Here is a 69,330-nt window from a genome sequence, read left to right on the forward strand (position 1 = left end):
TTTTCTTAATTTTTAAGGAATAAGGTGAAGAAGGGGGATAAAGAGATAGAAGATACTCAGTCCAGTTACAAAAGAAAAAAATCATATAAGCTGCACCTAGAGAAATAGCATCATTACAAAAATAAGGTTATCTGAGGCATACCACCCTCAACCAAGTAGAGAAGACAGGTAAGGTCTGGAATGATTATCTTAAAAGCTGCAAGTATACAAGATCAATAGATTTCCAACAAATACTATCACTAACAAAAATTAGAGCAAACATGAAAGATGTCAATATAAGAACATTAAAGTAGATTAAAGTCTCAAATTATTCTACATAACCCCTAAATTAAGAAATATAAGTCTTCTGCCACACATAAGGGGCGCACTAGGTTCCGCACTTAAGATTCTCACATAGTTCACCAAAATGAAAAAGTTAAATGCAATAGAAAAAAGTTAGAAAGAAAAAGGCTTGTAGTGCTTATTGAGTTATCTAGTTCAACTCCATGCCATCTCCAACTTGACTGCAGATAGGGCTGACAGCGGAGAAAGATCTCTCAAATGGGGACGGATGTAAGTTTCCATCTCGACGACGCTTGAAAGAACAAGTTTCGGAAGGGCAAGCTTCAGCTTCAAGCTTCCTACGAACACCTCTTGCAGCTTGTTGCTCAATAGGTGAAAGTGGGAAGACCTGCCCACTGACTCTGCACAGTGAGTCGTGATTTCCATAGAGAATTCGCTGATCACAGTTTTTGTCACAGATATGGGTCAGCCCAGTCAGCTTGCATCTGTACATATTCCCACAAACATGCTCATTTTGACATTTCCAATCGCACTTGTGGTTTGGATATGGCCCATCCTGGCCCAGAATGCTCGACAGAAAGATAACATTTTTCGAGCCAGTCATCATTGCTGCGTTGTGTGCCTCCATTGAAAGTCTGTGGAACCCCATCAGAAGAAAGCAATGGTGTCAATGGGGTTCTCAACCTAGTGAAAGTGCAAGCATAAACTGCCACCCATCCTAAACTCAACCAAACTACCAAAGTACAAGCAGAAACAACTATCCCTCGCTGAGGAACTATGTCTTAGAAACACGAATTTGAAGAAAGAACCTCAAATACTCTTATCTTACTATAAACAATTAAACTATTAACATATAGCTGAAATGATTTGAAAGAAAACATATAAAGAAATAGTCCAACTTTCTTCAAGATGATCCTAATTCTAAGAGCAGCTACAAAAAATGATGGGTATGTGACATTTGATTCTCTTTGTAATTTCCAATTTGTCAATACATATTACTACACAAGCTCTCATAACATAAACAATGTTCTGAAGTGACCATACTAAAACTTGCATACAAGATTCTCTATCTATTCATGAAAAAACCCTAATAAAATTACCAATAATCACCACACAACAATATATTAAACGTCATGTTTACAGTAATGTAATGAGAGAATATTGCATAAGAAATTACGATCCTCCATGAACAACTGTAATGGAAAACACAAGAAAATATTTCTGAACGGGTAAAACTAGAACCTAAATAAATAACAGATCTAAGCAACAACCTTTTCGGGCAGCTAGAATTCCATTAATAAAAAACATCCATATAAAAAATATTCAGAAAATATGAAAAAAGAATTGAAAATACCAAAAGAAAAACAAAGATCCATTTCATTATTGAACGTAGATTTTTTTTTTTTATTTTTTTTTTAAAAAAAAAGCAAAAATCCTAAATCTAAATTAAGAAAAAGAAACCAGCAACAGAAAGTTGTACTTACTTAGATGAATTAGATGTTGACCCAAAATAACCCAGTAAGGAACCTGCAAAACAAAGTGAAGGAATAACAAATTCTTGCCCTTTCTATGAAATCTGTGCAAAATGGGGAAACCTAGGTATTTATAATGTGAGACTGTGAGTGATGACAAAAACAAGAATAGGATATACGGGTGTTGTTGTAAAGTACATGAAATTCAAGTGAAATTTCCGCAAAATGTTTACTTAAATTCACATTACTATTATAAATTGTATTTTTGTCTTCTAATGCTATTGCTTTTTTTTTTTAAAAACACAAATCTAGGAGTCTTCGCATTTTTAATAATAAATAAATAAATCGAAAAGAAATACTCTTATAATCTTTAACAAACTAAAAAAAAATACAATTGGTATTTTTCTAACATACCGCCTCTCGGTGATACGATCTCATACAAAGAATTTATATTCTTATAATATGCAGTATTAAATATACTATTTAATCGCAAACTAAACCGGACCAAACTATAATTTTAATATTTGGTTTGGTATACGGTCTAACCGATCTGGTCTTTTTTTCAAAAATAAATACGATTTTCGATCTTGTATCGGTTTTTTTTTCAGACAAAACCTAACTGCAAACTGTAGTATGACTAAAAACCATTTTTTTTTTAAAAAATAGGTCAATACCTTAATATTTCGAGATCTAATTATTTTTATAGTGAAGTAATATATACTTGAATGATATTGATGCAATAAACTAATTACAAATTATTATATTTGGTGATTGTAAATACGAAATATTTGCATAAACACATATATTATTTTAGAAAAATAAAAAAATCAAAAAATCTTGGACCTTACCGTTGTAGAACGGTCTAGTCTATTGGTGAAAGTTCGAAAGATAATTTTTCAATCTAAGCCAAACCAAACCAAGTTGGCCCATAATTCAAATTGAACCAAGCCAAATTAATTTAGTCTAGACTTTTCAGACCAATCAAAACCAAATATTTAACAAAAAACAAATATAAACTGCAAATCGAATTAGATTACGCAAATTGTACAACAAAAATATTTAAAATCATAGTTGCAAAAATGAGAATGCAAGATAAAATTTCAATCATTGAATTTAGGTTTTTTATTGTTATAAAATCACTTACGTCGTTTTTGTTAGTATCGCCAATTAAAATCTTAAATTTGCACGTTAAGTTGCACAAGATTCACTCAATAAGTAGTTCAGCTCAATGTAAAAAGTGAATTTCTATTTTAATTTGGTTTAGAATTTTGATTTTCGGTTTTTAGTATGTTCAAACATAATCCAAACCAAAATATTTTGATTTTAAAAATCTATAACTATATACTAAAACAAAACACTGTTGATCTTATAACTTTTTTAAATTGCTTTTGTGTCGCTTTCTAATAAAAAATTCCCTTCAAAAACTCAATGATGATGACATTGTTATTATGATTAATATTTATATCTTTGACTTTTCAACTTTCTAATTATGACTATAATATTACTCATATTGATTGATTTTTTACTATTTAGGTCACGTCATTTAATGTATTAGAAAAACATATATTTTATTTTATTTTTTTCAATTATTTATAAAATCGTTACAATGTTATTTATTAAATGAGTATATCATATTTTGAGATGGTTAAAACATAAAGCCGTAAATTTTAATTTTTTGTTTATATAAAAATGTCAAAAAATTTAATAAAGTCGTGCATCGTACGGGCATTATCTAGTTCTAATCCAAAACAAAATCAATTAAAAGTCCAAACCATATTTCTTATTTGGCTTGGATTAGTTTGGTTTGTGGTTTTTATCTGAATAACTTTCAAACCTAGTCTACTCTAGTGATTTAAATTGTCTCATCTGGTCTAGAAATATATCAGATTAGAACTTTTGATTTGGTCTAATTTTAGTCTCATGATGACACTGTCACAGATAAAAATTTGTGAAAATACAATTGGTTATGACTAGAGGTGTTCATTCGGGTAATCGGGTCAGTTTCGGACGGGTGTCATTCGATTCAGTTGTATTTCAGATCGGTTATATTTCGAATCCGTGTTGCGACGGCTCATACTCGGGTCGGATCGGTTAGTCACGGTTCAGTTGAAGATCGGTTATTCGAGCTATTGGGTTAGCATCAGTTCGATGTCGGTTGAAGTTCGTGTCGAGTTTCAATCGGTCTCGGGTTGTCATCGGTTAATATAATTGGTTCGGTTTTACCGGATTCAGATCGGGTTCGGGTATTTTTCAAGTAGAATTCGGCTACGCATTACGAATTACTAATTACTATTGATCGAGTTAATATCAGATTAAGTTGTTAGTCATTTTTTAATTGATGATAAGGTTCATTTATTTAAAGCAAAATAGTGAAAATGCAAATCAATTAGTGATTATTATTACATTGTTACTTTTACTTGTTTGACCGGAAATTAAAATTATAAAGTTCTATCAATTTTCATATAATTTGATTAAAAGTAGTTAATAAACATTAACCATTGATTATTAACTCTAAATATATGAAACCATGTATTTATAAAATATTTTATTAAAATATTTATGACTTTGTTAGAATAACTAATAAGATGATTGAATATGAGTCAATCATACTTTTATGTAAAAATTGGCTTAGGTTTATAGCAGTTCGATCTAAACTTCGTTCGAGTTAAGTTGGTTTTAGTCGGATCGAGTTCGGTTTTGAGCATGATTCGGGTCGGATATTACTGGGGTCGGTCACTATTAAGTTCGGGTAATCTCGATTAATAGTTACGTGTTAGTTAGAAAAATCGGTTACAGCTCGGGTTCAGTTTTCTAATTTTCGGTTGTCAACCGGTTCGGGTATAGCTTCAGGTCGGCTAATATCGGTTTGCTAAACCTAAAAAAGAAACACATTTTCGAATCTGTTTACTTTCGATTTCGAATCGAATTTTCGGGTCGGGTCACTTTTAAACAGCTCTAGTTATGACTTATGATCAGGCGGTCTGCACAGTCTAAACTCGGATAATACATAGATTACTAAAATTATTAAAAGATCAAAGATTAAATCGACTTTTGGTCTTGCCAAATTTTTCGCTATTTTGACCAGTATTACCATTTGAATCAGTTGCAAAAAATTTTATTTATTTAATTTTGTTTTTTATATTTTGCTAATGATAGCCCTAAGTCATTCGTTAATAAGAATATAATTTTATTTTAACTATTTACCTTAAATATATTTTAATCTTTTAGTTATATAAATATTAGTTATTGTTTCGCACTACAAAAAACACATGCGTGCATCCACTGACTTCACCGACTAACTTGGATACAGTCGAAAATTACCAACTAGCGTATTAACTGACCATAGTTAGTGGAAAATTCTGACTACGTTCCTACTAGTTAAAAAGTGGGTAGGAATTTGGGGCTAAATTCCTACTAAAACAAAAGACAAACACTCAGAATATCACCGACTAACCTTCCGACTACTACATAGTCAATAAAATTGGAGTTGGTGTGGTGGTCGGTATTTAGTTAAGTTAGTCGGACATTTAAATTTTCATTTTTCTCGCTCAACATTATTTTTCATCTATAAATAACATCATGTTATACAATACAACACATACTATTCATTCAAAAATATCATATTTTTATACTAATACTTAAAAACACATTACTTCTTCAACAATATATGTATATTAACGTTATTTATAGTTTAAACATGATTTATATTATATTTATCATATATATTATTTATGTTATATTTATTTTATATTTTTTTATATACCTCGTAAATCTTCTGTGTCTTTGTTTATTACTTTTATTTTTTATCATCCTCGTACATAGTAGAATGTTGTTTCTTCACCTAGAACACTCCTATCATTGTTCTTTGGTAGTGTTGTAGGGATAAAGTTTAAATCATTGTACCTAAAGTGCTTGTAATTTAAATTCAGTGTCTAAAGTATTTGGTAGTTTTAGAAGTATAAACTTATTAAAACATGTCTTCAATAAAACTCGATATTGAAAAATTTGTTAGACGTGTTAAATTGGCTTATGGAAAGTCAAAATAAAAACAATACAAAGCATTGTGGACAATACAATTTTATTGTTATATGTATGTCATATAGAAAAGTAAATGATGATTACTTAAATGTGGTTAGAAACTTAGAATTCTGAACCGCCCACAACTATAGATTATGAAATCCTATTACATGTCATATTACAACTGATATCTTATCATAAAAATTAATGGCCTTCATATTTTAATGTTTAATTGTTCTTAGTCAACTCATATTTTATTTTCCCTAAAGGACTATATTTGGATTGGTGAAGTTCTTTACCAAGTCTTTTTTAGGAAACCAATAATAATTTTCTTTATACTATTTCATAAAAAAATTTCTTAAAATCCTTCATCTTCAAACGTTTCTAACCTTAGGTAAGGTAGATATTTATTTAGGATCTGAAGTTAAAAAAATTCAATAAATCTTCGTAATATTATCACGTAATACTATTTCATAATATTATTAGTAAAATTTTAACTTTTAAGCTTAATACCACAACTGAGCATGCATTTTTATCAGATTAGTCCTTTTATAAATTAACAAATATATAACACACCTACATTTATAAGGATAATTATAACATATAGTGATTCGCCTCTCCTAACATCTAAAAATCAGAATCAACCCTTAAACAAGGAGATTTTTTTCTTTCATATTGCTTAGGGCCCATAAAATATCAGAAACGGCATTGATTCTTGGAACAGAAGTACATTGCTATATTTGTGTAGTACAAATGCATTTGTACGCATGAAACTATAAGTCAACTGTATTAACATCAATGGAAGTTATAAACAATGCAGGTTTACATAATATAATATGTTCATTATATTACATCATAGATAATATCGTGCTCACCTGACATACATCTACAAAATAACTACTCAAGGAGGATTTTACAAAAATAGTACTATATATAATATACTTTCTTGTTTGCTATTTCTATAATAAATTATGGAATCGTAATCTTTCTTTTGATTATTTTATGAATTAGAAAATCATTTTTCAAATGTATGTGGGTCTAAAACTGCATGAAACATGCCTTTCTAAGCTTCTAATTATGTAGATTTGCTAACTGTGAACCTATTTATAGGACTTAAGACCTTGGTTTTCCTCAAACAAAGTTTCCATATTCAGGATTTCTAAAACAAGATGAACAGCCTTGTGTTGCTAAAGCTAACATGTCTTGTATTGTTCCTTGGAACCCTTGTAGTATGGATTGTATTGCCCATGGAATTTTTCAAGTATGATTCAACTCCCAAATTAACAAAGAGGTTCAATCCATCTTACATTGGGGGGCAAGGTTTCTATTCTCATGTCCCTTCTTTTATAGACAAAATATTATTTTTTTTTGGATGTTTGGTAATTAGTTGTTGGTTATTAGTTGTTAATTTGTAAAAATAGTTGGAAATGCTAAATAAGTCAGTTGTTTATAAAGATGTTTGGTAAATTTAAGTGTTATTGACTATTTATTAGAGAAAAAGTGGATCAACAAGTCAATAGCCAACAAAACAAGCTAACTAGAGTATCATTTTTATTTCCAGCTTTTGATCAGTTGGCCTAAAAACTATTTACCAAACACTTTTTTTATTGTTTGATCAACTAACAAGTCAAAATCCAAAATACAACAAAAAGGTGCCAACATCCAAAGAATTAAAACAACAATCAACATTTAGAGGTTTTTTCGGATGTAAAAGCTTTTTAATTCTTTGGTTTTTGATGGGTGAATGTGAAGTATCTAATTAATAACTCATTGCATTGTTATTTACAGGAACAAATCTTTTCTTGCTTACTTTTCCTATGATATTGATTGCTGTTCTAGGCTGCATTTATCTTCATATTAAAAGCAAAAATGAGGCTTCCATGAAAAGGTTACTTAATACCCTTTTTATCATATCTTCTATCACCTTGTGAAATTGAAGAGCTACTTCTACTACTGTCAATTAGTTTTAATAGTAATCTTCTTTGAATTTATATGTGGATTATCTTTTCTCCTTCCTGTTCGAATTGCCTACACATATTTTCAAAATTCTAAACACCCAACTCAGAAGAGGAGTATTGACTTCCCATTTTTTATAATGCAGTTTTATTACCCTCATCCTAGAGGTAATTTTCAAAATAAAACTCAATGTTCACCCGTGTAACCGAATTTGATTTCACCCGATTTAAAAATAAATTTATAGTTATGTAAAAATCAATGTGCATGGACATAACACTTGCTTTTGAACGGATTCGAAATACGTGAACTGAAATCGAACCGATGACTCGAATAAATACCTCTACCTTATGCTTATGTCTTATATTGTTGCAGATCTTCAACTCAGCAGCATCTAAGCTCTTTGAGACGCCCATTCCTTGTGTTGGATCCTCTAGGGGTAGTTACACTAATGGAGCTCATTTTTCTTATTATGGGTATTGCCCTTGTGAGTTGGCATTTTGGCAACTACTACTATGTAAGTGTTAAGAATCCATTCGTAATGCCCGGCATGGAGCACCAAAAACAGTAAGTTCAAATTCTTCATGAAGTTATATTAGGCCGTGGCAATTTGTCACCTAGTCTCATTGTGGCCCACTCGTGCAGACACGGGACACCCGTGGGCTTAGGCCCACAAACCCACGGGTCAAGAGCATTGACTAGCACATACAACTTTATGAGGTTTATTGTTTCCTAAAACCATATGGTAGTAGGAAGATTAGCTCACCCAATATATATGCAAGTCAACAACCCACTATTTTATCGATGTGAGATCTTGTCTTACGTGTGAAGTATTTCCAACACTTTCTTCTCCTCATATGAATACAGTATGCTCAGTTTGTTCACTTCGCTGCAGTGCTAATCATTATTTGTGGTTTATGATTCTCACTTAGAGAGCCTAGTTCTAACAAGTCGTATCGTATTGTATCGACCTTATTTCACAGGTGGCAAACTCGGTTCCGTGCTGCATCCCTTCGAATCGGCTATGCTTCAAACATAGCCTGGGCCTTTGTGTTCTTTCCAGTTACACGATTATCATCAATTTTACCTCTTGTGGGTCTCACATTTGAGTCAAGCATCAAGTATCATATATGGACCGGACAAGTTGTTATGATCACTTCTGCACTTCACAGCATTGGCTTTATCATTTACTGGGCTATCGTTAACACAATGTCCGAGGTATTTGCTCGGAAAGTTATGCCACACCGACAAATTAAAGATCGTGTGCACACTTTATAAGTCCTTAGAGCCGCTATTGCTATATATTTCCATATGGTTCTGGATGGTATCTCACTGGCTTATGAAGTGTGTGCACCTCGTATCTTTCCGATAATATGCTGACATTCACAATCATACGAATTACAATTATGTTTGCAGATGCTAGAATGGGCCAAGGATTGGGTGTCAAATGTAGCAGGAGAAATTTCATGGGTGTTTTTAATAGTTATGTGGGTGACAAGCTTTGCATACACCAGAAGGAAGACATTTGAAGTCTTCTTTTACACACACCAACTCTACACTCTAGCAACTTTCTTTTATGTCATACACATTGGGGTTGCCTGGACTATGCAGATTCTCCCCGGAATTTTTCTTTTTGCACTTGATCGTTACTTAAGGTTCCTTCAATCAAGGTCGTGTGCTAGACTGATTTCAACTCGAATTCTTCCTGGTGGGGCTGTTGAAATGACCTTTTCCAAGTCTCCAGGTGAACAGAATGTTGATTAGTCTTTTGGGTTTGTATATGATATTTGAATGTTACCTGATCTTTGATTGTTTTATCAGGCTTACGTTACAATGTGACTAGTAACTTATTCGTAAATGTACCTAAAATTTCCAAGTTACAGTGGCATCCTTTTACTGTGACTTCGAATGATAATATGGATACTGATAAACTAAGCATTGTGTTCCAAAGCGGAGGGAGTTGGACAACAAAGATGTACCAAGAGCTTTCATCCTCTTCGCTTGAGAGGCTTGAAGTCTCTGTTGAAGGACCGTATGGACCTTCATCAAACGACTTCTTAAAGTAAGCCACAAATTTAAAAGTTAATAATATATACTTCAAAGTTAGATCTTGATTAATTCATCAGCAATTTTCTTTCTGTTTTCAGGCATGAATCACTTGTGCTGATCAGTGGAGGAAGTGGGATAACCCCATTTATACCCATAATTCGAGAGATTATCTATCAATCGAATATCCACAAAGAACCGGTCCCAAATGTTAAACTCATCTGTGCCTTCAAGCATGCAGTTGATCTCGCCATGCTTGATCTCTTGCTTCCTTCTGGGAGTACGATAAGTGATCTCTCAAAAATCCAACTAGAAATACAAGTATATGTGACTAGAGAAAACCAGCCTCCTGAATCCGATAGCCAAAAGCTCTTCCAGACCAAATATTTCAAGCCCAACCCATCTGACTTGCCCATCTCCCCAGTTTTGGGTCCCAACAGCTGGCTATACCTTTGCCTCATTACCGCATCCTCGTTCATCCTGTTTCTCGTCCTACTCACTTTGGTGACTCAATATCATATCTATCCAATCGATCAAGGAACAAACAGAACATACAATTTTACAATTTGGGTATTGTGGGATCTTTTCTTAATGTGCATCAGCATTATACTAATCAGTAGTGTCATCTTCCTGTTGCAAAAGAGAAAGATCACAATCGAAGCAAAACAGATCAAGAATGTCGAAATTCCAATGCCTGTAACATCTCCTGGATCTTGGCTATATAGCAGGGACAGGGAACTTGAAAGTCTTCCATATCAGTCACTTGTTCAAGCTACACAAGTGCACTATGGAGGAAGACCTGATCTCAAAAGTATTTTTTTCAGCTTTTTTCATCTGTTTCATTGTTTATTACTTCCTCTAGATTTTATTAGTTGCTACAATTTCTATAGTAATTACTATTTATCAACTGATCTTATTGATTTATATTTCTCCATGTATAATGTAAAACATAGTCAAGCGGGATCTTATTTGATTCGTCTTAATGCGTATTATCATATGAAATTAAAGATAATAAAGATTAAAATCATGCATTGAATAGCGTGAAAAACAAAAATGTAGCAACTATTAAAAACCAGATAAAAGTATATGGTTTGTTCAGCACTGCAATTTTTGTATCAATGTTTGATGACACATTTTCATTCGCGTTATGCAGAAATATTGTCGGAATGCAGAGGAAAAGATATCGGAGTCATGGCTTCTGGGCCAAGAGGCATGAGACATGATGTTGCAAGGTTATGTTCTAGTGGCAGTAGTGGAGCAAAAACTCTGCATTTTGAGTATCTTAGCTTCAACTGGTGATTTGTTTCAAATGAATATAAACTAAACTCTATATACAATGTACTGGACTGCACATAGCATATTCTTCTGAATTTTGTATCTTTTTTTTTTTTTGTTTTTGCTTTGTTTTTGTGTATGCCTTTTTGGTTTTTTGGTTTTTTATTTGTTGGTTTTTCAAATAGCTTTTCAATTGACATGTACTAGTATGAGTTTGCAAGTGATGAAGTGATGTGTGTCGATTCAACTAAAATGTAATACAAACTTGATACATTGAAATCACTATTAACAACCAATGATTTACATAACTCAAAAACTAGACTTGCAAGCTATATTGTTTGAAAATATATATCAAATATTTATGTTGACTTTTTGGTATTAATTTGTCATTTTATTTGATGATGAAAATCGATAATATTCAAACATTATAATTTTAGATAAGTTAAATCAATCTACTTGTTAAAATTTAGGATTTAAAATTTTAAAATTTGAATTGTATAGGTTAGATATCTGAAATTCTATTTTTAGGAGTAGAACTGTTTTATTAGAATTAGTTTTATGATTATTAGTTTAAGTTTGAAAATCCTTGTTCAATAAGTTTAAACAATTATTTATAGATGAGGAATATTGTCTTTTTTGTTTTGTAAGTTTGTTGTTGGAGAAGATATTTTCAAGAAAGAAGAATTCAAATAAATTTAAACCGATATAAAGTCTATCAGTTTGCACTAGTTGTTTGAATTTCAAGCTATATATTGGAGCTATATCTAGCTAACAATGACGACGTACAACCTTAAAAAAAATATTTGAAATTATTTTTCAGAGATTAAATTAAACAAGAGTTCTAAAGTTTTTATTTTATGAATTACTTGTTTTTTAGATCATTTGTAATTCTTTGAGTTTACAGTTTTGTCATTGTATCTAATTACAAATCGAGTGAAGATCAAGAAATTTGATTTTTAAAGTTACTATGATCATGAATCACATCTCATTTTGATGTTTAGCTTAGTAAGTGTAAGGTAAGTTAAGTATCTTTCTAATGTTAGAGAATCTTGAGTCTAAGTGATAATTAGGATGGTAAGTGTAACATCTTAAGTTTTTTCAACAAACACTCATAAGTGAGGTAAAATAATAAGAAGGTTTGGAGATTTAAAATACTAGTAGTTGGATAACTTTATGTGGGGATTAGCTATAAGTGGTGAACAAAACGTAAAAAAATCAATTATTTTGTCTACTTTTATTTAAAATATTTATTTTTTTACTTCGATATTGAAAGAGAATGGCTCGGACCCCAACAATGGTAGAATATGATGTAGAAGTTCAATGAAAAACAGAGCAAAAACAAGAGACACAACAAACAACATAATGTGTTTATGAGGTATCTAATGATACCTTCCCCTCAAATAAAGTATCTTATTATTAATATAATCTCAATTACACTAATGACTCACCTTACAATAGTTAAGAGCTCACTCTTAACCCATAAAGGTTTCACCTTTAATGGTGAAACTCCTCAAATGGCACTAATACAAAGAGAACACTCTAATGGCCAATGCCCTAGCTTTCCTAATGTATTTGCCTCTCCACTTGCTTTTAGTGATGTTCTAAGGCTTCCTTATATAGCCTAACACATATTAGAAGCCTTAGGACCAATGGATTAAAGCCCAAACAAATCCCGCAAATAAAACAGAAACTCGCTGAACTCGTGTACTAGAGCCCGCTCGACCGAGCAAACCCACTCGACCAGTCGATCGCTGCTCCAGAGTCTTCTGTTGAGCTGCAGCAGCTTGGCTCAACGGGGCCAGCCTTACTCGACTGGTCAAGTGCCGCTTCGGTGGCCTCTGGCTGCTGCTGCCTTGCTCGATTGGTCAAGCGCATCTTCAGTGGCCTCTGGCTGCTGCTGCCTTGCTCGAGTAATCATCACCTCGAGCCTTTCCTTTGTTCTTTCTCACACCCTCATCACGGCACTCCGAAGACCCTCCACATGAGGCTGATTTGGTTCTTGCTCTAACAATCTCCCCCTCAAGCCCAAATCTCCCTCCATCAGCATGTGACACCACTCTTGGTGTCCCAACCAACACATCAACATATAATTTGGGTCTTGGCTTCCCCTCAAGACCAAACCCATCATCAACCTTCTTTGTGCACAACCTATCATTATGGCCACCATCATCAAATGTCACCTCCGTGACTTAGAACTTGCACCCCTCTCAACATGATGCAAACCTCCACTCCTTAGCAACACATGGCCATTGTTTCCCATTACCCCCTTCAAGTGCACCAAGCACCCCTTTGCCACCTTCAAGACTCTATCACTTTGAGTCTTCATGGAGTACTCAATCTTCTCTAATTTCCTCAATGAGATTAGATTCCTCATCATCTTAGGAATGTATCTCACACCCCTAAGCTTCCTTTCAATGCCATTGTGCATTCTCAAATGCACCTCACCAATGGCCTCAATCACAACTTCCTCACCACTAGGCAAGGGCACCCTCTCATGCTCACAAGCCATCACCCTTGTAAACAAGCTCTTGTCTCTACAAATACGATATGGGCGTACGGAGTCAAACACCCAATCACCATCATCATCACACTTGGCCAATAGCACTTGACCATCTTCAATATTACTCTTGGTCTTCTTCACAAGACCCTCCTCATCAAGGTTTGGGAGCTCACCCTTCACTACAACCCCTTTTTTCAAAGTTATTGCCTTTCTCACTTTCTCAAACAGAACTTCCCTCTTCTTTCCTTTGAGTTTCTCACCATCACCAACCTCCATTGTTGGCTTCTTCATCTCCCTCAAAAGTTTCAAGCTTCTAAGGTCCTTCTTCAACTTATTGCAAGTGTATTGAATATGGCCTTTCTTGTGGCAATGGAAGCACACTCTATCTCCATACTCAACCCTTGCCTTCTTGATTCCGATTTCAATAACCTTTCCATCTCCCAAAGATGGAGTATCATCAACCTTCATACCAACCCTCATGAATGGTACTTCCTCAACAATGCTACTACACCTAGTAGTTCCCTCTAGTTTTTCAACCCTCAATAACTAAGACTCTATCATTAGCCTTTGCTCTACCACCATTGTTAATAAGCTCTCCTTCTCTCTTGAGAACTCCATTAACAATCTCTCCATCTCTTAAATACCTACTGTTTTTCTATCTCCCAAAGTTTCAACAAACCCTAATGATTTCAACAAACCATCCAAACACTTCTCAACTTCTACCATCTTTCTTCTACCTATCTCTAAGCGTTTCCTCACTCAATACCCCAAGGAAACACACCAAGATCTAATACCGATTGAAAGAGAAAGGCTCGGACCCCAACAATGGTAGAATATGATGTAGAAGTTAAGTTAAAAAACATAGCAAAAACAAGAGACACAACAAACAACAACAACACAATGTGTTTATGAGGTATCTAATGATCCCTCCCTCTCAAGTAAAATATCTTATTATTAATATAATCTCAATTACACTAATGACTCAACTTACAATAGTCAAGAGCTCACTCTTAACCCATAAAGGTTTCACCTTTAATTGTGAAACTCCTCAAATGGCACTAATACAAAGAGAACACTCTAATGGCCAATGCCCTAGCTTCCCTAATGTATTTGCTTCTCCACTTACTTCTAGTGATGTTCTAAGGCTTCTTTATATAGCCTAACACATATTAGAAGCCTTATGACCAATGGCTTAAAGCCCAAACAAATCCCGCAAATAAAACAGAAACTCGCTGAACTCGTGTACTGTTGAACTCGTGTACTGGAGCCCTGTAACATCTCGGAATAACTCGGATCGTTTGAAAAGAGAAGACGTCCTTTTTAAAGAAATGTAAATATAGTCCGAGTCAAACCAGGATGTTAGAAGGCAGTTATAAAACGGATTTGAAATCAAGGAAAGCTTGCAGATCGAGTTCTATTAGTGTTATTATAAACTACTAGATATAAGAAATTCTTAGCAGCGGACAAGAACGAAATATTAAATCTACTTATTATAACTTGAGAACGAAATCGCCTCATAAAACCAAATATTTTTTTTTATTTTATTAGAAGTTTTTATCAAGACTTTTGTATCCTTAACGATTTATTTCTCCAAGGGACAATCCTCACTCCCCAGACCTGCAACTTAACTTACTGCTAGTCATTGCCCAGAAAGGAAACAACATCATCGCAGGGTCGTTAAGACCAAAAGTACACGTCAGCAAACGTCGCATACCAATTGATTAAATACAACAAGAGAAAGATTTAATAGCTGTCGATTTCAGAAAATACGCTTTGATCACGCTAACTAAGAATAATCAATTTCATGTAAAGGTTAGTCAGCCATACTGCTGTACTATCCAGCCATACTGCCGGTACACTCCAAACTCCATAAGTGAGACAATACATTAGGGGGAGCTAACCCCTAAGCAAGTCTCTACCATAGACACTCGCCTTACTTCGGTGCCTATGGTTAAGTATGCATACCCCTGCGGTGGCTCATAATGCCCCCATATACCGCGAGTAATTCATTTCCACCAATTGACGTCATACTACGTCCACTTTAAGGTTAGTGAGGTCATACTACCTCTGCTTATCAAAACAATGTATCAAAATTGTTTATTCGAAAGATAACATTATTCGTACTATATATCCATACTTTACTTTTGTATACCATTATTATATGATACATCGGACTAATGCGAACTTCGCTGCGTGTACATACCTTAAGCAAGATAACCAACTCTCAAGCGTCCTATTCAATTCCCGGTCACGAATCGACTTCCTACAAGGTTCAATCGTATTCGGGAAATAAGCACACATACACACTTTCCTCAAATCAACCATAACACACACATACAATTACAACCACACCTAGAATACCACACACATCATGAACATCCATCACATACTATAACATGGTAAACGCACAAAACAGAACATCATACATAATCTGTCCAGAAACGCAATTTAAAACTGTCAAACTGAAAATCCGACTTCACCGTTGCGTCCGGAAGGCGTCAAAACCCCCGGGTACCAATTTTCATAATTCATAATGCACTCTAAGTATTTTTAACCTATTTTCAAGCCAAAAAGTGTCCCCAAAACAGATTTTTTTTAACATTTTTCTAACCCTACGGGATCCACCAAAATTTCATCAACAAATGAATTCCAAATGGTACATTGCCTATTAAATATCAATGACCAAATTTATATAATTCTTATGAACCATCTTTAAGATTAAATTCATTGTTCAACAATAATTTCTTTAACCACACACTTTTTTTTTTTTACATGAACATTCATTTTTATATATAAATTTCAAAATCACCCATCACACAAACCAATCCTATTCTTCACATATATGCATATCTAAAAACTCTAAAAAGAAATATTCTTCATCAATTTAGATAGAAAAATACATCCCAAAATCATACATGAAATTTTAAATTCTTAAATTAAACATGAATTATAAGATAAAACATATAATAATCATAGAATTTTAAATTAAAACTTAAGAATCAACATAGATTAAGAATTACACTTACAATTGTAAAGGAAAACACCTAATGATCAAGTGTAATGGAGTTAGGAATGTGGATGAGGAGATATTTTGAAAGGATGTGTTTTTTTTTTGTCCTTGGAAACTTTAGAAATGAAAGGATGTCAAAATGAAAATGATTAAGGAATTAAGAAGGGTTAATTATATGGGATTAATGCCTTGATCCTTCATTACCCTAAGGGAGTTACAAGCTCCACTAAGACTCCCTCCTATTTTCTTTTTTTTTTTTTTGAAAATAAAAGATGGGTTAAGGAAAAGTTTGGGCCCAAATAATTCTAATTGCCAAAAAGGATTGCAAATCTCATGACCAAGCCCAATAATAAATAAACTATATATATATATATATATATAAATAATATTACTCGTAAATTATTAAATATATCGGGAAAAAAAAATCGGGAAAATATCGGGGTGTTACAAGCCCGCTCGACCGAGGAAACCCACTCGACCATTCAAACGCTGCTCCAGAACCTTCTGTTGAGCTGCAGCAACTTGGCTCGACCGAGCCATCCTTGCCCGACTAGTCGAGCGCCTCTTCAGTGGCCTCTGGCTGCTGCTGCCTTGCTCGAGTAATCATCACCTCGAGCCTTGCCTTTGTTCTTTGTTGCACCCTCATCACGGCACTCCGAAGACCCTCCACATGAGGGTGATTTGTTGCTTGCTCTAACAGATATCTTGAACTAAATAAGTATCCAAAATCAAGACAAACAATTCAAAAAAGAATCATACTCTATCCAAGCCCCCTCCCCTCGAGAGTGTTCATCCCTTAGGTCTATTAACAATTTTTCAATTGGTATTTGAGCCTTGACTTACCGTTTCAAAAAATTTTAACAAAATTGTGCAATCTACATACTTTGGGAGATTGTTTAATGTTTGGTCATGCCTCAAACAAACCTTATTTCAATTGTGACAACTTAGGACTTTGGATATGGTGAATATGTTCTTTTATCAATATATCTAGTTATTGAACATTGTCAAACAAGGCTCTTTCATTCCAATGAAGAAAAACTCAGATATTCATGAGGGTTTTGTAAGTTAGAGGTTTTTCTTCTTACCTTCGATGTGCTTTTAATTTCAGTGAAAAGTTAAAGGGGAAAAGTGGGATCACAAACAATAAATATTATTAAAATTAATTTAGTGGGAAATGTGTGGAGGATTACAACCATTAAAATTTTATCATAAAGTTAGTTGGAAATATGTGGAGACCATAAACATTATAAAAATATTAAAATAAAGTTGGTGAAAAACATATAAGAACCAAAAACATTATACTTTCTAAGAAAATAATGTTAAAATTGGATTGACTAATGCTAATTAGTCCAATAAATGTAATATAAATAAAAAGATTATTTATAAGAGCATCAATTATAAATGCAGAGATTCACTTAAGGAGTCTCAAGTTTCCTTTTTTAGTTAATTCACTTTAAATGTCTTATTTCTATTTGAAATTTGTTTTACCTATTTTGGTTAAGTCAACTTAAATATCCTATCAAATTTAATTTAAACATCAATCCCTATCTTATTCAAGTGGTCTTCATACCATAATCTTAAAAACGTAAAAAAATCGATAAGACTTCTAAGGGGAACATGAGGGAGTATTAATCTGTCGAGCTTGCAACTAATCTATAAGCTAAATATGTGTATAATTTCTCTATATCTTTACTAACTATCATGATCATGATTATTGGTGACTTTGTTTACAAAGTAATTAGGAGATGACTAAGAGTCTTAATCAATGTATGTTAGTGTAGGATAGAAGAGGACATAGTACACATTTGTTATTGGATGATGAAAAATCAAGTTAGTAATTTAGTACATTATTGTACAATGTGTGTGGAGGCATGGTTGATGCAAATCTTGGGTATTAAGGCAAGCATTCAAAGCAAGGACTTGTGCAAAGAGTGTGAGGGGACCAAAGGGGGACCATTTGGACACGTTACATGCATGAGCAGAAAACAGAAGCCTTAAGAACACTTGTGCTCGAAGGAGCACATGATTGCTCAAACGAGCATAGAGCCCAATAGAATTTTCTCTTGCTTTTTTGGCTGCGTTATTGCCTCTTTTCATTTGATACTTTTATGACCTACTTTTCCTATATAAACACTTGTTCTAGGTCTTTGTTTAGTGCACAAAAGTCTGAATGTATAGAGCATTTTACTTGATTTATTTTTCTCCCTATTTAGCTCCTCTCTTTCCAACATAGTAACTCCATTTGTAATTCCTTCAAAGTTTATGATTGTCCCTTAAACACATTAATATTATCCTTGGCTAGAATGGTAGACATAGCCCTATATTGGTGAACCACCTTAAATTCTAGTTTTTTTTATTTGTTTGTTATTGTAATTCATTACTAACTTGCATATTCGTTTCCTACAACAAAGACACATCATAAACATCTATTTAAACTCTTTGTTGTGATATTTGGTTAGTGAGAATGTCTCTAATCTTACTAACTTTTTCTTAATGTTCACACATTTGTACTTGAAAATACTTATATGAGAATGTCCCTTAGATGCCTTGTTTGAGCACCTCGTACATCTCTAATTCTTGGTCTTCTGAACTCCTCATGAAAGTACATTCATCATGACGTTAACATCACCATCACAACAGATGTTTAAGACTCTTCTAAATGCACTCGTAATTATATATTTAACACACACTTAAACATACTTTAACATCACACTCAACTCATCCATCTTAATGCACATTATAATGCACACATTTAAGACACACTTGATTGTGAAATCAAGTCACAGTAACACTATTCAATGCCAATGCAGATTTAAAAAAAAACACACCTTATATATTTGAACGGATCTACGCACGGGTACTAAAAAATAATCAACATATGGCCTATAACTCGATTTGGTTCAGGCGAATAAGGTTTTCAACGCTGCTCAAATATCTTTTTCTTTAATACGATGCACTAATGCATTGGTATACCGGTTGCATCTCATCCATATAATTCGTTCATTATCTCTCTTTTGTCTTGTCATTTGTCTTAATTTTATATTAGATACTAGTTGTTGCAGCGCGTGCCGCCCCAAAAAATCATCTCAAGTTTAAAGATGTATTATTTATAGTTTACGGATTATTTCATCCAAAAAGCTAACATTAATATAATCATTGAAACTTCTATTTAGCTAAATTGGTAGTATTCAATCTAACTAACGTAATATTCATTTCGAAAAGAAAAACATGGAAAAATAACAAAAAATAAAACCCGGGGAAATCAAATTCCTTGCAAGCCTCAATGATTTGCTCAATGATAATCTCTTTTTTTCAATACTATTTGTCTTGTACAGATCAATAATTGGAATTTCAGATGTAGGAAAGCACAAATCTCCAAATCCTTTTTCAGGAGGAAAATTTGACTTTTTGGCAAACTTTACATAAAAACATTGTTAATAAAGTTCTAAAAGACAATTTTTATGCAATTATCATCACATATTGATCCATCAAATCACACCAACATACAAAGTAGACCTTCGGATATCAACAATAGTTCAACAGCTCAACATTATAAAATTGTATTAAACTAAGGTCGAGAGTAACCCAACGAATTGTTTTTTCTAAAATAAAACTAAAATAGATTGGTTCACTCCATTTGCAACAAAATTAAACAAAAGAATAAATACACATATGACAACAAGTAAAAGATCAAACTTTCTAGACATAGTAGGTGCTAAAATCAGACCTCTCATCATCTCATTATAAGCCACCATAGAAACATGAGGACTGTCAACAAGCTCCATATATCACCTTAATACTAACTTAATAAGAGAAATCAAGTAGAAAAACTTTACTCTCTATAATGCATTACTCGTGAATTCGAAAGCTCTACAACCCACTTAAAGTTACAACATCAAAGACTTCTTCTTCAACCTAAACCCAAATATCAAAATAAATTAGAAAATTAACCCAAATCAACTGAATGAAATAAAATAAAGGTGAAAGAAAAAGGTCAACAAGATATGAGAGAGATGAAGAAAATACCTAACAATTGAAAAATCACCATCGAATTTAATCAATTTAAATACTAAAATCAATTCAACTTACCAAAATCAAAATTAATATTGCTTTACTAAAATCACACTTGGGAAAAGTTGATGAACATAGAAGACATTTCATGGAGTTTAAAGGTGAAAGAAGAAGATCAACAAGAACTGAGAGAGATGACAACAACTGATAAAATCTCCAAAATTAAAAGAACTGAAAATATAAGACTCAAAGAGGTTCAACAATGAAAAATATGATGCAAAGATGAACACAAGTGTTTATGAGGTACCTTGGATACCTCCCCTCAAATATAGTTTTATTATATTGAAATTGAACAATTAGAATGTAATAAACCTCCCCTTATCTTAAGAACAACCTCTCAAGATCATAAAATGCTAAAACAATGATGAACACTCTCAAGTTTCAATCAAAGTAATAGCTTTCTCTCAAAATGTGTTTTTTTGGTGATCTTTATTCTATGAATGATACTCCCTTTTATGGTGGAAGGTGAGTATCATTCTTAGAACCTCTCAATTACTCACCGTAAAGCATCTTTATCACCCTATTTAACACCCCAAATAACTATGACAATAATCATTACAATAAACACTAGAGTAATGCACCACATTATTGCATAATCACTACAAATTCTGATAAAAAACGAGATCCAATGTAATCTGTTCGACTACCGCTCGATCGAGCCACTACCTCGCTCGGTCGAGCGTAGCGAGCTTCCAGTGAAGCTACTAACTTGTTCTGGACATTCTGCTTGACCGAGCCAACACCGCTCGACCAGTCGAGCTAGGCACTGCTCGATCGAGCGCCTGATCGAACCACTCACAATTTGCTTCTTATCTTGTTGCTTTGATCAAGCAACTCTCATCAACCGTTCCAAACCTTAAACTATCCATATCCGACACATCTTTATCGATCCTCTCCAAAGTACAAGACAAAGCATGTTCGATTATATGTTTAAAGTTAACGTCATCATTAAGATTATTGACACTTGCTTTAACAAGAACAAATTAACATAATATGAAAAATCAGATGCAGTAAGAAATTGGGAGAGAACTCACCAAATTGCACAATCAGATTTAAGACCGAGAAATTGGGACACAACCCACTGAATTATTGAGCTGAACTCCACCTTTAGAAAGCAAGAAATGAGAAAAAAGGCAGACAAGATGGCCATATAAAAACCAAGTTTTGAAGGAAAACCTAGAAATGTAAGTGAAAAAAATGAAATGGGAAATGTGAAGCAAAAATTACAAGAAATAGGACGAAATTGAAGAACAAAAAGAAGATTAGCATACACATAATTCTAATTTTGAAGTGTAATAGCACAGATTCTTTCACGCAAATTGCCAAAATCATTAAGTTGGGTTCCAAATGTTTGAAATTGGGTGTCCATAGTATATGGGGAAAGAACAGAAAGAGAAGGGTAAGAACTAAGAAGCAAATGAGATGGGGAAGGAGAAGAGTACTGTTCATTACTATATAAGTATTAGATATTAGATTGTCCAATTGATTTTGCACTATTTTTCTATTTGTAAATAGATTTATCACTTTTTTTAATCTTATCTATATATTTCAACTTATTTAATTTCAATCAATCCATATTTAACTTAAAACTACTTTATTTTCCCTTAGGTAGCGTTTGGAAACACAAATTTCATTTGAATTTTTTTAATTCAATTCAAGAAATCGAAATTATGAATTTAAATTCCAATTCCAATTCCTCAATCTCGTTTGGAAGTCAAAGAATTGAATTTCTATATTTCAAATCTACATAGTTGTTTGGAAAATATTGGAATTGAATTCCCAAATTTAAATTCTATAGCATTGTTTGGATAACCTTGTAATTACATTCAACCAAAAATATTAAATATTAGCAAATAAAATGTATTAAGATATTACAATAATCTGAAATTGTCACTTTAAAAGTTATCTTAACATAAAATATCAAAAGTGTAACGTACAAACTACTCGTCAAGGCATAAGAGTATCCAGTCGAGTTTCTCATCCTCCGGTAGTTCTTTCAACATCAAAAACTCGTCGGGATTACCATTCATAAACTTCTTTACTGCCCGCATAGTCTGAATCCTAGAAATGCCAAGCACTTGAGAAACAACAGCGTGAATCTCTTGACAAGTGAGTTTCGGAGTGTCTTTAATCTTGCTTTGCACGTACTCTCTAAATGACTCGGCAAAACTATTTACCGCATCAGCTACACTATCCTTTTTCCGCTTGCGAGAGCTTGAATTAGTTGGATCCTTAGAAGAGCTTGTTCGTTCACAGATCGTCTCCCCCTCCATGGCATCCGCTGCCTCCTCGTGTTGTTCTGCACCATCCCCGACGGCTCTATCAGCACCAAATAAAGTGCAAATATCTTCCCAATTTTCTATGCACATGTTGCGATAAGGGGCAACATTTTTGTTTACCTACTCGATCACAATCCCAATTTAGCAAACGAAGAAGCAAATAAGCAATAGTAACACAATTTAGGAAACAATAATATTGGTACAGGAAGTACTCACTAATATATGAAGAATAGTACTGCAATTCTTCACAAGCAATAGCTTGATCCATTAAACAGTCATGGCTTGTTTAGAGTTAGAGTTTGGATAAAGAACCGCAGTTAGCATCCTCCAACATGCATCAAACTGCTTAAAGTTCGATGGTTAAACTGGACTGGCCAATTGGTGAATCAGGTTCTAAAGCTATAAACGGGTAAGATTCAAGATTACCTGATATTGCTTGTCCACAATATCTTACAAGATCCATTACCAATTTATCAGATTCATAATGCCATGACCAATTAAGGTTTTGTTCTCTTCACTTAAAACCATAATATTCATTAAAGAAGTTCAGTTCATCACAAGCAAGTTTGATGAGTAAAAATAAATTCATTTCAATGAAAACAAGTTAGAATAAGTCAATTCAGTGCAACAAAAATAAGCTCACACCACTAAAAAAGTTCAATTTAGTGTAATAAAAGTGACAAAATATCAAAAATAAATAATATTACAAATACTCCGTTTTATCATTTTTTAGTCCAGAGCTGAAGAAAAATAATAGGAATTACAGATATTTGATTTTGAAGCATATGTAATAGGAATTACACAATTTAGGAAACAATAATATTGGTACAGGAAGTACTCACTAATCTATACTAGTCAATGAAATATACAAGTAGAAACTCAGCCATACATACCTTAATATATTCTGTCCATTGAGGTAGATCTTCCATTGTGATTACGATCATTTTTTTTTCATCATCCCACTTAAATTTTGAATAAGTATTGATGTCCGTGATGCATCCATAGTGTTTCTTCCAAGACTTAGTTCGGTTTCTCACATAATCCACATTAAGTGCAATGCCTAGCTCTCTCTTTAACTCATCAACAACAGCTTGGTAAGCTTGAGGCTTAAAGTCTCCATCTCCTTTTTCCTTGTTGTTGATTTGTTCTAACAAAACTCGAGTAAGAATGTCATCCATCTGCTTATTCCAAGACACATAGCTTCTTTTATTGCTCATTACCTACCAAAAACAAAACAACACATTTAGAAGGTTTCATTATCTAAAATCAATCACAAGTGTTGGCATATGAATACAAAACATTGTACTAAATTCACATTCACACACCTACACTACTAGAGAATAAAAATAACCACAATCAAGTAGCCCCCCTTCGAGCTTGGTATTCTCGGAACATTTTTTGTGACATTTCATCTCTTAAGTTGTTCCATTGAGGTGAGGCTTGTGCCGTTGAAATGAAATCCTCCCCTTCATCCTCCATTGTATCAAAAGCTTCTACATTTGATAAATCATCGTCCACCTCATTTAACAAATTCTCCTCATCCAAATTTTCTTCTCTAACAAAATTATGGAGAACAAAGCATGCATTTATGATTCTTACTTGTGTTTGCTTATCATAAAAGCTACTTTTCCTCAATATAGCCCACCTCTTTTTCAATAACCCAAAGGCTCTTTCAATAGTATTACGTGCGGATGAATGACGCAAGTTGAACAATTCTTTGTAGTTTGTAGGAGCACTTCCTCTCCACAAGTTTAAATGGTAACGTGTACCTTTATATGAAGCCAAGAAGCCTTGTGCATTAGAATATCCCAAATCAACAAGAAAATATTTATCTGTGACATTAAAAAAAATTTATATATGAAAGTAAAATTATAAAGAATTATAATTTCAAGCTCCTTGAGGTTTTGCTTACTCCTAGGAACTTTGAGACCATTGGGTCTTCGTAGGGCGTCTCCTAAAATGCGAGGATCAGAAGCCGATCCCTCCCAGCCAGGCAAAACATAATTGAACCGAAGACTTGGATCACATGTAGCTAGTACATTGGTAGTAATATCTCCTTTCCTATCTCTATATCTAGGTCGATCTTCAACAGGAACTGTCATCTTAATAAGTGTCCCATCAAGTGCCCCAAGTGCCCCCTCAAACCACTTCCACTTGTTGTCTCCATCATAAGTCACATTGAAATCTACTTGCTTGATATAATACTTGCCTATTTTCATCACAGCTTTGAGCACGGTATGGAATTGACGGCTTACCGTTTCTCCCGAACGAGTGAACATGGCACCAATAGTTCTATTCTTCAGATCATGGGCAAGAGTATGTAGAAAAAAAGCAACAATTTCTATTACGGTCACATTCCTAGTAGTAACTAGGTCTCCTCTAGTAACTAAAACCTCGCATAACTTATCAAAACATCTCCGATCCATACGTAACTTCTCTTTACAAATCCTATCATTCATGAGGGAATCCAACCAATATGCTCTTTTAATTGCACGTTCATGTTCGTTCCAAGGTACTTCTTTATGCTGAAACCTATCAAACCATGCTCCCACTACAACCATAATAAAGCCACTAACTATTGCAATTAGTTCCATTTCATCTTCATCGCTATCACTATTGTCATCTCTAGTTCGGTTTCTAACAATAGAAACTTATCGATCATGAGACATGGTATACTGAGACATAATATAACCAATGTTTAATTAATTAATAACATCGTAACATCGCAACATATCCAGAGACAACACAAGATGGATCAGATTCAACAGCTACAAACATAAGTCCAATGGTTACTAACTCAATAAGTTCAAGTAAAGACTCAAGGAATAATTCAAGAAATGATGATACAGCTACAACTCATCACGAGGAAGCATAGTATATTAGATGTAGACATTGCATCCGACTACTCAACCCAACACAAATGTAGACATTAATATCATCTATAGTAAAAATTATTAGATATGCAGTATGAAGACTATTCAGTATGCAGTATGCAGACTATTCAAATTAGTAGACATTAATATCACAATCACAAAATGTGGACAAACAATTTCGGATGAAGACTATTCAACAACTTATCAAATCTACTCCATACGTGAACTGCAAACCAATTTCAAGACTCCTGCATCAAAACATTGCTCTAACGATCATGAAGAACAAAGGACTATTTGCAATCCAACCTCAACCCCTTTGCCCAAAACAAACCCATTGTTATAATCACCGAGAACTATTTTTAACTAACTACTCATTTTGATACACTTAAGATTAACTCCAACTTCTCATTTTAATACACTTAAGATTAACATTTGAGCGAAGCATGAAAACAAAAAACGAATTAGATAACAAATTATGTTACACCGGTTGGGTGGGAAGAATCAGAAACTGGAACACATAACCAATAAAAGAAAACATTTGCTTTTATGAACGAAACAACGATTGATGGAGCAAAAATACACAATAATTTTCTACGTCTAGCAAAAGTTTTACAAACTAAGTTAAACTAATATTTGAGGCTCTTAAATTTGGGTGACCCTTTGTGATCGTACATCATACACCGTACCTTTGTATTGACATTTTTTAAGAAGATTATCCATCAATTTCAGACAAGTAACATCATCCACAACAAGAACCCTCAATCCTACAGGAAAACCTTCATTTTGCAAAATCATTTTCAAAGCTCTAAAACTAAGAGATCGAACAACACACTGCTTTATGTTTGTCACTGAATCTGTTGCAAAACAAAAACAGGGGATTTGGTATTTATAATACAGCAAACACACACTAACCAATAATAATTATTTTTTAAAAAAAAATAATAAATAAGATAGAAGGGAGTGGATAATACAGCAAAGTGTACACAGGACTTAAAAATGTATTCAAGTCAAAGGGAAAATTAAAAAGTTGTAAGTAAATGAATGTTGATTACGCAAAGATTACGATGATGGCAATCTAGGAAAGATAGCAATCATAGTTTAAGGTATATAATTATATTGCTTTCAGAATCTCTTCTTCATATCTTTTCATTTCTTCTTCATATCTGTTCATATCTTCATATAATTATAGTTTAAGATCGAACAACTTCACTAAGATCGACTCAAAAAACCAAACACTACAAAATGAATAAGTCTACTCTAATCTTAAAAGTACTTCATCAATAAGACAATTGTGATCTAACTCCTATAGACTGCTTTTATGAATTAAACACTATTTTATGCAGGATAAGTTATCAAAATAGCATAAAAATAGGATAAGTTCATCAACCAAGCAATCATAAACACGATAAGTTCATCATACTTCAAAAATCTAGAAAAAAAAAACAAAAACCAAACAGAACATAATACCTTGAAAAATGGCGAAGAAGAAGAATGGCGAAAATGAAGAAGAAGCAAGATGACGGCGTGAAGATTGAAGAAGATGGGAGTCTGCCTCTGCCGTCTTACCGTATGGCGTCTGAATTTGAAGATGCAAGTAGCAATGAGCAGCCAGCAAGAACGAAGATGAAGACGGGATGTCGAGATTTCAGAGGAAGAGGGAATGAAGATGAAGAGGGGATTTCAGATGAAGATGAACTGATGAAGATGAATTCGAAGATGCAAGCAGCAGTGAGTAGCCAGCAAGAACAAAGATGAAGACGGGATGTCGGGATTTCAGATGAAGAGGGGATGAAGATGAAGAGGGGATTTCAGATGAAGATGAACCGATGAAGATGAATTCGAAGATGCAAGCAGCAGTGAGCACTGAGCAACCAAATAATTTTTGAAAATAATTTCAGATTAGGTTTTTGAAAATCTGATTAGGTTTTTGAAAATAATTTTTAAATTATTTGGGTTGGATAGGAATTGAAATTAGGGAATGTATGGGTTGGAAATGAAGGGTTTATTTTTGACTTGGGTTGGAATTGTATTGGAATTGGGCCAATTTCAATTTCAATTCATTAGTTTATCCAAACAATGGAATTGGGCCAATTCCATCAATTCAAATGAAATGGCCCAATCCAAACACACCCTTAGATAATTCAAAAACATTAACTAGTATACTTCTATTATGCAACACCCCTTAACAAACACCAAACTTCAGGGGAATTTTTGAAAGTATTAAGTGAAAAAAAAAAATTAATTAAATAAACTAACTTTCAAACTATTTAAAAAAATAAGCGTCCGTACCCCAAAGCTGTGCTTTGGAGCTGTTCGCAGTTACTAACTGCGAACAGACCTGTTCTACAAAAACAGAAATCAGTTTCTGTTTTTCGCATTTTTCTCATTTCTCAAACCACTTCACTCGACATTCTCCCACTTTCTCCCTCTAAAATCATTGATTCATTCCATCAAATCGTGCATGCCTCTTTCAATTTGGCACTTCAAAATTAGTGTGGGATATTATAGCTTGATCAAAGGTAAATTTTTTTGTGTTTTTTTGGTGTATATTTGGTTTTTAGGGTTTTAACCAAATTTCTTTATTTTTTCAAATGTAGGTTTGTAGTGGTTAAATCAAGACTAATCTTAATCATCCATAAGCATTGAAGGTAATTTCTAATTGTTTTTATAGCTTTATGTTGGATTTTGAAGTAATGTTGTTGTATTATTTGAATTTTATTAGAATATGTTGATGTTGATGTTGGTATTAGAAATGTTATTTGTGAACTTATGAATTGATTTATTATTTGGATTATGTGTATTATATATGTATGAACTTGGCTACATTATGGATTTGAATAATTTGTAGACCAAAAAAGATTATAATCAAATGAAGATAATGTACTTGTATGGACATGAGTTGATGTTGATGTTGATTTTCTTTGTATTAATGTAGAAAATGGCATCATTTCGCGTCACTATAGTATGTTGTTGGAATGGTTGTATTAGAGAAAATAATGGCAAAGTTCATTATGTTGGGGGAAGACGTAAGTTGTTTGCTTGCAATTCGAATATGGATTTGAACCACTTTAGACGTTTTATATCTTCTAAGATTGGATTGGACCCTACTAGAAGGGTGTACGTTTCTTACCTTTGACAACACTTGTTGAATTCACCTTCTATCGAGTTAACGATTATTTTGTTCAAAGGCGTGAACGTGCTAGCGCATGGTTACTTGGAGGACACATGTACACAGCGCATGCCACGAGAATTATTAATAGAAATACTGAAAAGGCAAATTTTCATGACATAATCGCATTTGATTACAGAAGTGGCGTATTTGAAGTTAAGACCGGGAGGGGTAGTAGAGGAACGTCCAAGGGGGGAAAGATTCAAAAAGTTGACTTGAATCAAGAGAAGTGCACATGTAACAAACTTGAGATATACCACCTTCCTTGTTCACACATACTTGCTATTTGCATCAAACGACACCTTTCATATGAGAGATTCGTGGATCCGTGCTATACTTCTCAAAGTTATGCAAGTACATACGAACATTACTTCATGCCAATGATCGATAAGAGGTCATGGCCGCAATACACGGGCTTTGAGCTTAGACACGATCCCGCTCAAATTCGGGGTATAGGGAGGCCTAAGTCTAAGAGAATTGCCAATGAAATGGATGAGGGTAGACCAAATCGATCTAATTGTCGTCGTTGTGGGAGCGAAGGTCATAACAGTAGAACCTGTAACTCAAGGTAATATGTTATATATATTTTATATTATTACATAATAGTAATATTAACTAAAACTAACTCGAACACAGGAGTAGAGGAGATGGATCCAGCAGCTCCAGGACCCGTAGACCCTAGTGTGTTAACCATGCAGCATGAGCACAGGAGTACTCCTCTTTGGGATGCCCAGGTTAGTTCACGATAGTTATGATTTACATTTTACTATTGCGTACATACAAGTAACTTATTTATATTTCATATTCTTAGGTGTCTGATGCGGAAACGCTGGGCACCAGGCATCCAGATTCTGTTCCATGGGTGATCGATGATAGGATCATCCCATACTTAGAGCTAACGAGGTTATACGACTTTCACCTCGTAGCATACGGCAGAGTTGACCGTGCCATTATCACGGCACTGGTCGAGAGATGGCGTCAGGAGACGCACAGTTTTCATCTCCCTCTAGGTGAGGCTACCATCACATTGCTTGATGTAGCCTTACTAACGCGGCTTCCCATAGAGGGACGTGCCGTTTGTACAGGCGGACGCCAGCTATCAGGCTGGCGTGACATGGTGCATCGCATTTTGGGAGAGCGCCCTCCACCGGAAGTGATCAGGGGGAGTGGTTTGCGATGCACATGGTTGGTTCAGACCTTCTCACGGCTCCCCGGAGATGCTGATGAGGGCACTATTTCGAGGTACGCCAAGGCGTACATCCTATATTTGATAGGTGCTGTGTTGTTTGCCGATAAAACAAGCAACCAAATACAGCTCCTATACTTAACATTACTTGACGACCCGTGGGAGCACATCGCCGAGTATAGCTGGGGCTCCGCAGCCCTAGCATACTTGTACAGGAGGCTTTGTGGTGCTGCCCATAAGAACGTCAAAGAGATTGCAGGACCACTAGTCATATTACAGGTAATAACAATAACATTTAATTCTCATCAACATTTGATTAATTACATACTAATTACATTTGCGATCGTTAGCTGTGGGCGTGGGAGCATATTCTTATCGGCCAACCTTATAGAACCGTTGGTCGTGGTGATACTGCTCCTCCACCACAGCCAGCCCCAGATGTTCCGTACGGTTCGAGGTGGAATTTTGCCCGCCGGACGCGCAAGCACACCGGCAGCGGTCTAGGATTCTACCGAGATCAATTAGACCTCCTACGACCCAACCAGGTAAACATTTCAGTACTCATTAACATTAGTACAATTTAATCAACATATCACTTACCTTTTTCATAACATGTATTTTAGTTTATGTGGGACCCATACCCAGCGGAAGCCTACGCAGCTGTACCAGAACACTCGGGGATTCATTCCGGGGCGTGGAGGGCTTCTGTGCCACTCATATGCTTCGACATTGTCGAAGTACATCTGCCAGAGCGCGTAATGCGCCAATATGGGTTGGTACAGGGCATTCCACCGCCTTGTGACACTGAACCGCAGCTGCACCTAATTTCGCGAAGAAATCAAGCTGGGGCAAACTGGATGGATATCAACGGGCGCCACATCGCTCGTTGGGATCATAGACTTGAGCTGCTGGCACAAGGTGCGCCAATCGATGTTGTCGGCGCACCTACTACACCTGACTATATGCCGTGGTTCCTCTCCATCACGCGCCGATGGATGACACCACGTGCCCTCTTGGAAGCATCACATTACGCACCTGCTGCGCCTGCGATGACCCAATTTGTAAGTCTTCATTTGCATTTATTTGATTAAGTTGCCAATTAAATAATAACATGTTACATATTGTAAATATTAATTGCAGGCACAAGGTGCGGCAAACGTGATGCGGTACAGCCAGGAGGAGCCGGTGAGGGAGATTGCACATGGCATGCTCTTCGGCTCGCAGTTCCAGCACTTCATACCGGAAGTCGCTGCACAGCACTCACCACCTCCCTTACGCACATGGCATGCTCTCCTTCTCATGACTACCATTTGGAGGAGATGGATCATTCATATCCCGTTGACGCTGCGGGGACCTCACAGGCTGGGCCATCACAGCCATCACAGTACGAGTCCCCTCCACTGCCAGAGCGTCACGCGAACGCCTCTTTCTATCGTAGGAGGCGAAGGAGACCAACCCAGTTGGATAGGGTAGATGAGGGTTCATGAGCGTTAACGATTACCTTTTATGTATTTGAATCGACTATGTACATATATATATATATTTTAATTCACTTGTATATTTCAAACATTTGTATATATTTTGTTGCATATATATTTTAATTACAACAACAAACAACTCAAAAATAAAGGAAAAAAAAAAATTTACTCAGCCGTTCGCAGTTAGTAACTGCGAACAGCATATAAGACAAAATGGCTGTTCGCAGTTACTAACTGCGAACAGCTAGTTTTGTCTTATATGCTGTTCGCAGTTAGTAACTGCGAACAGCTCCAAAGCACAGCTTTGGGGGTACGGACGCTTATTTTTTTAAATAGTTTGAAAGTTAGTTCATTTAATTAATTTTTTTTTTTTTCACTTAATACTTTCAAAAATTCACTTCAGGGACGGGCTACCCATTAGGCTCAATCCACCAGGCTCGAAAAACTTAGGGGCTTGGACAACGTTTTTCCAAAAAATTTTAAATTTGGATGGGTAATACCCGCCCGCCAAGATAAATGGGCAGGTAGCAACTCCAAGAAAATATTCGCGGAAATACCCGCACATCCGCTTATTTTTTGTATTTTTTATTTTAACATTAAATATCAATTTCTAACTAGTTCTTTTGATCTTTTGCATCTTCAATGCTTGATATGTTTCAAAAATCTTGTTCACGCTGTTGCGTTCGTGGAACCATGTTCTGCTCATCAGGTTTATATGTTTTGATTGTATCCTTTGTGTTTTGATTATTATTATTGTTTGTTACTGTATGAATATGAATTTTTTTCAGAGTTAAGATATGAAATTGGAAGTATCAATGTCATTTCATATTTTGTGTCAGATTATTGTGATAATTGTAGATTATATTTTTAGATTTTATAATGATAATATTTGTGGTCGAATCACATTTCTAACTCGACAATGTTATATTTTATCGTAAGTTATGAAATAACAATAAGAATATAAAAATAGTTATTTACTTGACACTAATTATTAAATCAAAAACTTGTTTACCCGTGGGTTCCGTCCGCTAAAAAGAGGGCGGGTAGCAGCAAATATAGAAGCACGCTAAAGCGACGGGCTTTTGAAATTTTAGGCTTGTGGCTAAGTTTTTAGCGGCAAGCCCGTTCCGCTACCCACCCATGAACACCTATACTTTGTACTAGAGGTGTCCATAGGTAGGTTTGGGCGGTAGCATTTCCTTTAAAAACCTACCCGCGGGCCTAAAATTTCAAAGCTTTCCCGCTTGAGCAGACTTACTTTATTTGCCGCTACTCGCCCTCTTTCTTAGTGGGTGGGATTTGCGGATGTGGGTATTTAATTTTATAATTAAGTAAAATAACTTATGGGCCTATGGCCAAAAAAATTACATTATCGACTTAAAAAAATATGATTTAGTCACGGGTGTTACGATTATAAAAACTAAAAAAAATAATACAACAATTAAAATTATTAATGTATTATCCAAAGTTAAATTGATACCATAAGAAAAATAAACAAAAATTTGTATTTGAACAATATACAAAAAGACGAAAAACATAAACTTAAAAGAAAAAATCAACTAATAAAGCATAAAATTTTCAATCACATAAAATAACAATTAGAATAATTATATATTTATGAAATAAGCGTACAGTCAAGTTTACTCGTGGGTATTATCTTTGTGTCAGCTACGCGTCCGTTGAGCTTAGCGAATAGGTAGTATCCGTCCAAATATTAAATTTTTTCCAAAATTGTTATTCAAACCCGCTCATTTTTTAAGCCGGATAGATCGAACCTAGCAGGTAGCCCGCTCATGAGAACCGCTCTACTTTGTACTAAGCAAACGTCGCTTCCAATGTCTATTTGCGAATTCACTTAAAAGACGAATGAGTCAAGAAAAAATAATTCTAAACAGAAAGTTTTGTTTTTATGGAAGCAAACATCGCAAACTATGAGTAATTTCTAGAAGTATTTTCTAACAACCCGGCCTTGAAAAACGCTACGATAGAACAGCGTCATATATAAGGCGCTGAACGTGCTTCCATCTTCACCTAATTCAACTCTCTTGCCATATTTTTAGCGTGAGATTCATAATATTTCCAAACTTATTATTCAATGGATGATACACCTTTGTTGAACGTCGCCGAAACACCGGATCCGGAAATCGTCGCCGGTGACGGTGACTATGCGCCGGTAAAAACTATGAAGGATGGAACGACGGTGTTTAGGTTAGAAACAGTGAAACTATGGAAAATAGCATCTCCATTAGTGTTCCAAATACTTTGTCAATTTGGCACTAATTCACTCACAAGTATTTTTGTTGGTCATCTTGGTGAACTCCAACTCTCTGCTGTTTCTATTTCTCTCTCCGTTATCGGTACCTTCTCCTTTGGTTTCATGGTTTGATTCTCATTCCCTACTCTTACTTTTGGTGTTTCATGGAGATTTACGTAATTGATCATAAAATGTTAAGATTATATATAATTGAGGAAAATGATTTTTCTGACTCTAAACATCATTAAATTTATTTCTTTTAATGAAAAGAACTATATTTTATAATTTCATTACAGATTATACATAATATTTTTTATATCTACACGGACGGTAATGTTAATATAGTCAAGTAGAAAAAATATAGTCAAGTAGAAAATATAGTCAAGTAGAATCTTATTTTTTATATCATAATATTTAAACTTATTTTATAAATTGTGACTACTGTGTAGAAAAAATATAGTCAAGTAGAATCTTATTTTGATGGTGAATCTCATAATTTCATAATGTTAATATATAATTTTTAGATTTTAAATGTATATAGTTATACATATATAAATGGTTAAAATACCATATTAAATTGTCAAAAAAAATATAAATGTAAGCTATTATTGAAGGGAAGAAATATTAATATACTGTTGAATTATATGCACAGTTTGCTCTAAGGGTTAATTGTAGTTGCAGGTGTGATTTTTATATTATAATAAAATATGTTCAATCATTTCATTACGTTTGTCAAAATTCATTGCAGCTACAGGTCGGTGTTGTAATTTTCTATTCAAATTAACTAAATGGGTTAGATTTGATCAAGTCAAAGAATTTTTAACTTGTTTATGATGATCTGAACTCAAATTTAATCCAACTTAATTTGCTTGACATGCCTAATTACTATCACAATATTAAATAATAATGAAAAATTATAAAAAAAAACTTTTTCACAATCAAAATTTATCGAAATCACTTCACTTCCTTTTCAAAAAAGCTCATAATATAATCAAGTTTGTGATTTGTCACTTAAACACAATTTAAGCTAAGCACAGAATATATGGAAATTATCAATGGTACCTTGAGTTTTGGCACTTTATCAATGATGCTTTTAATTTTTTTTTATTATTAATGGTATCCTCGTGTTATTGAGCATCTTACTACCGTAATCTTTAAAAAATTTTCCGTCCAAAACCGTCAATTTTTTTTCTTTTTCTTTTATTTTTCAATTGAAAAATAAAAGAAAAAAAGTTAACACTTTTGGATGATTTTGGACGGAAAAAGTTATAAAAGGTTACGGACTTACGGTTGTAAGGCGCTCAATAACACGAGGATACAATTGATAATAAAAACAACTTAAATTTACCATTGATAAAGTACAAAAACTCGGCCATTGATAATTTCAAAATATAAAGGCAATAGAGAATTAATTTTGTTGTTAAAGTAAATTTTCTATCAACAAATCAGTAAACCAATATTATTTCTGAGTTTTCTTCATACACACAACTTATAGTCATGGAGCAAGGAGTAAAACTAAAGATTTAAAAGTTTAAATAGTATGGCTAATGATATGAATTCCTAATTTCCTATCTGTCAGCCTTTCACTTTATGTTCATGTTGACTTTGTAAAATGGGGTTGATTGGTTGGTCCTTTTTTTTTTTTGATAAAGATGGCTTGTTCTTTGTATCAATGGCAAATTGGCAACAAAGGGTAAGTTTTGACTTTTATTTCAATAAGCTTTTGACCCTGTCGTATGAATGTGGTCCCACCGTTGAACATTTAGTGTATTAAATTCTAAGAAAATATCACCTAGTAATACAAATAAAAGTGGGACAATGTATTAAAAATATAAGGTCCAAAAAGGTTCAAAGGTAGGACAAAAAAACATTGGAAAACCGAGTCAGCAGGAAAAGCCGACTTGGCTTTCCTGATGATGGGCGTAAAGCCGACTTGGCTTTAGATACTAGATGTTAAATACACCAATTTTTCTGAATTCTCTTGTCCTTGCTTTCTCTCTTGCTTGTGTTCTTTCAAAAAGAGTTATAAACTTCTTGTTAGAAATTTCCAAAGTTTATAATTTATCAAACACATTGTCATTAAGTGACATACCCTAAGTACTAAGGGTGTGTTGTGTTGTTTGTATCTCATTATGAATTCCCAAGTCTAAACCCAAGTACCTTTGTGGGGAAAATATCACAAAAGGAACATTAAGTACACGCCTACAACAAGTATCAAGTTTTCCGATAAAGGTTTTCGTTACAAAGATTATCTTCAAGTTTGTTCTTAGTGTTTTTTGTGTAAGTTTATTTTAGCCATCAACAACGGAAAATACGAATTTCCATATTGTCATTTGTGTCTGTATTATTATTTGTAACCTCCTGGTTTTTAGGTATCAAGTGAAAGTGTTTGGACCCCCAAATGGTGAAAAACAAATTTTTTAGAAAGCAAAAAAAATAAGATAGCACAACACTGGAGATTGAAATCAAACAACAAGAACACAGCAATCAAGAAAACAAAAACGGTGTACTAGACACTTTCCCCTCAAAATGTGTTGTATGTCTCTAATGGATTCAAAATGCCTTAGACACATTCTCTGGAGCTCACCAAGACCTCCAACAATGGGGTTTTCACTCCAATACTAGACATGACTCTCTTAGGTTTACAAATCCTACCTTCCTTCCTAGTACTAGCCCACCATGATCCTATTTCCTACTTTCCATGTCCCTTTTATAGGCCAATTAATTTGAGAAAGAATTTTCGAAAAGGGAAATATGTGTCCCCAAAGCACACTAGCTATACGGAAGCATTGTTAGGAATTTGCCACAAAGTGCTCATTTGAGTACTATGCTTCTCGTTTGAGCACACTGCACCAGTGCTTCTGTTTTGCTTCTTCGAAGCTTCTTCACCATCACACTCTGTCCTCTTTGCATCCCATCCTTTCCCTCTATGATGTATACCATGTTCGAGCTATTATGTGATCAACATAACCTCTATCAAAGCTTGATTTGACACCTGTTCGAACAAGATGGAAGGAACAGAAGCTAATTTTTTACCGTATACAAATGACTGGATAAGCAAATGTATTCGGATAATTACTGAAATTGATTTTTGTACTTGTAGCTTAGTAATAGATTGAGCCAAATATAATTTTTGTCCATGAAAATCACGGAAATTGATTGTTTTTGGTTTTAGATCAGCATATAACCAATGAGAAATGGTATTATTAGATGCAATCCTAATTTACTCATATATTAATATGTGATGTTAACTACTTCTATATGGTAATATCTTTCAAAGTCATGTTGAATGCTACTATCATCATTGGAAATTATATAGGGACTCGGAAGATAAGACCATTAGTTTGTCTATATCATCAGTAGTTGTGTAACTGTATATTAACATACCTTAGATGCATAGTTATTAGATTGTTGGATGCCTTAGATGGTTGTTTATGATTTTTTTCAAGTAATTGTTGCTTATTACTTGCACCAAGTTACTCATAGTTGAAAGCTTTGGTTACATGTTGTCGGTAACTGAGTCACATACTTGCCAATATCGAATGTATTATATTGCCTTCTCCTTCGAAATATATTGAATATTTTTGCTAGATTTTTTAAGGATTCTAGTGGACTCTAACATTGTTTTGTTGAAAATGTAGCTTGGTATGGGAAGTGCACTTGAGACATTGTGTGGTCAAGCCTTTGGTGCCGGGCAAATTCATATGCTTGGAATTTACTTGCAACGTTCTTGGATTATCCTCTTATTCAGCTGCCTTGTTGTGTTGCCGATTTACATCTTTTCTGCACCACTACTAAAGCTTCTAGGACAGGACCATGATATAGCCAATCTAGCAGGACAGTTCACCATCCTTACCATACCACAATTATTCTCATTGGCTATCAATTTTCCTTCTCAGAAGTTCCTGCAAGCCCAAAGCAAAGTTGATGCACTTGCGTGGATCGGATTTTTCTCTCTAGTTGAACACGCGGTGCTTCTCTGGTTTTTCATTTCGGTGCTAGGGTGGGGTGTGCTAGGGGCCGCAGCAGCTTTTAACTTCACAAGCTGGTTGATTCCCATAGCTCAAGTAGTTTATATATTTGGTTGGTGTAAAGATTCTTGGTTAGGTTTCTCATGGGCAGCTTTCAATGATATATGGGCTTTTGTTAGACTTTCCGTTGCCTCAGCTGTGATGCTTTGCCTTGAAGTCTGGTATATGATGAGCATAACACTCCTTGCCGGTCACCTTTCAAATGCTGTGATTGCTGTTGGATCCCTCTCTATTTGGTGAGTTGCTTAAAATGCCCGAGTTAGAAGTAGAGTTGCGTGTTTGGGTCTTTGAGTTGGCTGCGGGTCTGATATTTCGAATTGAGTCGCTTTTGGGTGTTTTGTGTAGCCAATATTTTCATGCAGTTTCATTTTTATATTATTCTAACAAATCATGTTTGGGCCATTTTTGCCCACCTCTACTTACACAAGTTTATGTCTAATGAAACACACTATTTTAACCATCTATGTAAATGCCAGTATGTCTTCTTTTTGATTATCCAAATGCTGTATTGGATCTTCTTCAACATATTTTACAAACTAGGTCCTTTCTGAAGACAAAAATCGTTAATGAAGCTCTCTTGTTTCTATTTTCAGCATGAATGTTAATGGAATAGAAGCTATGATATTCATTGGAGTAAATGCTGCTATAAGGTAAATAGTCTCATTGTCATCAATATTCTTGTCAAGATCGATTTTTCTGTTCATTTGTTTCAGAGATGCAAAATTTTGCGATTTTGTTTAATTATTAGAGATAACATATAAATAAATTTATTTCTACTTGTGGCTTTTTTTCACTTTTCTAAATACGAGAAATCTAATAAATTGCGTTTACCAATTCTGAAATTTTTGTTTCGATTTTACCATTAGTGTTCGTGTATCAAATGAGCTGGGATTGTTGCATCCAAGGGCAGCCAAATATAGCGTCTATGTTGCAGTTTTCGAGTCTCTCCTCATTGGGCTTTTGTGTATGGTCATCATCCTAGTTGCCAGAGACTATATTGGTGTTATCTACACTGATAGTACAACACTTCAACGAGCAGTGGCTAAATTGGCTTGGCTTCTTGGTGTGACAATGGTTCTTAACAGTGTTCAGCCTGTGATCTCAGGTACTAAAATCTACATTTGATTTTTCTATCCTGCATGTTTTTGCAACTTTTTCTTTGAATTGATCTGCAAACAACAAAGTTTTGAGAAACGTATGAGTAATATTATATCCCCTTACCCAAATGCCAATAAGTGGGTATTGCATATGCGAAGTTTTGGAGGGGTCGGATGTAAGCAACCTTACCATGTAATAACAGAGGTTGTTTTCGATTGACCCTTGAAAGAGTTTTGAATAACCTGTTGCTGACTTGTTGTATTCAATAATGACAAAGTTTCCTACAATCTTTGTAGGAGTTGCTGTTGGTGGGGGGTGGCAAGCAATTGTAGCATATATCAACTTGGCCTGCTATTATGTATTTGGGCTCCCTCTCGGATACATTCTTGGCTATGTAGCAGATTTTGGAGTCACGGTACTTAGTTTACTTTCGCTTGTACTTACAGGTATTTTCTTTTTTCTGTAGCAATGCCAATAAGGTTCTGAAAAACTATTTATATTTCTTTTATGATAGGGCATTTGGGTGGGCATGATAGCTGGAACTTCCTTACAGACATTAATTCTACTGTTCATTCTTTACCGAACTAATTGGACCAAAGAGGTGAGCTTCTGAGCTTTCGTGTTTTATATACTCCCTGTGTTACTCAAATTTCGGCTTTACTAGGAATCCATGACCTTGTGATATATGTTCTTTAATTCCAAACTCACATTTAGACCACATAAATACCTATTACTAGCTGAAGATTAGGGCTTTTTTAACTAGGAGCCTCAGAGTTGGCTTCTGAAGTTAAAGTCTAGGACATAAATCTTGTTAGATTTATAATTCGTGAAAATTGAAAGTTTTTTTTTCTCCAGAGGCCGGAATTGTGTTGTCTCTCTCTATATATAAAAGACAATATCGAATATTCGTACTTTAGGTGAAATAGCAAACCTAGTATAGTAAGTGCGTGAAATCTTCTGTTTATTAAATTTATTAAGGAATGCAATGCAATGCAATCTAATGTGTATAGGTGGAGGAAACTAGCAACCGAATGAGGAAGTGGGGTGGCCAGGACATCAAGGTACTTAAGGCTGAGAACAATCTATGAGTCGCTGCTATTGCTGCTTTTTAATCGGAACTTCCTCGTCCGTGTGTAGTTCACAAGCAATGCAAGTCACTCTGCTGGTGAAACTACAGTTTTCACGATAATACTACCTATTGAAATGAAAAGCTTTAGTCCATTTCTCAATGATGTCCTCATAAGTGTGCTGAGATTGGAGGGTTGCCCATGAACCAAAGGATGTTGGTTCTTCTGGTAGACACATAATATCTGAAAATATTCGTTCTTTCAGCTGTTAACTGTGCTTTTATAAGCTGCAATTCTTTTAGTTCTTAGAACATGTATCATTCTTTGACATTGCAAATCTTATTGCAACATAAATGGAATCAATTTCCTGCTAATATCTTATATCCCATTGTCTAATATTGCAAAACTGCTGCCTCCTGTAGGAGTCTGTGTCATAACTCTATCCCACTGTGGCCGACCATGCTCTTAGACCAGCTACTGACCATCACCTTAGTAAGCTATTAACTCACCAACTAGCTATTCCTTGGATGGATTTAGTTCCAGAAATATTCAATATATATGTTTTCATGTTAATCAATTCATATTTTTATAAAGTCAAGTAGTTCTAAGGCATGGGAAAAAAAACAGTTATTACAATAGTTAATATCATCAAATCTCAAAAAAAAAAATATCATCTACAATTATGAGTAACCATAATTTAAGCAATCATGATAATTAGAGTTGATGGGCAATAATGAAATTTTAGCGGGTAGATAAATAACGTTGTAAAGGTAAAATATCGTTATAACAATAAAGTAATGGGCGTTTCACGTTATGTAATGGTCAATGGCGTTTTGACCATGAAAATGCATGCACCATTGTATAATGAGATTTAGCATCGGAAAAACTCTTAAACAGGTTACATAACGGACGTTACGTATGGTCTAAGCACACAGACTTCCATTTATTTTTAATTTGTTTACATGACTTTTACTGTCCACTTCTAGAGTTCTCTATATAGAAGTTCTTTATCAATCAATTCTCTTGTTAAGAGCTCTGCAAGTGAAAATCATTTCTTGAATCACTATACTTTTCTTGATGAATAGATTGCACACCTGAATAATGAAGATTAATGCACAAAACGGAACAGAAACAAAAGTTCAATCATACATAACCAAACACAACCATTTTATTCTTCTCTAATCATAAAACAACATATAAATCCTCACTAAATAGTGGGGAGAATCCAAACTGGGGGAGGGAGATTCTTATGTTTCGAGCGATCAATGTGATGATCATGTAATTCTTCATCCTCAATCAGGAAGATACCACTGTCTGCAGGGACATTAAACTGGTAAGGTTTATGAAACATGCTCATACATGAAGGGTAATCATCAGTAAAGTAAATAGAATTGCTAATAATTCCTGGGAAATCAGTAGCTTTGACAAAAGTCGACTCATTGTCTCCTAAGAACAATGCCCCATCGAAAATGCTCCTCACCGGTAACCATTCCAACGCACCATCCATGGGCTCCAACTTGTAAATTTTGAAATCTGCCGTGACTGTGAAGGGATGACCATCATCACTTATAGAGCATGTTAACAGCCTTACGACTTGCAGAATGGTTTTTCCGTCACCTGTATCCACTAGGTATCTTCGTGCTAGTTCCCCAATAGGACTGACAACAGGGTCAGTCAGACAGGTGATTTTCGGGTTGTTTGAGTTCACTTCACAGATGTAAACCTCACCCCATAAATTGGCTGCTAAGAAATAGTTTTCATGAGATATTACGTCGAAGAATGAAGATTGATTGACAACACCATACATGTAAGTCCAAGAAACATCCCCAGACTTGTAGTATGCTATGGCCCTTGTTTCTCCATGGATCAACGTCACGAAATAAGTATTACTGGATGAAGGGTTTGCAGATAGAACAGCCTTACAGATGTAATAGTCGGCGTGAAACTCACATACATATGACTTTTTTGTCATCTCAATGGTGTATTCTGCTGGCGGGAATGGTGGGAGATGGATAATTCCCTTACTGTTCCCGAAGTAAAATGGGTTGTATAAAGTTATCACGAATGACACCCTATCGATAAATATAAGCCATCCGTGAGAAGAACCAATACACCTGCAAGAAAACAGGAAAAAATTTGTCATCTTTGGAATTATTGGATGACAATCAACAACAATTGGAACGCCTTAAACCCAACAATATGGGAACAAATCAACACGGGAAATTGTTGCTAACAAAGATTATAAGTACTTTATTAGGCGATCTACAACAAAGAACATGCAATCTAAATTATTGGATACTTCATCTATACGCTATCGACAGGAAAAGATTTTGTACCTGCTTTTAAATGGCACTGGTAACTTCATTTCATACACCTGTGCATCAGGAAGACTGTAGATGTTGCGGGTGTTTTTACTGCAATCATTGGTGGGGATCAGCAGCACAGGCAATCGTCTTCTCAATGACATATTTGGACGGATGTTAAGATCTCTGAGTCTCTGTTCAAAGACCGAAAACCAGTGCTTACAAACACAGCCAAATGAAAACATGTCAGATAATAAAAACAGCTCGCTTATAATCAGGAAAAGTAAGCTATCTGGAAGAGAGCTCCAATTGGACTCTTCGAAAGATGATATTGAGGAAGAAGCCATGGCAAAAAAATTAGAATCTGATAGATAATGCAACATTCAGGTCATCTTAATAAATAGTACAATAGGGAGTACATTATGGGAAACAAATCATTTACCTGTCTGATATTACAAACGTTATCTTAACTTTTGTTTGAGTTCGTTCCTTGACAACAACCGGGTGGTCGGGTGTACAAGTGCACTGTCTCATACTCTTGTTTTTAAAACGACTATTATGTATTTTTTAGTAAAAGCATACAAACATTAACGAGTAATCGTCTAGTCATCGACACCTAGATTTCAAGTTTACCGCTTTAAGACAATGCACATAGACTGATTTTTACCAGCACATCCCATCTTCCAAGTTCCATGTATTTTTGTGAATACTGCAATAAAATCTAGTTTGTTGATATATCTTTCCATTTTTAGTAATTCTTCATTCTATTCAGGAAAGGTAGTATATGAAGTATATAAAGAAGAAAATATGTCATTTTGGAACCAACTTTGCTGTCATTTAATTAGCCAGATAAAAACTAAGCCTCAATACGGCCTTCCCAGACAGACTACGACAACTTATCCCGATTCTCTTCACCTTATCTTTGCAGGAAAATCAAATTATTTCTTTCCAAAATTAAACAGTTAAAATATATTTTGACTGATTAAAATTGATAAATTACATTTCATTAACCCAATGTCTTTAAGTGGCTCCCACCTACAATGGGGTTTGGGGGTCGATGGTATGCAATTTTATGCTTGTTTGAGATAACACTAACAAAGAGATTCTTTCCGATTAAGTCATACGCAACTTCACAAAAAGAAGAAGTTTAATGAGTCATTTAATATAGTCCGTTAAAAACCAAAACCAAAAAACCATAGATCTTAGGCTCCAACGAAATAAGGGACATACCGATTTTAAATTGATAATTAATTTCTGTTAGTCAAAGAGAACTGCACCTTGATTAGGCGAGACGAGATACTATAGCTAAACACTAGATTGAGACTATTAATTAATCAAGCTACAATATCAAAATGACTAGACGACCTGAACATCAAAATCAGCAGAGATAGCACATTCTACATGACAAAATAAATACCAATAAAAGTATAAGTCCCTAATAATATTGGATTATGTAGCATATAACTTAGAAAAATACACATGTAGAGATGAGTGTTTAGCGCACCCTATACAGTTGTTATGGATCCTCTCCCGAGTAAAACAATCAACTTGCTAAACATTATGCATATTGCATACTGATCTCTCAAAGCAGCTGCATCAGTCATGGATATTCGTATCAGAATCCCGATGCACTTACACTATCTAACCTTTTCCCCATAATTGAAGGTGTGATATTGAATGTATCAAGAATCTAATATAGCATATAATGTTGTTTTCCTTAGTACTTGGTTTAAGTAGCATAAGCAGGTATCCGGGATGGAGGTTAAGTTAGAAAAACGTGTCTTTTGCGACAGATTGTCAGTTTACACTGCTAAACTTAACCATTTGTGAAAGCGTCAACTTGTTAGCAACATGAAAAGTGTGTTTTCAGGTAGCCATGCCCATTTGAACGAGGAAGAAACAGAAGAGGAGGAACTTGAAGAAGAGGCAGTTTAGAAGGAGAAGAAAGGCCGCCAAGTTGTTTGAATGTTGGAAATCAACAAATAGGATGACGAAACAAATGGCGAGGTCTGCACATTCCATTGGATAGCCTTCTATATAAGGGGGATACGATTACATTCGAGGAAACTAGTTTATCGTCAACAGTCAAAACTCGAGACCCCAAATCTACCTCAATCCAATAATTATCAAGAATCTAAAATGATTGTAAAAAAATCTAATTCACTTGCTTTTATTGAACTATTGAATTCTGAATAACCAGATTTCTTTAAACCAGGGAACGCATAGCGCAAACAGTTGCATAGACTAGCATGAATTTATGAGTTTATGCTTCTTGAATATCCCTTTGCCTCTTGGCCCTTGGGTGAAAAAGAACCTGCTATATCGATGAACTGTAAACTAACAAAATCTGGTATAACAAATAGATCCGAAACTTGAAACAAATTTATATGATCGAAAATGATCATTTCTTGTGTGCAATGAAGATTTTCAGGGCTCTTAAAAAGCAAAAGACGAGGCTTTTCTGACTACTTAAATCTGACCCCCTCAGAAGACTTTCATGGATGGATGATATATAGATCAGCTATTACTTAGATAGAGAGGTCGAATACAATTTGATCCTTATGTAGTTTAAGGCTCTATTTATTTTACATTTTTTTGAAATTTTGAGGTCTAAAAATAGGTATAGTTAAACTAAAGCAAAAACAATGTAAATTAATGTCATCTAACATCTTAGGCTCTTAAATTTGGGGTGTCACCCCTGTCATGTACTAAACTTTTCATTCATTTGTCCAAGAAAGTATGGAAGTATCTTATTCAACATCAAATAGATGCTTCACTTCAATGTAATTTTATTGAAGCTCTATCATGTGAATAAAAATTGGAATCCTTCTTAAAAAAGTTCAAACTTCAAAGTGTTTTCACTTTCAAAGCAAGAAAAAGTTATAAACTTTGGCACATAGCAAGGTAAATGAAATTTTTGTGTGTGCATTATATTTTTCATACTCTAGTAAGTTAAATATCTCAGGAATGTTGACACATCCAGTGGACTAACAACGTAGTAGATTAGATGCATTTGCGTGTATCAATATTGCTTCTATAAATGAAAGGATCCATAATCTATACTTTGCTAGCTCCTCAAACCCAAAAGTTAATTAATGAAGTCAGACAGATGAAATGCATACTTAGCTACATAGTAACGTCAACAAAACGAGTGATTCCCTTACTAGAATCAATACGTAGGAAACAATATGCTATCATCTGTCTTACCAAATGTCCCTTAGTTTTAAAAGGTGCAAGGCGCACTGCGGTGCAAGATAAAGTTCCTTAGAGCCTACACGCATAGTGCAAGAGGAAAGCGTGAGATTTTTGTAGGCAAGGCACACTTTTTCACTAAAAACTTAAAAATCAATTTTAAAACATATATAAATAGTAAATACTTAAAACAACATGGTATTCATATTTTAGTATCAACAACGTTGAAACATTCATTATCCTTGCGGTAAACACCACTTTATCACATAATTATTATAATAAGAATATGGTGAATATACAAAGTTATCTTCTTCTTCTTCACTTGCTTTTTGTGTTTCTTAAAGAAGAAACGATTTATAGAACTTCATATTCAAGTAAATTTTAATTTCGACTTTTATTTCATTTTCAAGCAAACAAATATAAGTTAATTACGTAGCCCAAATATAAAAAACCCAAACATATGGCTTCTTCATCTTCAACATCACATGCTTCAACCAGAATATATTCTCAATTTCAATGCAGAGAATTATAATTTTTGAAGTCAAAATGAAGACTATTCCTAAAGCTATAGATTTGTGGGAAGTAATGGGAAGTTGTGTTTAGGCTGAAACTAAAATAGAAAATTTCTAAGAATTCTATCTTTCATCGCAAGATAAAGCATATTAAAGTCAAGTATTATTCTGTCAGAGAAGCTTAGAATAACCGTGAAGTCAAGCTAGTTGATTTATGGAGAACATCGATTAGTTGACATTTTCACCAAAGCACTTCTAAAGGGCAGATTCGAGAAGCTTAGAGGTTTACTGGAACGAGATCAAAAGTCTCAAGGAGAAGTTTTAGTTAATGAGACTTTTAATATGGTTTGGAGACAGTTAGTGTGATTGTAAGCTCTTAGTATGCTTTTATTAATACAGTACATGTATGAGTCTACATTCATTAAAGAACAAGAAGAGTTAGATTTAATATACGTACGTGAAAGGCCAAAGATTTTTTCTCTTCAAAGGTCACCATTTGTAGGCCACTTACAACCTCAATATATAGGATCTTGTACTCATCATTTTATAACAACAAACACAAGCTTTCTATTACTTTCTTCTCTTACAAACTCTCTGTCTCCGCATCCTTCCAACATTTTTCCACCAAAATAACATCCCAAATTAAACAGGGTACGTCCAACAAGAGCAAATGAGTAATGTAGATTCCAGATGAAGGACCTTTCGTATTTGGCATTCATATCTTAATGAAATTACATAAGTAGCTTGGTGACCATACGACTTTCTTTATGGTTGAGTTATGATACCTTGTTATTCTTTATTTCTTTGTTACCATCAATCTCTCACTTTGATTTGTTATTGTTCTTGCATTGTTAGGTTTAAGGCTTTAGCACAGATGTTGTTTCCTCCTTTATAAGTATTATTTAACTCATTGGTTCATCCTATATGGCATTTTCTTAAACGTTTCCATATTTTTAACATTGATTGTCAATTTGATGTTCTATACTCTATGCTTAAGGTTATCTATGTCTCTCCATTCACATTACATGGAACAAACATTGATAAAATGTCGAAGTATTTCCATACGCGTTCAAAGATTGTGTATATATGATTCTCCATGTCGTGCTGAAAAACTATTAACTTACTCTAAGTATTTGCAACTCTTTTAACTGTTGAGTGTTATTTTAGATTATACTGTATAACAGTGAGTTGCTGCATACTTTTTTGTGATTTTGCTCCAACCATGAGACCCGAATATAGCGCTTGGTTTTCTATATTTGGAGGCACTTTACATGTTAGACTAGGCACGAGACAAGCCAGTGTTCGTGCTAGGACTTAGCAAGAATCATTGCAACTTTGAGCTTTTACTGATTAGCTATCTTCGACAATGAGCAAGATAGCGTGCTGTATGAAGCTGCAGGTATATTGCACGGTACTTCCAATCCGAATCTTAATTAGATTTAATTGCTCTATAAGTTCAAGAAAGATTATCATTGTCGAAGAAATGGAATTTATTTCCCCTTTGATAAGGATTAGAACAAATGAAATGATCAAGTTCAGATTTATTGGTCGAAATTTATTTTATATCTTCAAATATTAAAGTGAGTTAATATGATCAAGTTCAGGCTTTGTAAGTTGCACAGACTTGCTGTTAAAAGCAGCACATTTCCAAATAAAGCTTGAGACTAAATAGTTTTGAAATGTCAGGGAATAAAGCCATTACTTGAGATGTCAGGGAGTCTGAAATCGAACGCAGAATTTCGATCATACAATTCAATGATTCTGTTTCAAACTGCCGAGTCCAGGTATAGTAATCTAGTTCGAATCTAACTGCGATTCGACTCAGTTTGAAAAAAATAATCCAATTCGAGTCCGAGAAAAAGAAGTCGAAAAGAAGACAATCTAACTCGAATCTGCTACAATCCAGCATTCGACGCTGACTTTGTTCAAATATTTGTATTTCTAGTTTATTTAGACTAATCAGGAAGTATTTTATTAGGATTGACATAAATGTGTCTATTTCCACTTTTGCTTCTTCGCTTATCATTTGTGGTAGAGTTTTAGACTCAATCACATAAGGATTTTCCCCCAAGAATCCGACTTTGTTAAAGCTTAATGTGCTTATTCGAAAGACTTCATTATTGCAAAAAAAATTTTGTTATTAAGTAGTATTTAGTCGAATTGTGGCATATTTAGATAATTAAGTTAAATTGATCGAACGATATTTAATTGTTATGCACGATTTAAACAATCTATTTAAAAACAATTATTGTTGGGAGTTAATGACACAATTTAACTCTGTTAGACGTCCGATAGTCTAAGCATGTGTCTAAGACGAGGTTATAAAGTCTTTTATTCGAAGCGGTCACAATAAGAATATTTCGATCCAAGTACTATCATTACCCTTTCTAATCGTGACTATGATAATGGTGAAGGTGATGTGCTAACGGGATAATGTAGTCGATGTAAAGCCAAATAATAGTTCCAACAAGAAAAATCCCTAAAACCAGCATTATAGCACGATTTTTCAGTCATACATACCAGTCTTGTTCTATGTTCAACGTCTCAAATAAAAACCATTACAGCACACGAATAAGCAGACAAGAATGTTGAAGGACACCCGTTTACTCAAATATCTGAATTCCACAGTTTTGTGCACATACATTTCTAAGTGGAAACCATTTTGGTCTTCGTCGCTCCAGAAAAACAAAGGGTATAAATAGAATTGTTTATGAGCGGGCTACCTGTCAAGCTCAACCCATCCGGTTTAAAATACGGTTGGACTTGGACAACATTTTTCAAAAAATAATAATTTGAACGTGTAATACTCGTCCGCCAAGATAATCGGGCAGATAAGGATACCAAAAAAAATACTCGCCATTATACCCATCTGCCCACTTAGTTTAATATATTAAATTGTAGTTCTATTGTTTTTTATGTTTTAATTGTCTATTAAATGCTCTACACAACCAAGCTTACTTTAATATATTAGTACCCTAAAAGAAGTTTTGGTACAGCTGCTATACCAAGTCACATGTATTATGTGGTACATCATTCCAATAATTCCTTGCCACATAATAAGATATTGTCCATTAGATAATTCTAAAACTTGTCAAATTTAAAGTTTTATCTCTCTTCTTAACACTCTTCTTCTCCCTTAAAACCCCAAAACTCAATATCCCTAACCTAACCAAACAAAAAATACCCAAACAAATTTACATGTTTTGATAACTGCAATTAATATTAAAAATTTTGAGTCAAATTTTAATATTACTACATTTAGATCTGAGTAATGAAGAAGCTGTAAGTTCTTACTTCTACTTTTTTTTCTCTTTTCTTTATTTCAATATCAATTTATAGCTTTTTGTATCAATTTTTCAGAAAATTTTGTTCAATTAGTGATTAAAATCGTAGGTTTTGTTTGGATTAATGATTAAAATTGTAGATTTTGTTTGGATTAAAGATAAAAATTGTAGCTTATTCCCAATTTGTTTGTGAAGTGTGTAAAATTGAAGTGTTCAATGAATTGTATTGGTCATTGACAACATTAGCAGAGAGTGTCATTGATTTCTTTGTCATTGATTCTCCAGTGTAAGTTGTTTTCATAATTTCAGATTTTAATACTATATAATAGATACTTGTGAACAAAAGTATTCTCAATCTTTAATTTGTAGTAAATTCCAATTGCTTAGTGCTTTTGCAAACCAAATATCCCACATGATGTACTTTTTGAATTATTGAGTTTATATATCCATTGTGAAAAGTAATTGTATTCCACAGATAACCTACATGAGTTAAGACGTGTCAAAGGCATAGTCTTACATGAAAGTCTACGAAAGATACTATTGGTACTTTCACACCTTTGAGTGAATCTTACTCTGGCTGAAAATGAGACTAAATGCGGGGCACCATTTGTGACGAATATCATACAAACGAGATAACCATTTATGCTCAGCAAGATTGTAAGATTGTATCATTTTGGCCTAATTTTCCTCAAACTCAATCACCGAACAACAACCATAACCACATGTAAAATTTTTATTGAACCCTTCAATAGAATATTCATGGCTAAGATGTCTCCCAGCATTTTCAGATAAATGCCACATACACAAGCGATGTTTGGTGTTCGGGAATACTTGTTTAATGGCATTGGATATGGCAAGGGCTTGATCTGTAAAAATTGTGATTGGATGTCGATCGCCCATCTCTTTTGAAAAGGTTTTAAAGAGCCAAACAAAGCTCTCGGTAGTCTTATCCAACATAAAAGCACAAGCAAAAATCACATTATTCTTTTGATGATTGATGCCAGTAAAGGGAGCACATGATAAACCCCACTTGTTCGTACGATATGTAGTGTCAAAATAATCAAATCCTCAAAAGACTCATAATCTATCAATGACTTACCATCTCGCCAAAAATAAGTTTGTCATGTGACCTTTATTATCTAATTGCACTGTGTAAAAAAACTGAGGGTTCTTCTCATGCTCCATCCTAAAATGATTTATAAAACTTTGTGCATCTCTTGCCTCTAGCTGAGTTATCCGTATGGAGTGATATGATTATTTAGATCTTCTAATATAAATTGAATATTCTTTTCACCACCCATTTCATTTATCAAGTAAGAAAAGGTTTGTGTAGCTCTGATCCCAGCATCAATCATAGATGAAATAACCAAAATATTTGCTGCATCTATTTTTCGATTGGATCTTAACAAATGCTTCTCTTCATTGGACGCCAAATCATGATTATGTTCATCAAAAAAATCTTAGAGTTCCCACCAACCCAAAAATTCCCCTACTTATAGCCAAACCTAGGGGTTTTACTATCAAACTCCATAGTAAGATGATAATCAATGATCAAATTCACATTGCTTTGGTTAATCATCCAATATACTATTTATATTTATGTAATTCGAGTATTTTGAGACTTTTAAGTGTTTGAATTTTAAAGTATTTTGAACAATTTATTGTATTATTTAAATTGTTGTCAAGACTTTATAATTTATATTGTTTTTTTGTTTTTATATTGGTAATGCCTAACCCACGGTAACAGCCCGCTAAGAAAATGAGCAAGTAACAACAAAAAAATAGGCCTGCAAATTGCAAGCAAACTTTTCAATATTTGAGCCCGCAGGTAAATTTTTAAGACATTATCTAATCCGCTACCCGTCGATAGAACAACTCTAGCATAAAATCACATTTAGCTTCATAACAAAAGAAGCATCTTGGTTTTATGACTTTCCAAAAACAGGTCAAATAGAAACTTAAAATCACCTCTAAGGCTTGAAGTCAGCACTCAGTTGCTTCTATCCTGATCTTTATGGATATAATTCAACAGCCCACCTGATAATCACAACAAAATAATATACATTCAAAAATTAAATAAGTAAATTTCTGTTATCCAATTACAATAAAACTATTCTGAAAATGTATCTCACAAAATTCATAGGTTAAAACAAACTTTTACAAGTTCACAGTATTAACCTATACTACGCTTCAGATAATGTAACAATGCTGGACCCCATCATTAATTCTTCTGCTTCTTGGGCATACGATAACCACCCACAACACAAGCATGGTCACGTTCAAATGGCTCGAGGGTAACCTGCTCCATGGGCTTGAACTGCTCTAGTTGTAGCTTCTTCACTTCCGAGGCAAATACAGCCTCCGCAGGGCTAGTCGAGTCAATACAGTTGGCCTGAAATTTATAAACCATATTCAGCATATGAATAGAGTACAAGGCATTCAGGTGAACTGAACTCACAGATGTGCAGTGCAACAACAAACCTTAATTGATATAACAAAGTGGCCTCCAGCTTTAAGGAAGTATGATGCATTGAGCGCCAAAATCCTAGCCTGTATACAATATTAACTATTAAGCAAAACAAACTGTAGTAAGTAGTAACCGGGATTCTAAAGCCTGTAGAAATGCACTACCACTCTACTAAACATTCTCGTATAGATCTCTAGCATTTTCACAAACACGCTGAACATTAAGATTGCCATTCACCACAACCAAACATTGTAAACATTAACAGAGTATCATAGCATTCAATGAAACAACATTATTCTAATAAGAGAAACATAACACGGGAAATTTTCCCAAATCTAAAAGGCTTAAAATTACAATTAATTGACGCACACAAACTGTGTTAAAAACTGTTGGAAGCTTCCACAAATTGACATATAATGCATAAGAAATAAAAGGGATGGTGATTTTCATGTGTCAAATCATGCAAAGCAAGAGTAATCAAGTCGCTTCATGATGATAAACTATTAATTCAATTTCAAACACTCATCAATACCAAGTGTTTTACCTAATAACCTAACAAAAAATTCTAGTAGGACAAATTACATGTAAAACGTAGATTTATTCAAATATTGCATCAACTCCATCCATTCCATTGAAAGCTTAAAATAAAATAAAAGTCAAATGAATATGAGAAATATATCAATAAAAAAAGGGAAACACTGGATTTTCAGCTCACCCCTAAATCATTGTGACCAACTACAAAAGCTTATTGTTATTCAAAAATTTAATCCCCTCCCATGGGCAACCAGACAGGAGAACAGGAAACTGATACATATCTCCCACTAAAACCAAGTGGCTAATGCAACTTGGAAACAAAAGGCAACAAAATTTCAAAACATGAGTAAGATATTTTCAACATGGTACTTACAAAATTTTGGTAGTACAACACAAGTTGAAGCATAACAGGAAAACAAATATAACCCAATAGTTTCAAGTGGTTGATGCCACTCATGAACAAAACGCAACATATTTTAGTACAAAAGATATTTTCGAAACAAATTTAGAAATTGAAGGGTCGACTTATCAATACAAGGAGCTACCATAATTAGACTGCAACAGATAGAAATCCAGTTAAGATTGACAATAGAAAATAACAAATAGGAATCTCAGTGTTAGTATGTATTGTCACAGGTACCACTGCAAGAAGACACAGATAGCCCACAGCCAAGCCAACATTAGTGTTCAAATGCTTCTTTAGAAAAATCAGTCATATGCAAACAGGTTTTGAATGAAAAAGGATCAGCTTTTGAATAGATCCTCAGTCTGAGATTAATCGCTCACAGAAACTAGCTAGAGAGCCTACTTTTTTCAGTAAAACACAACCAAACTATTACCCAATGCATTCCGATACAGTATAATAAAAGCCTGCCAAAAGAACCAAGTAACAAGAAAACAGGAACCATAATATGATCCAAAAAAGTTTGTACCAGTAAAATTGATAGTATCTTAAATGGAAAGGAAATTAAGAAGCTCATAAAACTCTTAAGGTAAAAATTTTAATTAAACAGAGAATGAAAAATAAAGTTTCTTTGATAAATATATGAGAAGTCATTGATGCATCAGATACTCGGAGTTTACATCACACAAGAAGTCTTGAAGGGGAATCCGAGGTTACTCATCATCTGCTTAATTTGATTGAAAGAAAAACTCATTGAAATCTAAAACTTAAAAGTAACCACATAGAAAATTCTAAAGCATGAGGAAGAAAGCTTTTAACCATATAAAACTATGCAAGAAGCAAAAATAACTTGTAAACATAATTCAAATACATGGAAGAAAATTCCACATCCATACGATGCAAAGCTAGTGAAAGAAACCACACCTGATCAGGCTGAGCAACATCAGAAAAGATGACATCGACCATTCCCACAAGCATCCTGTACTTTGCTGGATGCCTTGCATCTTCAATGATGGGGATAACATTGGTCCTTTTCTTTGCCATGTTGACCAAATCTCTACCACTTCGGTGTGAAAATTCAACCGCATAAACAACACCCTCCTGAAAAATAAACATGAGATTTTAGTGAAAACGACCAAACACAACAGAAATCAAAAATGAAAATCAAGCATCCGATATATAGTGAGCCACTTACAGGGCCAACAACATCAGAAACATGAGACACCGTAGTTCCAGAGGCAGCCCCAAGATACAAAACCTTAGCACCCGGTTTCTACAATTCAGGTTACAAGAGATATCACATATTCAATAAAAGCAGCAATCACACTTAGGTCTAAAGGCAATCTAACTACAAAACACTTACTATCCAAATATTGTCAACACCACCAAGAATGGCAGCTGCCAACTTTGATCTGAATGGATTCCATACCCTGTATTCAACCTTTGTTCCATCTTCTTGCTGTACAAGAATATCAATTTTTAAGCAACAAAGTACAATTATTTGACTCTGACTATTACAACATTTCATTTAGCAACATACACAAACATTTCAAAACCAAAGATAATTGACGGTAAAAACATTTAAAAAGACCACATCAAAAACAATATTAATCAAACAAAAAATACAAGTATTGATCAAAACACTATACAATTAAAAAATTACAGTACTTAAAACTAAAACTCTAAAAGGGTACCTGAACAGAAATTCTCTTCTCATTGTAAACAGATTCACCAGCAACCATATTCTTAGTAACAAGAGCATCTTCTTTACCCTTCGCAATAAATACACCAGCATGTCTATGGGGCTCTACAATCACTTTAGAACCTCCCTTCATGCCCCCTCTTCCACCTCCACGACCACCTCCTCTTCCACGACCACCTCCACCTCGCCCACCTCCTCGGGGCTTCATTATTCCACCACGAGCTCCAAGTCCTCGCCCACCACCACCTCTTCCTCTACCTCCATCTCCTCTACCGCCTCCACGGCCCCCAAAACCACCTCTACCTCCTGTAAAATGGAAAAAGAAATTTCAACTTAAATCAGTAAAAGCTCATTTTCATTCTATAGAAAGTATTTTATTCCCTAATTTATATGGGCCATTAAAATTTTCAGCAATATTTATAAGCTACTTCAAATTTCACCTCTACCACCCGTAATGAATTCCATATTTATTACTACTAATGGCATTATGTTGACAAAAGCCTCAAATTTTCTACAAATTCAAATAAAAATATCAACATTAGCTAAGATTTACAGAAAAGATAATCGAAGATTAGGAGTTAGAAAAAGATCCTGATTGTACATATGCTTTATCTAATTAAGAATCAATATAGCTATTCTTCGTCATTATAACTAATATTAGCCAAAACTAACATGACTGCATTAAAATTTGCTAATCATTACTCTAATTGAATAGATTCCATCAAACTACTGAAAGGAACATGGATATTAATAAGGGTTACCAAAGAATCAGATGAAAGATGCAAATAACACGACAGACCGAATTGTTCATGTCCAAACTTTCAAATGTGACAATATTATACATTCAGAAATAAATCAATAGAGAAATTTCAAATAGAATTAAAAAAAATAGAGTAAACAGCAAAAAGTATGAAGAAATGAACTACCTCTTCCTTGCGGCTTCATCTTCGTATAGATTGGACTTCAAATACACAGACACTATAAATGGCTAGGGTTTTAGGAACCTCGCTCTTTGGTTTCAAATAGTAAAGATATCAGCTAGGGTTTATATCGTATAAATAAGAGGAAGAAATCGGAGAAGGGTTTTATTAGGGTTTAATTTAAGGGGGTGTTTGGTATAAACTTTTTAATATTAAATGAGAGATTTAATTACTATTACTTTTTGGTATGATATTAGGTTAATTTAATTCTTTTTTTGAGAGTAATGGCTTACTTCGTTATCACTTATTTATGTTAAGTAATAAATTTCCTTTCTATGATCAATTAAGTGTTTTTCTTATATTTTTATACCAAACAACAAATAACTACAACTCATATTCTTACCCTTACTTCTCTTTATCATCTCCCTTTCCATTACACTTTATATTCTCATACCAAACACCCCTAAGTGTTTTGATGGGTCTGATCGGAGGAAATTGAGAATGAGTCGAGCTGGCTATCGACATAATATTTGGGCTTTGATTTATCATAAAACTTGATGTTTTTTGAATATGTGAAATAAATAAGTTTTATATAAAAAAACTTTAAAGTAATATTGGTAAATTTATTTTCTAAAATAAGCGTCTTTCACTCTAAAGCTATGATAAAGTGTTTGTTCGGAGTTACTAATAACAAACAAAACTATGTTCGTCAAAAAGTCGACTTCTTTGTTTATTATTAGTAACAACGAATAAAGAACACTTGGTTAAACAAGGTCTCTTTATTCGCTATTACTAACAGCGAATAAATATATGACCTTATTTGACCAGGTTTTCTTTGTGAGTTGTTACTAACAGCGAATAAAGAAATGATATCTTCTTTTGACTTTCTATTAGGTTTAAAATTAGTCGTTCTAGCTTTTCAGACTAGTTGTCATTGTTTGTTGTTAATAACAATGAACAAGTGTAATATAATATACATCAAATAGGCTTGTTTCATTCTATCTAAAATCAACCAACAAAATACAAAACAATTTTCTAGTAGAGATAAGGTATAATTCTATAACTTAGGTTGATTACTCATTACTTTTAATGATTATTCAACCTCATTACTTTTAATGATTATTTAATTTAGTTATAAATTAAAGAGCATTGTTATTGTGGTTTATTACAAAGTCAAATATGATCGTGATTGCAGCGACTTAGATCCTGGTCTTCAGTTTGTTGCTTGTCCATTTTACCATGATGAAGGATTATGGTATACCTACTTTTAAGTGGGTTGATCCAGAGGGCACCCAATTGTAGAAAGACTTTATTAAGCTTAATAAAGAGAAAGAGGAGCTTAAAGAAACGATACTTAACTTGCAGAGGCAAGCAAATGATAAGAGGCTTAGGAAGGAAGAGATAAGAGGATAATAAAAAAAAGTTTAGAAGTAATGTTAGACAGTATTGTTATTATTTCATGAATAAACTATGTAATTTATTATAGTTGGAATAAATATATTATTCTAAATACATTATTCTAAGCTAAACATATACATTATTCAAATTTATAGTTTGATTTATTTCAATTTGCCATATTTATTTTATTTTAATTTTTTGTTTGATTTATTTGGAATAAATACATTACTTTAAGCTAAACAAAGTTACAATAGGCTAATGCATTACTCAAAGCGAATTGATCATCATTGAAACCTCTAAATATCCATAAGTAAAACAAAACACAATATAGTATACAAAATAAAAAAATATATATATACAACAAAATATATACAAATGTTCAGTGAAATTTGTTTGTACAAGTCAAATAAAATATACAAGTCTAATTATCATCCCCTCTTCTACCCAATCTAACTGTGTTACTCTACTATGCCTCTTACAATAGTAAGAGGCGATCATGTGACGATCGGAGGGGGAAGGTGACTAATATTGTGATGGCGCATCCTAGGAGGACCATGCACCATCTTGGGGGTATGACGAGTCCATATCCTCAAAATAAAAGTCATGAGGAGGAGACGAGTTTTACACCTCGGCAATAATATGAGCAATAGGAGTTGCTTGTTTTGCAACATCGAGAATGAAGTGTTAGAATTGCAACCCTAGGAGTGAATCCCCTAGGCAATCTCTCGGACTGGCTCTTGATTGGAGTGAATCACGGTTGCCGCACATTTTTCCTGCAATCATAAATAAATTAAAATAATTCTAACTTATGAAAAAAGTAGGTTAAATTACTAAGTGAATTCTATGACGGTTTCCTAAATCTTTTGTGGGGCGGGTATTCTATGTGGGAGGATGTTGCTCCTAACTTGGACTTCTACTTTGATTTTGGGGCCTTATCCTTTATGTTGCCCTTAGCTCAGAGTTTAGATTTTTCCTCTCATCTCCAAAGTCAAAGGTCTTAATCGTAGTGACTCTACTTCCATTTAGAGTCTAGATCTCTTCTTGGTCTGGAGTTTGGTAATTTGCCCAACATGCTCTAGCTCTAATCTTGCACAAGTGGGTGCCTTTGTAAGTAGACTATCTTTGTTTTAAGGATGTCTTGTAGAACTGTACCAGAAGTAAATGTCATCAAGATTCTCGCCCATGACTCTGTCAGATTGGTTGGGGGATCAGACCCCTAATTCTTGTTCTTTCCACATTCATGGGAGAGTTTTCATTTCTAAAAGTACATGCTCTTTTTTCTTCTCACCATAAGTTTCCTAAAATGTGTAAATTATTCCTTCCCCGCTCCCCGAAATCTTGGAAAGGAAAAAGATTGAATAAATGAACTTAGGATGGCCTCCTAAATGGTGCAACACCTCCAATTCTCAAAGTTATGATGTTAGCCCAAACAATAACAAGAGTGACCAACTTATTCCATGTCAGGGGGAATTGTTGTATTTATCGTGTAGTAGAAGTGTTGACTTTTTGCTTCTACACCATGTTTTTTCTTTCTCTTATGTTATGATATGATCGATCCTTTTAGAGGAAACTTACTGCCTCCCTTTCTTAGGAGGGTTGGCTGTTCTAATTGCGCTTGAGATCAAAAATCCTACGCAATATTTGGAAAAATGAGGATCCTAGGCTTACATGAGCCTATTATGGCTTTGATGAGGGTTAGTTTCCGCGAGGTTGAAAGCCTAGCTGGAGTATTACCCAAAATGTGCAACCCTATGGCTTTGATATTTTGAATGAATGTTAGTTTTTTTGGTGAAAATTTGTAGCTAGAATTTTGGTTAAGGAAAATGGCAGCCCTCTTTCTAGTGCTAATTTGCTCTTGTCTTGGACCGAATACAATTAAGGTTACACTAAGGGGATTAGTGAAAAGGGGTTAAGTGCGATTCAATGAATGTTTATTGGAGAGAAGTTTGTCTTTTCTATCTAACCCTTCTTACAATATGATCACTCCTAATAACCGAATATACACAAGTAGCACATGTTAAAGGACCTAGAGATTGACTCGGGAGACCACCAAAATGTTTCTTTTAGGAATAGGATCCAATAATTTGGTCCTAAAAAACTTACCTAGATAGAGCTATTCGAAAAAAAAAATTATTCCAAGAGATGTATCCCTGACATAGTTCTTCTAGCAAAATATTGTCTAAGGAGGCCTATCCCAAACAAAACTCGTTCCAAATGGTTCATTATTGATGAATCTGATACTCAAAAGATTATCACAAATAGATCCTCTTAGAAGAGAATATTTCTAAACAAAACTATTAACCATTTACAATGCTATAAAGATAAGGAGACAAATTGGATGTGTAAGGAGTAGATCCCAAAATATGAGTTCTAATCCTTACACTTGACTGGGAGATCCTCCTTATATCTCTAAAAGGTCGTATCATCATATGCAATGAAAGAATAAACAATGTAGCAATAGGGAAGCGTCTACTTGCATTAAAGAAAAATAGCATGCTTTATCTAATACCGTGCAGAATAATATGCAACTAGAATACAAGGTAAGATTTGTATTATATATCCTATTTCACGCCCAATGGAAAGTTTTCACCTCAAAAGACATAGTTGACTCTACTCGTAAAGCGAAGAAAAAGGTGTGAGACCATAGAAAATTAACCGATAATAACACATACATTATGAAGGATATTCCCTAGCAAACTAGGGTTTTCACTACTCTAAGTCAATCATTTGATATAAATACTTCAACAATCCTCACCATTAAGGTAACATCACATTTAATACTTGAACTCATTTATTGCTATTCACACTCAATTATTTGTAAACAATCATTCACTCTTGCATTAAAGAACATTTTATAAGGCTATCAAGTTCTTTGATGCTTGAGACACATGGGACCAGACTTCCTGGTATGCAACAGGTATATCCACTAGCTTGTGATTCAAAAGTAGTCCTTAGAGTAAAACTACGGGCTCTTTGATGTGTGCGACTTGTGCAAACACGATCATTAAGAGTGGTCTTTGATGTGAAAATTTTATTTTAACAGCAAGCGCACAGTGTACCTGTAGTTGCGGGACGAATATTAGGAAGCGAGTTAATAAATTTGTTTAATTTATAACCACAAGATACGAACAAGCAAATATAATTGATTTGAAAATCTAATACTACTATGACAAGTAATTAAAACGATGCAAATAAAACAAATAAATAAAGCAAGGAGCCAAGGACAATGATTTGATATGAAGATAATAATGAAGCAAGTCTAGGATATCGGGAATCACCGAATTCTACCATGGAAATCAATTACTCTCATAACTGTATAAAATTGAATCTTTAACATGATTAAAAGTGATCTAATTAATCTCAAACTTCCTCTATATTCATCAATATCTTTTTACGACCTTACTAATATTAATCCTCAAACATTCGTTTTGTTGGTTATACTAGTATGAATTTAACTCAAATATATCTTAATCCTAAAATAATCCAATCCTCAAACTTTTGTTTTATTGAAAATGTTAATAAAGATGTTTAAACTAAGGTTCATAAAGCATAGATTTAATCATAGATCCAAAATTTACACAATTAATCAATTAAAATCATTTTATGCATCAAATTAGAGTCAATCCCTCAATCCTAGAAGGAAAATCTATTCACTAGACATAATGATGAACATAAAACCAACAATAAGTAAAACCTAAATTATAACAGTAGCGGCATTCTCGATACAAGATTAACATTTAATAATAATAATAATTTTTTTCTTATACAATAATGTTGCAGAAGTCTTAAATGCCGAACTGTTAAAAAAAACTTCAAATCATACAAGCTAAAATTCTTTAAAATAAAATAGTAAAATATTACATCTGATAAGAAATATTGTTTGTTCAAAATAAAAAAAAGACATACATCATAATCAAATCATCATGAAAGGTACAAAAAGCAGCTAAGTTCTCGATATATACTAAATGTTGCGGCCCGGATCGAAACTTGAAGCTAAACCTTCCTGCAAATTACTGCCATCCATGATACGGATGACAGTCGTTTGAATCGAAATCAGCGCCTAACGCCGAGTACAAGCTCCTCAACAATATAATAATATGACAATCATAATATATTCACGAGATAAGCAAAAGTACAATGCAAGCCTTGATTTTAAGTTCCTCGATTCTCGTTTCTCATTTTCAGTTCTGGAATATTTTCAAAAAATTTTCATATTCATCACACGAATATAAATAACGTATTGGCTACAGTCACCTACACCTGTTAACTCTAAGGTTCTTTCAATGGTTCTACTTAGACCTAAAAATCACATTTGCACAACACACATAATAATGACTATCTAATATATGTAAAGGTCTGGCTAGAAGAGGAACATGTTCCACACTCTAACTGTGATGGGAGTCGTCACTCCACCAATTTTTATGCTCAAGCTTCTACAGGATGGGACTCTCTCGGACCCTCTGTCTAACCTCGCATTTCTACGTGCCGGGAAACACGGGCGCCGAATTACACGCCGGTCCGTGGTTCGACATTTCCTTACTATCAGAGTCATTCATCCAAGTGCACATAATTTCAAACAAAACTCCATATTATTTATTTCACATTGCTATAACTCAACCCTAGTCTAGTCAAACTCCAAGTCGACATCCTTTAAAGGAAAAGTCAACATATTTGCTAATTCGATAATTAAGAGATTACCATAAAAAAAATTCACAAATTATGACAAGGTTCTAGGGGCTATTTAAGTTCTTTACAAGACTATATAAACTTATAAAACTTAAGGAAAATTTTTCGTAATATTTAATAAGGAATTTTTATCGATTAAACATATAAATTAATAAAAAATCCATAATAACCAATAAAAATATTCTAAAAAATATATTAAATGTCCAGAAGCTATACGAAGTTAGTTTTGGACTAGAAAGTTCAATAAAAATGAGTCTATGCATTTTAACTATATTATTTTGCCAATTTACCGATAAACTGACATAAAATTATTAATGTCCTCCAATGTCCACGAAAGTTTTTCCAAGGGTTCTCATATAAATATGAGAGTGTCTCATAAAAATTTCAAGTCCAAAATAGTCCGTTTGATATTTATTTTATATTTTATCGGTTTTGGATTTACCATTTTATTTAAAATTCACAAGGGTCAATAGATGGTCATATAAGCTTATCCAATGATCAAATTTCAAACCTAATGTCCATATATGAATCTCATAAAAATTTTAAGATTTAGTATTTATTTCATATTTTAACATTTTTGCATTTTTTTCGGTAAGTAGCCAACACTTAGTAAAAATTCATAAAAAAAAATACCAAAAGTTTATATTCTGGTTCAAACTTGTAGGAGACATAATAATATAATTTTATTAACTAATTTATCCGTTAATAATATATTTATCCGTTAATAATATATTTAACCCCTTTTAATATTTTCGAACATATTTTATTACTTAAAATTTCATAATTGACCATTTTAATTAAATTATTTTACGAAAATGAACCTAAATGATTTTCTAACTTTTAACTACTGTAAAGTTCATATAGAATATACTTCTTACGTTCCTAAGCCCACACAAAATTTATTCACAACAAGAACTTCACAAAAACATCACAAAACACCGTTTTTACGTATTTTTACATAATAGAAATTCATAAAATTTACATGCATGAACATTAAAGTAAAAATACACATAATAAAACATATATCCATCAATAAATTATATAAATGAAAAATTTTCAGATTTATATATTCTTTCGTGACGTTAATTTAATACCGATTTCGGGTAATAATCACAATACTTGAATATTTATAATATAAACAAGTAAATAATATTTCTAACATTATTATATATAAAAATATCAAAAATTTTTAATTTATAACATGAATATACTTAAACTTATAATAAACACTTTATTTTTACTTTTAACACAAAAAAAAATTGTTGTATTCTTACTTTGAGTGAACATGCAAGATAAAATTAAATCAATCTAACATATTGTCATATCTTTCAAATATTCAAGTAGATGTAATATAAGTGTCACATAGTAAGAAAGTTAAGAGTGTACCATTTTAGCTATCAAGTGGTTGTAACACCCCGAGATTTTCTAACGTCATTAATTAATATTTTAATGACTTTTAGGGTTTTATAATTATATTAAATCAATTTAGAAGTAGTTTTAACAAATCCCTTTTATATACGAGTTTAAATATTAACATATAATTATATTACAAATTCTATTGCAACCTCTAAAATAAAGAGCTTCAAATCAAAATTATTATTTTATTTATATGTGTGAGTACACAAAGGTGAGTCTCTTAGTTGAGCCTCGCAAGAAAATTAATCCAGATTAAATAATAATAATAATAATAATAATAATAATAATAACCATGATAAAAGGGCATGAAACCCTTGATGCCCCAAAATAATCCATCACTCCCTTCTCTTCCCTCTCCTCTTCTCTCAATCCCTTCTCCCTCACAGCTCACAAAATCACCTGCTGCCGCCTCCTCCGTGACCACCAGCACCAGCAGCAGGCCACATTTCCCTTCCCCTGCAGCAGCCAGACACGCCTTCCCTTCTCCCTCACTCCTCACGGTAGCAGCAGTGCCGCTTCCCCACCAGCAGCTAGGCTGCGTCGTGCAGCCTGTGGTCAGCAGCTAGGCTGCGTTTGGACCCTTCAACCACCACAACCTTCATCCACCTCTTCACAATTTTTTTTTACTAGTTTGAACTTTGTAAGCCATCTCCTCTTCTCCCATTTGATTCTTCTTATTTTCAATTAAAAGTTTTATGAAGTTTATGAGTGTTATGTTGATTTTTGTGTTACTTTTATTGAATCTTTTAGTGGGTAAGAGTGTGATTGATGAATGAAACATATTTATGACTTAGGGTTTGAAGTATGATTAGAAATTATGCGTTGTATGTTGGTTGTGTGTTAGTTTCTATGAATCTTACTATGAGTAATAACTAAAGGTGTTATCTTTGAAATTAGAAATGGCGTGGGCTTTTCATGTTACATTTTGGTGGTGTATTAGTTTTATTGATTCTTGCTATGAATAATGGTTAAAGTGTCATCTTTGAACATGAAAGGACTAGGGTTTGAATTTAGAGATGAAATCACTAATAATGTGTGTTTATACTATATTGTGCTGGTGTGATGATTGACTAAATAACCTTAAAAGTTGTTTTAAGACCTAGTCGATTGGTTATTGTTGTGATAATTAGTAATGGTGATGATTTTGGTTGACTATGAAAGTGATTTTGATTGATTAAATTGGGAATAATAGTTACTAATTGTTGTGGTTTGATTGTTGTGAATTACAAATACCCTTATTAGATTGTTATTGAAGTTATAGATACATGATATTAGTAATCCAAGAGCATAATGTCAACTTATCGTTGATGGTTGCTAAAGTAATTTATCGTGTTGTTTTGACTATATTTCTTAATAGCTTTGGAGAATGTAACAAATGATATCCCGATACGATAACTCTAAGATTTGCCTTATCGTTATATTAATGTTATATTAAAATTGTAAGATTTAGTTGTGATTAGTTATTTTTGGGTAACGCAAGCCGATATGCTCAAAATTAGTTAATGTAAAGAAACAATTCACACATACTTCTACTTTAAATTGATGGAAAGACTTATGTTGTGTTGAGTTGATGATTGTGACTTGTATTGAATGAGTTGTTTGCGTGCTAGAGTCATCGGAAACTCATGTTGAATGAGTGATAGCGGTTACTTTGGTATTTAGTTTGGTATGTCAAATTAGTTTAGGGAACTTATTAGTTCTACTCATAACTTATATAGGTGCCCATTTCGTAAGATGAAAGTAGAGCCTTAGTTGGGGTGATTTTGTGACTTTTTATCGTGCAATGACGCTTACAGGTACGTACACCTGGTAATTAACCCTTATATGCAATTTGCTTTAAGAAATTATTGTTTATTGTGATAGTATGCATTGTATCGAAACTATGAGGTACTAGTGAGTGAGTACACTTTATATAAAGAGCTATCGACTATGAAATCCTTGCGCTTAGAATAGTTTAGAGAATGAGAGTGTTAATAGAAGGCGGGAACCACCCCCTTATTTATTTAAGAATTAGATTATGCCTTAATTGGAGTTAGAATGACTCCTTTATAGGTGAATTTCATATTTTGTTGAGTGGCTCAGTGGGTTTTGGCGTGCTGCTATCTCAGGGCGCTCATAAATAGTCGAAAGTGGAAGTTATTCCCATCCAATAAAGTATTAGATTATGATTAGCTAGCGTGACTCAACTGGATTATGTCCGGTTGATTTAGTAGTCCCCTAGGTGAGGTTCGACGGAACCACCGTAAGGGGGGTATGAGCACGCTTGGATCATTGGGCGACGGATGGCCGATACCGCCCCTTGACCGAGGTGTTACCTTGCGGGCCTTGCAAACCCCAATATGGTGGCCTCTTCACTGGTTTAGTATCCCCAGTGTGTTAGTTTTTTCTGAAGGTAGGACCCGAGAGGGTCAGCTGGAGGGGGCATGAGCTCATACTTTTCCATGGGCGCTAGATGGCCGATAACGCCCTTGGCCGTGTTACTATGCCAGGAAGTAGAGAAAGATCCACTGATAGAAAGTTATTCAGTGATAGAAAGTTTATTCATTGATCGAAAATTATTTAATGATAAAAGGTTCATTCTTTGATAGAAAGCTTACACATTGATAGAACGTTTACTCTTTGAAAGAATATTTACTCATTGAAAGAACATCTACTTATTGATAGTGTATGCTAGTGAGAAATGTGCCTAAGTTAAGTTACCTCAAGGGTATTACAGACTATGATCACACTTACCTTAAGATAGACAAGCTTTATAAGGTCATGTGTTAGGTATTTTGTTAATGCCTTGGTCGAGTTGAACTATACGTGTTTTACAAGAGTTTATGTTTGAAAAGAGGAGCGTGAAGACCTGCATTCTACCCAAGAACACATGGTTCGGGTTGGAAAGCACGTAATGAAATTAAGAAGTATAAGTGGCCGATAAACGGTTACTATCTGTGCTTCCGTCTTATGAAATCATCTAATGTTGTTTTATAATATAATGTTATCTAGTAGTTGGCCTTATTATATTTGATGCTAGTTACTGACGTGTACGTGTTTGTGTTTATGTTTGATTGTTGATGACTTTCTATGATTGTCCTGCTATGACACATTGGCCTTTGGTCTAATATCGTGCAGCGGGAGGATCATAGACAGACGTACCAGGTACTGGAGCTTCTTTTGCATTGCATTGCATTTGAGGAGAGTGATGAGGGCGAAGCATAACCTGTGTCATACCGCTATCTTTCGATTTTGTAACTCTTGTCGTCTTTTGTAAACTTTTGATGTATATGTTTTGTTATGAGGCCTTGTGTTCTCCCTCGTATATTTGTATTTCCGCTGCGTGGTTTATAACTCTGTATGGTTTTAAGGAGTTAAGTCTTTTTAAAACGCAAATGTCGACACTGGAACCACGATCCATGCTTGGCATGTTGATTTGAGAAGCTGGCGACAAATCATTCCGCCGTGACATAGTTTCGATAGGCCGTTGGTGCCTTTACTTTATTAGCTTCTAAAATAACTTTTGTTTTTCTACAAAGGCGCACAGTTTTAAGGCAGATGCTGTCGAAATTTTCACTCACCTTTTTAAAGTTAATGTTAACATTTATCCAAATTCTTTTCCTTTTCTTTTATGTAAGACCCAAATTTTCTCCCGTCCTTTACGATTTTGGTTTCGTTAAGGGGTCGAAAATTCTGGGGTGTTACAGTGGTACTAAAACCAAAATAGAGAATAAAATAAGAAAATGCTCCCAAAATAATATATTCTTCAAGAAGCTCCAAGAATTATAATCTTCCAAGATAGTTCTTGAAAAATAATAATCCAAGCTTGAAAGAAAAAAAAAAATATTTGATGAACTTGACTTGAAAATGGATGATGTTAATCTTGTTCTTCAAGGGATTCTTCATCTAAAAACATAAAGAACATAAGGAAAAAAAAGGAGAGTTAGGAATGTGTTTAATTGTGTATTAAGGAGGAAGGATAGGTAAAAATCAAAGGGACATGGGGAGGGGATATAATCAGCTTGTGGGGGCTGATTTGGGGGGGTTATCATGCTTAAAAATGGACTAATGATGGTGCATGCAAGTGTAGGTTGGCTAAGATAAGTGTAAAAACCTTTAGGTGGCTTGTGTAAGTGAAGGTATAGTAAAATGATGATGTTTTCTTAGGGGAAGAGAGGACTGGTTGTAGGGGCTGTTTGGAGCTGATTTTTAGCTTAAATTTATCCTATTTTGGTGCTAATAGGTGTACATAAAAATAATGGGTAAAATTACTTAAGGTTTGGTAGTGAAATTTAGCTTAGTTTGTATTCAAAATTAGCTAAAAATACACTTTAAAGTTGATAATAATATTCATAAATATAATTTGTGTCAAAACATATAAATCAAAGTTATAAAGTCGAAAAAATAATTTAACAAAGTTCGGTTAAGAAAAAGAACTTAAAACACAACATTTTAACGAAATCGTAAAATAAATAAATAAATAAATAAATTTTGTAAAATGAAATAACAAATAAATTCTTAGAAGTATAAAATAGATTTTTGACGAAAATTAAAGTTGTGAAGTTATTAAAAAAAATCGTTATGCAAATTGTTGTGGAAAACGAGTTTAAAATGTAGACGTTAATTAAATCGTAAAAAGATTTTAAAATGTAACAATTCTCGTAATATAAATAATAACTAAGCTTTTTGGCCTATTTGAAAATGATAATAAAGTTTTAGGGATTTTGGCGATTTGATTTTGGTAATCGGGTACTTAAGAAATTTTAAATAGGAGATAAAGGATAATCAATTGATAATTGAGGTTACAAAATTGAGTCTGTTACATAAATATAATGCTAAACATAATGAAAATAAGTAATTAAAGACAAATAAACAAGTAATTGAAAAGCAAAATAAAGATACTTACGAAATGGAATGTAAACTAACTTGAATTGGATGAGAAATAAATAAAAGTAGCAATGGATAATATAAAAACTGAAAACTAGAGCATTGAGTATCTAAGGCACTAAAAGCACAAAAAAAAAAAACTGAAATTAACTAATGCCTATTTATATTCTAAGGTTACTTGTGGAATAATCTCCCTAAAAGCAACTCATTTTTAACAATAGAATAAAGCTGAAATAAATTAAACCGCTAAAATAGTGAAAGAAAACCATCAGCATGTGGATATCAGCAGTTGGAGGCGAGTCGTAGCTTTCAGGCGATGACTCGTCGCTTTGCTACTAACTAATGAACTTTAAACAATCGTCATTTCTTGCTCGGTTGTCGGCATTGGACATATAATATGCCTTTGGAAAGCCCTTGAAGTCTACTTTTCAATGCCGTAAACCTTACATTGATACAATCTTTCTATCAAAAGTTATGACCAAAAGAGTGAGCATGTATCAAATTTCACCTCAAAACTTTTGTATTTTAAACACTTTTCTACTGTTTTGCCCATCTTCATTGTAAAACATCTTCAAACAAGCAATAATCTCCTTAGAAACTACGTCATCATTAAAATTATAAGAATTATGCTAAAAACGATCAAAATCGCACAAAATCAACATGAATAACCAAAATGGGTAAAGTAGCATAAATCATTAAAATAAGCATAGAATTACTAACAATAATTGTCATTAAGGAGTATAAAATGATATAAATAAGTGCAAATAATTGCACTTATCAGTCTTACTGCAAGAAGGACTAGATAGTAAAGAGAAATTTCTTACCATCAAATATTCGTTAAATCCCTCTTAGCCCTTTGCACTAATTTGCTTAGTGTAACTGTAATTTTATCTGGTTCTAAACATGAACATAACTTAAATAACTTCCATGTTGTCCATAAATGTAGGCATACATCAAATAATATAAATAATGCTAATATAATCTTTTTGTGATCTGTATGGAATATCTCTCGAGATTACTTAAGGTTGTTGGGGATCATGAGAATTTTCGATTTCATCCACGGTGTAATACTCTAAAATTGAACCATCTTTGTTTTGCGGATGATTTAAAGATCTTTTGTCGTGGTGATTTGGATTCTGTTCAAATTCTTAGCTCAGCTAGAGATATTTGCGGATTCCTCTGGTTTGGTTGCCAACTCCTCAAAATCTAATGTGTATCTTGCAAGTATACCTATTCCTTGAAAAAATACATTGTGGATTCTTGTAACATTCCTTTGGGTTCTATGTTGTTTCGCTATTTGGGGGTTCCTTTGTAATCTAAATGCCTTTCGACAGTTGAGTATGAACGCCTTGTTGTGAATATGACTTCTAAGATTAGATCATGGCAAGTTAGATGCCTTTCTTATACAGCGAGGTTGCAACTTGTTTCTACTATTCTGATGAATATCACAAACTTTTGGTGCCAAATTTTTGTGCTTCCCAAGAAGGTGCTTAAGCAGGTCAATGCAATCTGTAGAGCATACTTATGGCACGGAGAAGCTGATTCTGATGTTCCTAGAAACATGAACTAGGCTAAGGTTTGTACTC

The 69,330-nt window shown here is 33.9% G+C and overlaps 5 protein-coding genes and 1 non-coding gene across 9 annotated transcripts in view; 2 read left to right on the plus strand and 4 right to left on the minus strand.

Annotated features, from left to right (window-relative positions):
- LOC130825883 (uncharacterized) overlaps positions 1-1,966 on the minus strand; it is a 4,155-nt gene extending 2,189 nt beyond the window's left edge. Inside the window, exons 1-2 of one of the 4 annotated variants that reach the window (XR_009046981.1) lie at positions 1,767-1,959; positions 1-917 (exon numbers count right to left, since the gene is read on the minus strand). The exon at positions 1-917 is cut by the window's left edge and continues 1,508 nt beyond it. Coding sequence is in view for 1 of the 4 variants with exons in the window: in XM_057691334.1 (XP_057547317.1) it covers positions 473-910 (438 nt within the window). In the remaining 3 variants the exon portion in view is untranslated. Of the gene's footprint in view, positions 918-1,766 lie in introns of all 4 variants that reach the window. The other 3 variants (XM_057691334.1, XM_057691335.1, XM_057691337.1) reach the window with 3 other exon arrangements.
- Positions 1,967-6,904: 4,938 nt separating this feature from the next.
- On the plus strand, positions 6,905-11,329 carry LOC130825961 (ferric reduction oxidase 4-like). Its single transcript, XM_057691418.1, has 8 exons — positions 6,905-7,091; positions 7,560-7,659; positions 8,100-8,291; positions 8,708-8,942; positions 9,141-9,468; positions 9,546-9,786; positions 9,872-10,581; positions 10,924-11,329. The coding sequence occupies exons 1-8, from the start codon at positions 6,941-6,943 to the stop codon at positions 11,067-11,069; spliced, it is 2,103 nt and encodes a 700-aa protein (XP_057547401.1). The 5' UTR covers positions 6,905-6,940; the 3' UTR covers positions 11,070-11,329.
- A 22,086-nt stretch (positions 11,330-33,415) lies between these two features.
- LOC130825787 (protein DETOXIFICATION 35-like) lies at positions 33,416-40,425 on the plus strand. The gene is made up of 7 exons (XM_057691196.1): positions 33,416-33,991; positions 37,507-38,132; positions 38,490-38,546; positions 38,763-39,001; positions 39,291-39,409; positions 39,509-39,595; positions 40,005-40,425. The coding sequence occupies exons 1-7, from the start codon at positions 33,707-33,709 to the stop codon at positions 40,080-40,082; spliced, it is 1,491 nt and encodes a 496-aa protein (XP_057547179.1). The 5' UTR covers positions 33,416-33,706; the 3' UTR covers positions 40,083-40,425.
- A 768-nt stretch (positions 40,426-41,193) lies between these two features.
- Positions 41,194-51,557, minus strand: LOC130825790 (putative F-box protein At5g55150). Its single transcript, XM_057691199.1, has 4 exons — positions 51,531-51,557; positions 51,321-51,389; positions 42,398-42,582; positions 41,194-42,175 (listed from the first exon to the last, which is right to left on the minus strand). Exons 3-4 carry the CDS (start codon positions 42,526-42,528, stop codon positions 41,269-41,271), a joined length of 1,038 nt encoding a protein of 345 aa, XP_057547182.1. The 5' UTR covers positions 42,529-42,582; positions 51,321-51,389; positions 51,531-51,557; the 3' UTR covers positions 41,194-41,268.
- Positions 51,133-55,812, minus strand: LOC130825792 (rRNA 2'-O-methyltransferase fibrillarin 2-like). Its single transcript, XM_057691200.1, has 7 exons — positions 55,385-55,812; positions 54,451-54,764; positions 54,120-54,215; positions 53,952-54,029; positions 53,681-53,857; positions 51,834-51,902; positions 51,133-51,744 (listed from the first exon to the last, which is right to left on the minus strand). The coding sequence occupies exons 1-7, from the start codon at positions 55,401-55,403 to the stop codon at positions 51,574-51,576; spliced, it is 924 nt and encodes a 307-aa protein (XP_057547183.1). The 5' UTR covers positions 55,404-55,812; the 3' UTR covers positions 51,133-51,573.
- On the minus strand, positions 53,414-53,486 carry LOC130826396 (small nucleolar RNA snoR60). The gene has a single exon (XR_009047097.1). It is a non-coding gene; the product is annotated as a small nucleolar RNA snoR60 (small nucleolar RNA).
- Positions 55,813-69,330: the final 13,518 nt, after the last annotated feature.

Source organism: Amaranthus tricolor, chromosome 10 (genome assembly GCF_026212465.1).
Source record: "Amaranthus tricolor cultivar Red isolate AtriRed21 chromosome 10, ASM2621246v1, whole genome shotgun sequence".
NCBI lineage: Eukaryota > Viridiplantae > Streptophyta > Magnoliopsida > Caryophyllales > Amaranthaceae > Amaranthus > Amaranthus tricolor.

What these genes read in the sequence shown, in the direction of transcription:
- LOC130825792 (XM_057691200.1), bottom strand. An exon ending in ATGTTGCTCAGCCTGATCAG is followed by an intron (nt 51,903 to 53,680) that starts GTGTGGTTTCTT and finishes TATTGTATACAG; the next exon opens with GCTAGGATTTTGGCGCTCAA. An exon ending in ACTTTGTTATATCAATTAAG is followed by an intron (nt 51,745 to 51,833) that starts GTTTGTTGTTGC and finishes TATAAATTTCAG; the next exon opens with GCCAACTGTATTGACTCGAC.
- LOC130825961 (XM_057691418.1), top strand. Translation starts at nt 6,941, where the DNA reads ATGAACAGCCTTGTGTTGCTAAAGCTAACATGTCTTGTATTGTTCCTT. An exon ending in GACCTTTTCCAAGTCTCCAG is followed by an intron (nt 9,469 to 9,545) that starts GTGAACAGAATG and finishes TTGTTTTATCAG; the next exon opens with GCTTACGTTACAATGTGACT. An exon ending in TCATCAAACGACTTCTTAAA is followed by an intron (nt 9,787 to 9,871) that starts GTAAGCCACAAA and finishes TTCTGTTTTCAG; the next exon opens with GCATGAATCACTTGTGCTGA.
- LOC130825787 (XM_057691196.1), top strand. Translation starts at nt 33,707, where the DNA reads ATGGATGATACACCTTTGTTGAACGTCGCCGAAACACCGGATCCGGAA. An exon ending in GTTGGATCCCTCTCTATTTG is followed by an intron (nt 38,133 to 38,489) that starts GTGAGTTGCTTA and finishes TTCTATTTTCAG; the next exon opens with CATGAATGTTAATGGAATAG. An exon ending in TGTTCAGCCTGTGATCTCAG is followed by an intron (nt 39,002 to 39,290) that starts GTACTAAAATCT and finishes CAATCTTTGTAG; the next exon opens with GAGTTGCTGTTGGTGGGGGG.
- LOC130825790 (XM_057691199.1), bottom strand. Translation starts at nt 42,528, where the DNA reads ATGTCATTGAGAAGACGATTGCCTGTGCTGCTGATCCCCACCAATGAT. An exon ending in CCAGTGCCATTTAAAAGCAG is followed by an intron (nt 42,176 to 42,397) that starts GTACAAAATCTT and finishes GTTTTCTTGCAG; the next exon opens with GTGTATTGGTTCTTCTCACG.